Raw genomic sequence first — 63,119 nt, forward strand, 5'->3', positions numbered from 1 at the left:
GTTAAGGAAGCTTTCACTACTAAGTGAATCCCTGCCGAATATGAATGATCTTATATGTTAAAAAAGATTTCATTTTATGTTAAGGAAGTCTTCAAAATAAATGAATCCATACCCAATGATTAAATTGATTTAAGAGCATAAATTTAAAAAAAAAATACTAATTAGAAAGTCACAAAGTTCATAACAAAGGGTTAAGTGTATTACAAAGTCAATCAAAAGATAATACACTTAGAAAATAAAAAGAAAAAAATACATTAATCAATATCAACAAGCTCATTACCCTCACAGTTCTCGTTGTTTCCGACAGTAGCATCTTAATTTTCATCTTCATCTTCATCAAGAATGTCCAAATAGGCATTAATTGACGTTTGTGAAAATCTTTCATCACATCAAAATTCCTTCCATTGATAGGAATTTTATAGAAGTATTCGGCCTGTTGAAGAGCTTTAGTGAAGCCAAGTTTATGTTGTTCCAAAACATATTGTTGGGCTACCTCAACTTCTTTTTCAGCTTTCTCTCAGCGAGTTTGCTCAGAATGATAAGAGATTGTCATTCTTGATAGTTCTCGACTAACGTTTTCCATTTCATCTTGAAGTCGGTTTTATTCGGTAGTCAAATCTTCAATCTTCTTATTCAAGGATTCTTTATTTGACCACACTTCTAATGCACATCTGACATATCTTTCATCTTTTCGGTCAAAGAAGTATTAGCATTAAGAGTCGCTTCAAGAGTTTGAGTCGCATAAGCCAATTCTTTCTTCAAACGCTCAAATTCAGAAGTTGTACACCCTTTGCGGTCTCTTCAACAAGTCTTTTACAAACCAACAGAGTTTAAGTCGTAAGTTCAACAACAATATTAGATAGATCTTTCGAAGAAGAGTTTCAAAAAATTCTCTTTCTCAAAACTACTTAAGCTAAAGAATAAAGACTCTGAAAGCTTCAACGAGGAACTGAAAAGGCCAACAAGTAAAGGTAATGAGGACCCATCATGTTGACCTCTTGCAGGAGATCGATTAGAAGAATGAGATCGACGGTTTGAATCATCTCTCTACTTATGCTTCTGAGAGGTATTGCCTTTAATATTAGCTTTCAGTTGAACTTGAGTGATGGGAGTCACAACAACAACAACCTCAGGTTCTTCTCGAGTTTGGGCATCATGGGAAATGCAGTCGTCTTATTCCGTAAGGGTAAGTTACAAAAATAATTCTTGCCCTTTTTGCTAGCAGTAGCCATGATACCTGAAAAATATGAAAAAAAATAGCAAAGTTAAAAAGCCAGAATCGAAAAGAAAATATATTGAAGAAGTCATCCTCAAGACGAGGAGATAAATAAATGCGAAGAAGACTCTAAGTAGGAAGATTTTGGAGAAGATCATTAAGAACAGATAACGTCTCCTAGTCATCGACAATCACTAAAGATTGAGGCCAAAGTTTTGTTTCAAAGGAGTGTTAGTCCAATAGAAAGGAAACTTAGGTTTATCTCCATCATAGAAGTAGTTACGACCATCCTTTCAACAAACACTTTAAAAAATCCACACTTAAAATTCTTATACGAAGATGAGAAGGGAACCAAAAGAGTAGCTTATGCTTGGCTTATCAAAGATAGCCAACCTGCTCGTTTTCCAGATCGAGTACTATAAAAGTAGAGAAAGACTTGTGGGCTCACTTTTAAATGTAAAAATTTACATATAAGCTGAAAGGCTTGAACGACTGCCCAACTATTCAAATGAAGTTGAGTTGGGGCAAATTTAAAACACGAAGAACTTTGATTTGAAATTCGTCCAATGGAAATCTCGTATGTATATCGATAAGCAAACATGAATAAAAGTAGAGAAAATCCTCAGTCGAATCTTCTCGACCATGGCAAACATTATCAATAGCCCAACATCTTCAAAAGGCAACGACGTCTTAATTAGAATGAGGTTCGTTAAAATCTGCATGTGATACAAAATATCGACCATCGGTATTGAGATAAATAGTCACGAACATGAAAATCAACCCCTTCATAACCACGTCTCAAGCTCCAATTTTCTTCTGCTCTTTCGGCTCTTTCTTCCACTAAATTTGGAGACTCTTCTTTAGTACCAACACTCCCTTGGTCAGCAGGAAATGAATTATTAGTTGATTCCATATGCGAAGAGCTTAAGGGAACCGTTATCAGTTCTTTAATGACATTCCGGTCACTATCACTCGAAAAATACTCTAACATTGAAACAAAGCTGAAAGAAGACATGCCTAACAATACAAGAACAAATTAGCAGTTAAAACCGAAAGCAAAATCCAAAAGCTCTCAAATGACAGAAGAATATATGTGCACCACAGTTGAAAATGAAAACCTATTTGTAGAAACACTCAGTGTTTGGAAGGTCAAACGATGCTAGAATCCAACCGTTAAATTTCATAGAATTAAACGATTTAGAATCTAAGACCTTTCAAATCAATATGAAAAGTAATAATTAATGCGCACGAACCTCAAGAACAAAAGTGATTGCATGCAGAAAAATCGTTAAAACCAATAAAACAATTAATAATGACTACATTTATCTTTAGGATCTTTGTCAAAGATTTTTCCTCAATCCTCGGGTATAGTGAACTAACCATGCCGAAAGGCCGGAAGAACGAAAAGATTGATCAACGAAAACCTTGTGTGGAAGGACAAATACATATGTCAGTATAAATAGAAGACACGTAAATATAATTAATAAAGTTAATTAAATATTAAAGACAAAATTACAATGTAAAAAATTAATTAAGAAAAGATAAACAGAAGTTTTAATCTCAGGTGACAAACTCAATAGGCCCATTGGTAAGTAGTATAAATAGATATCATATTTAATTCAATAGTTAGATTTTAAATGAATGATTAAGACAAAAACATTGACTTAAGCTTCAAAAAATTCCTGTAAGTACCACACCTTATATCGGTAGTGTTGAGTGATAATCCAAGAAATACGAGTGATCGAGAGAAAGAGTTGACGGAGAAAAGGAGAACAAATAAAAATGAAAAAGAAGTTGAAGACCGACAAACACTCTCCTCTATCATTTATGTAAATACATACATATAATTATTGGTTTAATCTTCCTAATAAACCCATTAAATCACCAAAAGAAAAAATACAACATGCTGAAAAGGAGAAAGACAACAACTCACCTTTACTTGAAGATAAAAGAGAGTGTGTAATTTCTTTATTAAAAAAGGAAATAAAAAACTGAATACAGTTATTATAGGAATGTGACAGTTTTGTAATAGTTAAAGAATAAAATGTTTATATATTAAAAGGTAAAATAGGAAATAATATGGAATGAAGTCGTGTTACTGCAACGATTGTATTCCTTAATTTTAATGTACAATGTAGTGTATTATTTAAGAAAAAAATTGTATTATTTAAGAAAAAATATTTAATATATTGTATAAATTTTTATATAAAAATATTATTTATAAAATTAAAAATTAAAATTGTGTAATTGGGAAATAAATAAAAACAGTAGGTAATTTTTTAGAAATTATAAAAAAAAGATATATTAGAAATCTAAATATTAGTATTTAAATATGGAAAATTTGAAAAAAAAAAATCTATAAATTTAACTCAAAATGAAGAAAAAAATAATACAAATTGTAATTAAATTATAATATAAATATTTGTACATTAGATCAAATATTTTTTTCTATAAATATCACACGTTAATTTTCTCGTTTATCTTCGGTATAAATATCACACATTAATCTTCTCGTTTATCTTCAGAATAAGGTGAAAATAGATCATCATTATTATCACAATTATTATTAATTCTTGTGATTTATAATTTTATTATTTTTCAATATTCCACTAAATAATCAAACAAATATTAATATATAATTACATAAAACTAACAAACTAATGTTCATGCTATTACTTTCACAATTTTCATAACGATTTCTATATTTTTAAAATAAATTATTTTGAATTTTATAAAATTACCTATTGATCATATTTTGTAATAATTGCACAAGAATAATTTGTACATTTCACAATAATATTTTCGAATAAAAAAATATTAAAAAATACTAATATTTTTTTTATATAAAATCACATATATTAATATTAACATAAATAAAAATAATAATTCAATGTAAAAATTGTGTTAAAAATACACTACTTCACTCTATTATAAAAAATAATTAAAATCGTGACATGACTTAATTTAAAACAAAATAAAAAATCTGAATTAGGCCTAAAGTCGTGCTATATTCTCTTAACTTTATTTTAACAAATATAAAGTCGTATTATTTTTTTGCAAGACTTATTCGTAATAAAACTGTGTTACACGATTTATCCATATAAATATATATTTTTTAATTTGTCAATATTCTTTGGAAAACTGGACTTTTTTTTTTGTTAAAAAATGGTTTTTGATATGACATGTTATGACTGTAATTGTTTGAGTGGTGGTTGGCAAACAAAGTTCATCATAGCTTACAAGGAATCAAGTAGAAGGTAGTTGAACTTTAACTTTCTACCTTTAATTTTTCAAGTACTACTCTTATTATTCTATATTTTCCATACTCATAGACTCATAGCTGCTATATAGGATAGCTATTTAAAAAGATGTAGATTATTATTTTAAATGAGAGAATATTACTTTGAGAATATTTTTTTAACCTCTAGTTACATCAAATTTAAGAATATTCTATAAGTTTTTCATTTATTTTAAATAGGCCTTTTTATCACTTTATTTATAAAAATCGACATTTTAACTTAAGTAAACGAATTTTATTGCAAAAACATGATAAAAAAAAACAGTTATTTCGATAATTTTTTCAAGGTACTTAAATTTAAAAATCAACAAAAACATCCATTGTATTGGGTAATGGGTAAATGGATGTGGTTGTACGTGTGAAAAGTGACATTGTGGATAATCTGCGAAACTTCGTCTCTGTCGTAAGTTTATTTGGATTAACTTAAATATTAATTTATTATCCTAAGATACTATTGCTGATTAAAAAAAAATAATCCTAAGATACAATTTTAATTGCCAAGTTTTTCTTTTCCGAGGCAATGTTTAGAAGGTTTTAAATAATTTTATACATTTTTTTCAAAATGATTTTGTAATTAAGCTTTAAACTGGAACTCAAGAAAACATGTTGCTGTTATTTATTTATTTATTTTAAACAACTTAAATGATTTTAATATGTTATGTGATAAGAGATTGGTATCACTTTCTTAAAAAAGAGATTACTATCACTATGCAAAATTTTATCCAATTCAGATTGAGTCAGATGTTTCAGTTATTGATGTTTGGAGGACAATTTGAGTTGGAATTGTGAGTGAAATTTGGAAGCATAGAAACTCGGTCATCTTTAATGGAGGAGTGGCAGATGTATTAGAAATTTTTGCCTCAACACAAGTAAAGGTGTAGTCTTGGATATCTGCAAAGTCACGCGAAGTTTATTTTTCCTACCCCTGTTGAGTTCTGGATCTTTGGCATGTATACGGATGATTCAGTAAAGCTAGTTAGCGCGTTTGGTTTGATTGGTCCTTTGTCCGGCGGTTTTGCGTGCCGAGTTAGGAGTTGGATTCTATGTGTTATTGTAAAAGAGTTTGACCACCCCTGAAGTGGTTCCCATTTATTTATTTTTATTGTGATAAAAAAAACTATCACTTAATTGATTAGGAAGAACTTTTAGTACATATTTAACAATTAAATTCAAAGTTAACACCATTTGATTAAACTTACCGAGTTGTTTATTTAGTTTAATTAAATGTTTTGTTATTAAAAATAATAAATTTAGTAGCAAAATATATCTTTTTATAAATATTGTTCATCTTTAATACTAACAATTTTGTTATATTGAGGGAACAAACCTAAAAGCTACAAAAGAACATATTATGACATAGAGGCCATATAATATCTCTAATAAAAAACAATTTAATCTTGCTTTTATATTTAAACAAGAATCTGATTAATGCTAGAACAATATATATTTTTGAAACCCTAAGTCCAAGCTTGTTAAAGAGTTTTAAGCACCCCAGAATTCATTGGACATAAGATAACATTTGAGGATCTTATAGATTTCTCCTGAAACCATTGACCATTGCCATTTATTATTTCAAAATAACGATATGAAAAAGGTTTGAATCCCACCAACTTAAACTCATTGATGATCCTGCACTCAACTTTTTCATGGTAGATTATACAGTGGTGAAGTGTCCTATAACCAATGATCACGTGGAAGGATAGATTGTCCGGTAGTAATAATAATGTCTTTTTTTTTTTGTTGTTAGTTGGGATTTTATGGTAACTTTAACTGTTATGTTTTTTGGTCTTACTTCAACATTTAACACTGAATTTCTCATAGTATAAAAATATGGGGCATTCTTTTTTTATTTATTTATTGATCTATTTAGTTTCGCATCTATAATTTGCATGGATTAAATATGGAGCGCGATAACTCAATCTTCAAGTTTGTATAATAATAATAAAAATAATGTTTTTTTTTTGTACATTTCTTAAAAAAAAAAATCACTCACATTCAGAAATTGAATTTCAAAAGTGAAAATAATTATTCAATTATATGTGATAAAATAATTGTTCTGACAAGATTATTTTAGAATATTTTTTCTTCTTCAATTTTTGTTTTAGAAATTTACTTTTATGTTATAAAAATTAAATTATGAAATTGATGAGATGCATGAAGAAAATTATGAAATAGAGGAAGAAACATCTTAATAAAAATGTTTAATTACCTTTTTTGTTCCTACATTTAGAGTCAATAGGCAATTTAGTATAGTGGTTTTTAAAAAAATTCAATTTGGTCCTTAAGTTTTTTAAAATGTAGTCAAAATGGTCATTTTTGTTAAGTTGCACCAAATAACGTTAAGTAGTGCTTATGTGGCAGAGAGGTGCCAATTGACGTGGATGGTGGTTACATTAGTTTAATGAATACTAAATTAGGGGTTTAGGGTTATAGTGATTTGAATTGGGGATTACGAATTTTGAATTGAAAGCACGGTTTAGGGTTTTCTTGCGTAAACGTTTTTGGTTGTTGCCTTGTTCCCAGAAACGAGTGAGTTAACATATAGGAGGGTCACCGTTTGTGGTGGAGTCGGTGATTGTGGAGTTCGTGGGTGTAGCTCAGTTTGTGGTGGAAATGTGTGCCTATAGATCTGCATCTGTATCATCATGCATCTGTAACCGAATGGAAGTGTAGCAACAACGATCGAATTCTAGCCATGGTGGTGGAGCAGGACGACTTTTGTTGCTCCCATTTGCGATTGTGGGAAATTTACGGTTTTGAGAACCGCTACAACTGTCAAAAATTGTGGGAGACAATTTTGGGGGTGTCCAAAGTACAAGGTGAGATGTATTAAACTATGGTTTATGAAAAAAAATGCATTGGTATTGATTTTTTGGTTATCGTTTTGTCTAATATAGAGTAGGAGTGGCGTAAGCATGGGATGCAATTTTTTTAGATGGTGTAAGTGCATTGAAGACATTGGGGATGACAAAGATGAAACTATTGCTAGACAAAGAAACAAGATTTGTAGCTTGGAAAAACTTTTGAAGATGGCAAGAAAGTGGATAAAGATGTTGTTAGTACGGTTGTGTGTTGTTGTAATAAACATTGCTATGTTGATTATTTTCTTAAAATTCCCATGAGTGACGTATGAATGTATATTTTGGTTGTGATTATGATTGAAAGAGTTAATGTAATATGTATTAGTGTATTGAGTTCATTATGTTCAGTATGTAATATGTATCCCGAAATTTTGTATCAATGGAAAATGAATTTTAGTAAGTGGTTGGCATAAAAGTTATGTACTATTTTCTTGTTTTCTGGTGCTGCATAATTTTGGTGTTGCATAAGTCTGGTGTAGTTTTATTTTGATGCCTTGTATTAATAGAGCAACAATTTTATTGGCTTGGCAGAGAACCTCTTTACTACTAGAGGTTCCACTTTTAAGATTAGAATTATAGGAAGTAGCATGAAGTAGTGGATAGCATGGGGTGCAAAGGAATTGGAAAAGGCATAGTAATGTGTGAATCTATATGTGCTTTAGCAAGAACAGGATAATATATTGTGCTACAATTGTAAGATTATTGTTGGCATATAAGAATGTACATGTAACCTATGAATTCCTATCCACACCAATATTTAGCAAAGCCACATTAAACGATGACTTTTAAAGTCACTCCTCCTTTGAATGCTAGCCTGGTGACTGGAACTTCTAGCATTCAAACTTTTATATTCAAAGCTATATAAAAATGTGCACCATTTGATAACTTCTAGAATAAAAATCTGCACTTTTTGTATCTTAGGTGGAAAATTTGCACTTTGGCCTACAATTCAATATTTGAATAGCTTGAGTGCAGATTTTAGTTTACCATACTCTACAAAAAAACGTGTATAATGCGGCGGTTATTTTCGCAAAAACTGGCGTTCGCCGCATTATACGTCTGTGGCGGTACCGCGTATCGCCTGAATTCTTGCCGCCACAAAGTTTAATGTGACGGTCAATTGAGAACCGTTGTAGCAGACGCCATATTATGCATTGTATAAAGTGGCAATTTTAAGCGTGTAATTGGCGTAAGTTATAAATGTCATAATTTTAAAACTGGATAAACCAATTCTAACATAAATAGTGGCAGTTATAACCGCCACTTAATACTGTCATAACTGTCATAATTCGAATATTAAATATTTTATTTTATTTTTAATGTTTATAATAATTTATTTAATTCTATTTTATAATTTTATTTCATAATATTATTTAATTTCATATTATAATTAAACTTTAATTTTATTTTTAACATTTATACTAATTTATTTAATTTTATTTTATAATTTGATTTTATAATATTAATCAATTTGATATTATAATTAAATTTCATTACACAGTTATGTTTCATAATATAATTAAGTTATAACATAAACTAATTTCATAATATAATTAAAATTGATAAATATAATAATCAAAAGATGAGTTTATTCATTCATTGAAAGAACAAAGTTGATAATGTTAAACTAATCCAAACAAGTAAATTAAATTGTGAAAATATAAATTGTTTCACTTTCTAAACATATTACAAGTAAATTCTCAATCCTAATTTGTCTTACAATGCATTTGGCTCCTTACAACTACAAGTTCAGTTGTCATATGTTCTACCTTTTCTTCAATATTTGTTGAAGACCCACCACTAGAGGAACCATTATTCATATTGCTTACCCTTGTTGTGGATTTCCTGAAAGCAAGGGTAGAACAAGCTCCATATGAAAGTCCTATGACCCTCCCTAAATGCTTCTTTCCAAAAATGACACCAACGGGATCATTTGGAGATATATGTGATGCAATGTCTGGATTTTCCAGCATTAGCTCATCAATTTTATCCTACATAAAAATGGAAGCATTCAACATTAACGCTCGTCTTCCCAAAATAGTGTCCAATATAGTCCAAGATAGTATCCAAAATAGCTCAAAACAATTCAAAACAGTCCAAAATAGTATATACCCATGGCAGACACAATATGTTCCCAAAACAGTCCAAGACAGTATCCAAAATAGCCCAAAACAATCCAAAACACTCCAAAACAATATATACCCATGGTAGAGACAATATGCTCCCAAAACAGTCTAAGAAAGTATCCAAAATAGCCCAAAACTTCCAAAACAGTCCAAAACAATATATACCCATGGCAAAGACAATATGTTCCCAAAACAATCCAAAATAGTCCAAAACAATATCCAAAATAGTATGTCTCAAAAACAGTATAACATTCTTCTAAGCTTTCATTCTCTTCACCCCAATATAGCATGCAATCTTTTGGACATGCTGGTATTTTGACATAATTAAGACCAAGTTTGTTAATCACATTCTTGGCCTCATAAAATGAGTTAGGAAACTTAACATGTTTAAATGCGTCCTTTAGCAAGTCTAGAATCATGGTCATTGCGTTATCACTCATTCTACACATGCATTTTATATGATACAACTTCAACATGAATAATGACTTCGAATACTTGGTACAACCTTCATATAGTGGTTTGTTATTGTCCTTCAACAACGCATCAAAGTTTGTATTTCCTTCACCATGCAACATATCATCTTGTACACCATCATCTTGAGTACCCTCATCAATGTGATCATCGTGGTGCCCCACAAACACAAATGCATCGTTCAACATGTCTTCCATTGGATTACGAGATTCTGTGACATCTTCAATGACATGCGCACTTGGAACAACCACTGACTCATTTCCGCTTAGTCCTTCACCGTGCATATACCAAGTTTAGTAGTTTTGAGGAAACGTACTACATGTTAAGTGTTCTTGAACTACATCCCTTGTTTGCCACTTATTGAAACCACACTTTGAACACGAACACTTTATGACAACACCATTAGCATGTCCAAATGCAAATTCCAAAAATTCATTCAAACCATTTGCATATTCAATTGTGTTTCGTGGTTTAGAAATCCAACTTGTATCAAATGGCATGACTACTAAACAAAACACCATAACAAAAAATTACTTACATAAATGTGTTAACTACATAAAATAGTTAATCGGAACTTACACTTACCAAACTAGCTTTTGGTAAATTTTATGGGTTACACAAAAATTTTGCAAGTACTTGGATCATACAAGCACATTATACAAGCAATCTGTACGCTTGAAAACAGATTTGTATGGTTGAATATAAAGTTAGATCCAAACCAATTTGCAAGTTGGTTTTGATCGATTGTTATCTCTATAAATTTCTTAATCATTATATAAATAACCATTATCAAATAAAGAACATGTTGATGATGCAAACGGTTTTTCAAGGTGGGTTCATATTGGTTCAGCCGCAAGGCCAACAAGGAGTTTAATCATCAACTTAAACCAGTGACAGGTTTCGATGAATCAATGTTTATCAAATAACAAGTGATCTTTTCAATAATGTAGAATTATTCAAGATACCAACAATATTTTATATCTGCAAACATGAAATACTTCTTCAACATAGAAATTTGAGTTTCTTAAATATGGAAAATTAGTCTATAAGCTAACACAATGCAGTCAAAATTTAACTACCAGTTATTCAAGGTTTGACAAGATCTAAGGTTAGCCATATACAAATGTGGTTACACAAGCTCAAAAACAATAAAACTACAATAACAATATCTTGCAAATGGTTAAAACCGACTCATGCTTAAGGTAGAATAAAAATAAATGGCTAAACCTATAATAAATTCCTGGGGTTGGAGCTGAATTTGCAATATTATCCTGGAACAGTATGGTGTAAGAAATAAAATAGACCTGCAAGAAGAACAAAAAAATAACACGTTACACATTGGAAAGTACATAAAAGTAACCTTTAAGATCTAATTTTTAAACAATGCAGACATACAAGAACAAGTTGAGATAATTCATTTTATAGAGTTCAATGGTGTCTTCAATTTTAGTTGAGCCTAATTCAGTACAGTATTTCTCATACCTATATAAGCTTTACTATGGTCATATCCACCATTGATGTGAGATCTCAATAAATACTAACAACCTATAATCAATATCTTAACACTCATTCTCAAGTTTAAGCTAGTTATGAGTAGCAAACTAAAGTGGAAAGTGAATGCAACCAAGGACCAAAACAACTTAGTCAATCATGCCAAATTACTTAGAAAACTATCATACCCCTTGAATAACAAACCATCAATATACTGTAGTTATCTTGGATTTGAATAGAAGAGTGGGCATCAGCAGAATAAATATTAATAATAGACTAGGCTACAAAAAGTACGAACTTACCAAACACCAGCTAAAATAATGTACCTTGCAGAATTTTAGAAAATTTTCTTAAGCTCCCAAATTTCTCAATATAAAAATGGTATAATGGCATTAGTTAGAGGATACAACAATTATTAAATAAAAAACAATCCAAAACAAAATCTGCAACCCAACCGAATCTACAACAATAAATTATATATGACATGATACATATATAAACTACACTCAAACAACTTTAAAGCAGAAACCCCCTGGTCAACAACCTCAAAAGGATCCTAATGCCTCTAAACCCAACCATGAACTGCAAGATGCAAGATAGTAATAAATAGGAACCTAAAAGATAAGATAAAAGACAAAATTATGTGACTAAGAGCCCATAACCCAAGCTGACTTTATCAATTCCATCAACAAATATCTACCCTATCACAGAAACACCTCCCACATGTGATGCATGTGCTTAATTACCTCTGTTACTGTAGAAATCTTCTAGGGGAAGACTTGGGTCCACTAAACACCAAAGAACATTGAGTTTAAAAGAAAAAGAAAAGATGGACCAAAATTAAAGACTAAATTTGTCAAGCACTTGGAAGCATAAAAAAGTCCTGCGGAAATGAAAGAGAGCCACAATCGCAATTTTCAATAAAAAAGATGGACTTTTATATTTTTTCTTCCTGGATCTTGGATTAACTTGGCAACTTTTGCAAATGCCATGTACCATGATCTAAATGTTTTTTGTATACAACATATATAGTGAATAATTTCAGCTTCTATAATTTAAACATACTTATATTTAAAAGGCTTGTTATATCATCAACTCTGTTATACTTAAAAGGCCTATTCCATTATTCATGCATTTCAACTTCCATTGTCAAGCAAGAATTTAAGGATCTTAGAAACAGAATCAAAAACTTGTTTGTAAGACTTAAACTTTAGGTGAGTAGGTCCATCTTAGAAGAAACCATCAAATATTTGACTATATTAAACTGATTTTCCATATAAACTAACCATCAAGAGTAAATCAAATAATAAAATACTCTAGTACTAAAGCACAAAAATAGTGATGTTATCCCTAAGTATTAAATTTGTGATGAAGAGAAAAATTTTTAGCTACTCTAAGTTCACAAGAAAATTCAATTCAATTCAAGAGAGAATACAAGACAATTATCATACAAGACAAAACAATATACAAATAAATCATGGGAGTAGAATCTGGGAACATGTAGGCCTTTGAATTTGTGGTAAACTTCAGAACTTGGTTCACTCTACAAAGCAAAAACACATCAAACTTGTAATTTTGTAAGGAGTGTGCGTTGCACAATCAATGAACAAGAATCAGAAGTACGATTTCGAACAATTTCAACCTATAACGATTTCAAACAATAGATTCCCAAGACAGAGGTTTAGAGCGCGCGAGCACAAACCTGAAACAACCTTGCGCGGAGGCGGCAATGCTGGATAAAGGAGTGAGCGTTAAGGTTTCGTGAAGGTCAGAGGAACAACCTTGCGCGAAGGCGGCAATGGCGAATAGAGGAGTGAGCGTTAGGGTTTCGTGAAGGTCGGAGGAGGGTTAGTGAAAGTCGCATAAAGGTTTCGTGAAGGTCGCATGAGGGTTTTGTGAAGGTCGCGTAAGGGTCGTAAAGGTTGCGTTAGCAGACAAAGAGGGAAGAGAGTTAGCAGAGAGGGGGAAGACGCTGGTTTCCAAAAAGTGGGAGGCAACGCTGGTTTCCAAAGAGTGGGAGGCACCTGGTAAAACAAAATCAGTTTCCAACAAATTTTTTAAAAAAAATGAAAATAAAGAGGAATGGTGTAGGAAGGAAACCAAACGCGGGAATTTTATTCTGAAGGATAATTGTGGCAGTTAAAAATGCCATATTCTAAAGGATCATTGTGGCAGTTACTAAAATGTCGTATTATACGACAGATTGTGGCGGTTATTAATAACCGTCATATTAAAACCGCCACTTTATACACGTTTTTTTGTAGTGATATTCAATATTTGAACACTGATTTATCCAAATGACACCTAGACAGTTAGCAAAAGTGATTAATTATCATAGAACCTAATAACATTAATGTACATGATACATTAACAAATTACCAAATTATCAATCCAAAATACATTAGCAGGATCCTATAATAATTGTTTTTCAAAATACATAGGTTTAGAAATGAGTGACTTCCAAAAGCATTCATGGCTTCCAAAAACAGCCTCTCATAGACAGTAACTTAAGCCTCGTGTTGGGTCTTGAAAATTTTGCAGTTGATCTTGTTGTCCTTCAAGATGCCTGAGATGGTTGTGAAACTTTTGGTTGAGTAAGGGGAGATGGTGGAGGGGGTGCGGTTTAGGCTGCCTGGTTTGGAGCTTCCTGAGATGGTTGTGAAACTTTTGGTTGAGTAAGGGGAGATGGTGGAAGGGGTGCGGTTGGGGCTACTTGACTTGGAGCTTCCTGAGATGGCCTTGGTGCACTTGTAGTTGCTTGACTTGGACCTTGGTCAGATGGGCCTGGGTGAAATGGCCTTGGGTGAGATGATCGAGGTGCACTTGGACCTTGTTCAGATGATTTTTCAATGCAGGACTTTCTATTGTGGCCAAGCTTATGACAGATCCCACATTTTTTCTTTAACCCAGTTTGGCCTAACTGACTTTTGTTCTTCATTACCTCCCATGGCTCTAACCTTCTCTTCTTTTTTGGTCTTCCTAGCATCTTCTTTGTGGGAGGTGGGACAACATCTGGCATTTCAATTCTTTCCCATACTTGTTCACCGTTCACTGGATAGATAACTGAGTTGTACACCTCTGCATATGTTTCCTTCTTGTACCAAAATGAAATGAAGTTCACTGGATTGGCATTGAGAACTTTCATTGCAGCAAGTGCATGGCAACATATGGTATCTAAAATTTCTCATGTGATTAGAAAATTTCTCAAGTTTAATTATGATTTTATTTGAGATTATGGATAGTAATTTAGATTTTTTTTATAAACATAGGATATAGGTGCTAACATTAAATTTTTATTTTTTTCGCTATTTTTATTTGTGATCGTTTTCTGTGTTCTATCCCTTGAAAGTAATTATTATGTATATAACAAATTTGTATAAATGTGAAATTCACTCCATGCCAAATGATGAAAAGTCAGATAACAATACCACTCACTGTATATAACAAGTATTTTTTTAAAATGTTATATAATATTTTAATACTTATCTTATATATTTCTTAGTTTCCTTTAAAAAAAACTACTCTCGTTTTAAAACATGCAATATTGTAAATTTTAAATATTAAATATTAACAATTTTTTTCCGATTTGATTAACATGCTAAAACTTAAAATCTGTCAGATCAAGACGAGTCCGAGCCCAGCCCGCTGTTCACAAACCAATCTTTGGGTTTCTTCGTGCAACTCCACAATTTCTTTGTACACCTCCATACTTTTGGTGAAAAGTTAGATTTATTTTTATTAAAACTAAAAATTAAGTTTAACTCGATGCATTGTCTATCATTTTTTTCCAGTGCAAATATTTCGAGTTCTACAATTCAAAAGTTATTATTGAGATTCATAAATGACTTTTTAACTGTATAATTCAGAATATAAACTTTCCTATTATAAGCAACTTTGTATTTTGAATTTTACAATTCAGAAATCATTTCTAAATCTAGAAAATAATTTCCTATTTGTAAAATTCGGAATACAAATTCAGAAGAGTGTTTTTGAAATTTCAATAATTATGAAGGTGCAGAAAGAAACTATGAAGGTGTAGGAAAAGATTGTCCAATCTTTTGGGCACCGTCACAATTTTTTAAGCCCAAATGTTTCCTCCGCGAAGCTTTTCCCATGTACGAGTTAAAAGTAACATTTTAAAATGACTTATTATAATTGGTCTATTCACCTTTATATTACGAGGATTTAAAGGAGTTGAAGTGTGAGGATCTTAAAAGAAAGTATGAACAAAATTTGTGTTAGGATTGAGCTATATTAGAATGAATATATGAGGAAATTATTTTGAATATATAAGTGATATAATAGTTGGGAGGATATTTAAATTGTTTTTAATGTTGTAAAATGTAAGATTATAAATTTATTGTTATTTTTTAGTACATTTTAGTTAATTAAAATAATGTAGAATTAAAATCATAAATAAATAAAATAAAATAATGTGAAATGAAAATAAATAAATAAAATAAATATTTTTGTCACATATTAAAATTTTATTTTATTATTCATTTTATTAATTAATATCATTTATTTATATTAATAATATAATTAAATATTTTAGTTAGTTAAAGTAATATTTTTGGTATTGTATAAGAAGTAATTTAAAAAAAATATAAATTATGTTAAATTGTCTAAACATATTTGTTGTCAGAAAAATTATTTAAATTTCTAAAATATTTCTATTTATATAAAATTTATAAAATATTCAAAATCTTAAATAAATTTATAATTCAAAATTATTTATTTTCCTATTAAAATAAAAATTTGAACTATATAAAATTTCTAAATATTCAAAATCCTAAATATTTAATTTCCTATTTAAATAAAAATTGAAATATATAAAATTTATAAATTATTCAAAATCCTAAATAAATTCAAATTCTAAATATTTAATGTCCTATTAAATAAAAATTGAAAATATATAAAAATTTTAAGTATTCGAAATCCTAAATAAATTCAAATTCTAAAAATATAATGTCCTATTAAACTAAAAATCTAAAATATATAAAATTACTAAAATATTCAAGATCCTAAATAAATACAAATTCTAAATTATCTAATGTCCTATTTAAATAAAAATATGAAATATATAAAATTTCTAAAATATTTAAAATTCTAAATAAATTCAAATCCTAAATTATTTAATGTCTTATTTAAATAAACATCAAGTATATAAAATTGCTAAAATATTTAAAATAATAAATAAATATAATCACTAATTATTTAATGTCTTATTTAAATAAATATATATATATATATATATATATATATATATATAAAATCTCTAAAATATTCAAAATCTTAATTAAATACAAATTGTAAACCCTATACCCTAAATTAAACTAAGATATTGGAAACATGACACATAATACAAAAGCAGTAAAACAAAACACAAAATCGATTATGTGTACCATGGATAATCGATTATCCAAACATTTTTCAAGCATAATTGGTTAAGGACGAAGAGTTAATCAATTACCTATATATTTCTGGTACCATAATGGATTAGGGCATAAACAACATTGACCACATAATCGATTATCCTAAAAAAAAGACACTTATAACTGATTATGTTCTCAACTTAATCGATTATCCTCTATTTTAAGTTTTGAAATCAATTATCCTTGTCTTTGTTTTTTTATATAAAATCGATTACGTGTGTTAATCAGAGGCACCAAAACGCTATCATGCACAAATTATTTTCAGAACAAAATTGGAAAATGACATTACTTACATGGTTTTCACCTTATTTCTCTACATGTACCTTGTCTAGGATTGTGTAGCCGCAATTAATAATTATTTTTAAGGAGCGCCATACATAACGAGACCCTACGTGAACAACACCAATCAGGATAAAAAAATCCTACTTTGTATTTATCATGTTTGACAAGATCCATTACTCATAAATAAAATTGTGGATATTAAATATAACTCTACATCTATAAGAGAAATACATTAAATACTCATGGCTTAAAGTTTCTCCATTTCTTTAGCTCTAGAACAATGATTTTAGAATCTAAACTAGTTAGTAACTAAAATCTTCGTAGTTAATATTAAATAAAAATTTATAAACTAGTTTATAAATTTTTATTAATAATAGAAACTATTTTAAATACCAATAATTTTTTAGTTTATAAAATAATATATAACTTACTCAATATAATAATTAATTATTTTTTATCTCTCAAATTAATTGTTATTTAATAATTTTATAGTAGTGTAAATAAAATGTTGAATATTAAATATTTCTAGATATATAAAATACTACATTATAAACCACATATGTTAAATGCTTACGGATAAAACTCGCTAATATATTTGGTGAGAACATATACAAAATAATTTTAACTTATACAAAAATTTATATATATCCTTATTGAGAAACTCGATTAAAAATATAAACTTGTTTAAATGAGTTTCTTTGTTAGGCTTTTTAAGTGAAAACAATAAATTATTTTTTATAAGTTAAACGAATAAACTAATATATATAAAAATTATTATGTTCGTTTAAATTTTTATTTTAAACTTATGTATAAATTGATTTTAATTTATAAAAAACTCATTTCATAATTGTCTTTTGGTACTCATGGGAATAAAGACACGGTAATAAAACAAAATTACATAATACATTTATTTAAAAACTTATTTACACTAAAAGTTTTTTGTAATGGGTTGAAATTTATTAGAAAACACTAATTTTAATGACTCTCACTTCTAAATAAGGAGAAAGAGTAAAATGACAATAGTTGATTTTCATTATATTTCACTCTAACATAAAATAAGTTTTGAAAAAAACTATAAAAGAGAGTATTTTCTTCTACCAAGTTAAAAAACTATTAGGGGTAAACCTATTTATTAACCATGAATACTTTAAAATTGGCAGGTATTAATATCTTACTTATATTGGATCCAATATATGTAATATAAAGTTTCCTTTGATCCATACATTCCAAATAGAAGATATACCATTTTTCAACAAAAGGTTTTGCAAAAGATGAAGAAATTGTAATTTTTAAACTTTGAGTCAGTGGGTCCCATTTGCTTTTTCCATGTAATTAATGGATAATTAGACTAAAACACTAAATCATTGTCACACTTTTTAATTTAATTGGAGTTAGATGATGATCACATTTTGTCATTTCTATGTAATTAATGGAGTTAGTTAGAAGCATGTATCATGCTTCTCTTTTTAAACATTTAAATCATAGTGTCTCTTGCTTTAAGTAATAGATTTTTTCAAAGGATGTTTTGTTGCAGATATTTTAGTTTATGCTTATCTCAAATCCAAAATATATTTCATGACTTTATTTTGTTTACCTACTATTTTGATTATATTATTAGAAACCATCATTAGGATGAATTGAACATTATTAAAAATTTGAATTAGTATCTAATTTATCCAAAAAAAAGTAATCATAAATCTATGAGGTGACACATTTCTCCCTCAATTATGTATTTTTATTTCGGTTATAACTATCAAATTGAATTAATAATTGTTATTAACTTGATTTAGTCAAGACTTGCAATTTTCCTTTATGACACTACTTAAGACACACCAAAGTTTTTTTTAATTATTTGTCCAACTTTGATTCAAGATAGTTCCCTCTAACTAATAAGCTTCTTCAGTTTCTTTCATTATCAGCAAATTCTTGTATAAACTAAAACAATGTAACACCTATTATGTCCACACACAAAAATCCTACAATCAATAAAATAACTATGTAATTAAAATGCCATTTTGGAAAATAACATATCACAATATATTGAAATGTTAAACATTTTTTTATTGTTTTCATGCTTCTGTAAAGAACACATCATCATAGTTAATTCTAATTTATTTATAAATTACCATATGAAATAGATATGGAAATATAGAAACAAATGTCATGAAGTTGAGATGGCCGAGTTGGTCTAAGGCGCCAGATTAAGGTTCTGGTCCGAAAGGGCGTGGGTTCAAATCCCACTCTCAACAAAATTGAAATTATTTTTATTTGTTTTTTTTCAATCCTAACTTAATTAATTGGGTTGACCCAATAACATAAGTTCGTTTAATTGTGGACCAAGTATTGCCCAACCAACTACATTGATTTGATGTCTGTTGGATCCAATCCAACTGAGAATCTGATGATAGATAGCCCTGTTTGTGTCAGAATCATCATACCTAAATCCATCTTCTGAAGCCTTACATTTTTAGGGGAATGTCATATTTTTCTTTTAAATAGAAAGCACAACTATATTTTAATCAATACATAATCAGAACGATTTAGGTGAAAAACGAAATTAAACAAAAAAAAAGTCTCATTTTTTTTCTTCTAAAAATCCACACTCCAGTAAAGTCACAGCCTGAGCACCCCTTTTAGGACATGTTTTGATGATGCATTTAAAATTTTAAAAAATCATTATTTCATTTAAATTCCCTATATTTATGAGATTCTTTTTTTGAAGAGTATTCAAATCATTTTCATTTATAGCACAATTGTGTGTGTATAATTGAATGCAGGCAATACTTTTTTCATTAAGCTGTTTATTATTATTAATTAAAATTTATTGAAAATAGTGAAGTTTGGTGAACCTCAACATTAGAAATGTAGAATAACCCGGTGAAAAAGAGTATATGGAAACAATAAATACTTTAAATATATAAAAATGAATCTCTTTATGAATATTATCATAAAAATATAGTTTCTTTTGCTAAATTCAATTATTTATGTAATTCACATGACTAACTCCAACTTCCATGATAAGGTCGTTAATGGTTTATTTTTTCAGGACTTGTAAAATTGTAAAATCATGTATATTGTGGTAGAATAAATTTGTAATTTTCTATGGGCATTTGTTTCATGACAAGAACCTTTTTACATATATTAAAATAAATCACTAATTTAATTTTTAAATTTAGTCTTTAAAATAATAAAAGAATCTAATTTAGTTTATAAATGTTCGATCGTGATTAAATAATGACCCTCCACAAGCTTGAAGTCCCTATTTGATCAAATGCCATAATTTGATTACTACAAAATAATTTATCAGTTACAAATAATGCACAGATATTACAAAGAATTCTTATTTAAAAAATAGTTGAATTTACATCAGACTAAATTAGGATGCAAGGAAGATGAATCGTGGATTAAAAGAGCTCCATCATTATCTTGCCCAACATCATCCCTGCAAAGGGAATTACACAATACTTGATTCCAAGTTACAATGGAGTACTGGCAATGGCAAAGGAAAGTGACAGTAACAACTACTGTATTAAAGAATCCACCTATATTCTAAAGGATGGTGCCACTAGATCATCTGCAGAACTCTAATGAAAAGCAATGAGTGAATTCTGGGTATACTTGAAGGAGCTGTAACGGGTGTGATCTTGTGTTATAGACCATTGAATTGTAAGAGCAGAAAGAATCCAATTTCCTTCAGCAAATGATCCAGTATTCCCCTAGAGGCAGAACAAGACCCATATATGCCCCATCTTTTTCAACATGTTAGTGATCAAACCCAAAAATTTCAATGTTCTCGCATCTTCAGGCCTGAAATGTGATCAAATTGTAGACAGTAGCTCAGCATTCACTCACAGTTGTCTAATTGTAGTCAAAATTAAAATTTGGGTAAATAGCAACATATTGGTTAAGATGAATAATGGTGAATTTTGGCCTTCAATATTTTGGTTTATATTGTAGAGCACCTAAAATTCAGTTAAAGCAAAAGGTATATAATCTTCTAAACAAGTAGCTTAGAGCCAGATAGCCTTCCAAATGCACATTCATCCTGGCAATTTACCTCTTTTTCATTCAATTTATTAATATCCTTTGAAAAAGAATGTCAAAATTCAGATTAGAGTCATTTGCATATGCAGCTTTTTCTTAAACAATAACAACATTTATTCTTGCTTTCTTAAAAGTTAAAACATGACTATCATGATTCATGAAAGTTGAAGGAAAATCACGGACAGCAAATCTCACAACAAATGGTTCACCTACTACCTCCACCCGCTAAAATTTTAATTTAAACCAGTAACTCAGACACATGAGAACTAAATTACCAGCCACCTAAACTCCCAACCATTTTTGCCCGTTTTGCAAGTTCCCTAACCACTGACAATGGTCTAGGCTTTCACATATTGATTTTGTTAAAAAGTATCCAAGTAATCTCCTAAATGCCTATTAACAGAGTCCATACCCTTGTATTATATTATATATACAGATCCTGAGATAACATTGGAGAAAAGTGCTCATAAAATAAAACCTTTTCTGCAACATGTCACATTGAAGCTTGAAATATGCTAAGGTTAGAATCAATGAAACTCAAATTGAACATATAGTGCAGAAACACATTGAGATCGACACTTGAAATCATTATTCGTTCAAAAACACAAGGAAATCAAAATGGAACACTGAAACGAACCTGGAAGCATGATTTTCAGCAATGGTTCATCACCCACAAGTGAGTTCCCCAGCCCAGATGATAGAAACTTCGTCCAAATTACAGGATGCGGAACATGCTCTCCAATTGAATGCACCATGCACTTTCAACTGTTAAAAACCATGTGGATTATGTTCCTTCAAATACCTACATCAGTACAACAGATGAGACAAATGAGCACAGAGCAATATGACCTCAAAAACAAAAAAACAATTGAAAACTCATCCAAAAGTTTACAAGAACGCCAGAAAAGGAAACAACTCACCAAATCCAACAATTAAACATCTCACAATTTCAAACGCCGAACAACACGGCCACACCTGCCCTGCTTTCTCAGAATCTCCTTGGCAAAATCCTGATTCCCAGTAATAGCAAGTCCATTCAACACCCTATTGAAAGTAAACTTCCGCGGTAAGAACCCTCTATCAACCATCTCCATCAACAATTTCCCAGCCACCACCAAATCCTCCGATTTCTTCCTCAAAAACATGGCACTAATAAGAACATTGTAAGTATCCAAATTGGGCAAGCAAGGCTCATCCTTCATCTTCCCAAACATCTCCAAACCCTTCTCAATCTCCCCAGCATCACAAAAGTACCTAATCACAACATTATAAGTCTGAACAGAAGCTCTCAAACCATGCTCCCCCATTCTCCCCATAAACCCTAACGCCCTCTCCATGTCACCAACATGACAAAAACCTCTGATTACAACGTTGTAAGTAACTAAATTCGGCACACACAACCCCTTCCTCACCATCTCCTCAAAAACCACCACCGCACTCTCCACGCTATCCTTCTTACACAAAACCTGAATCAACGCATTACACGTGGCGACACTAGGAGCCACACCCTCCTTCACCATCTCATCAAAAACCCTACGAGATTTCTTAACCTCACCCGCTACCCCAAACCCGTGAATCACAGTCGTGTAAGTCACAACATCAATCTCGCACTTCCTCTTCTTCATCTCCAAGTAAAACTCCCAAGCCTCCTTAATCTGACTACTCCGAAAATACCCTTTCAGCAATGTGTTGTACGTGATCATCGTAGGGTTTATCCCTCGCTGCACCATTTCCTTCAGAACCTGCAATGCCATCGGCGTGCGTTTGATTAAGCAATAACCGTTTGCGATAATGTTGTAGCTCACGCTATCGAGTCTGAATCTTGATCTGAACGTCTTGAGCAAGGTGTGCGCCATTTCCACGCGCTTCGATTTGCAGAGCACGTCTAGGACGGTGTTGAATGAGTTCAGGTCCTGACGGCAACCGTGCTCGTGCATGGAGAGGAAGGTTCTGACGGTGCGGTGTGGTTTTCCGTTCGCGGCGTAGCGCTCGCCGAGGATGGCGAACGTTCGGTGAGTTGGCCCGCGGCGGAGGGATCGCATGCGACCCACTAAGGCCCATGCCGCGTTGTAGTCGTGCATACGGGCCGCGATGTCGACGGCATGGTCGAACGACGAGGAGCAGTGGATGTAGGAAGGGTGGCGGTCCAGGTGCTTGAAGAATTGAAGGGCCTTGGGCCCGTGGTTCCAGAGGCGCTTCAAGACCCTGTTCACGAGGTCGGGGGCCCATTGGATCGTGGGCCTGCATAGGGCCTCGGAGAGAGTGAGTGGGTCTGATTCGAGGACTAGTTTGGCTATGGTGGCGTCTGAGGGTTGTTGAACTCCGTCGGACAGCGTAACCGCGTTACGTAGAAGCGGAAACTGATAGTACTTCTCCGACAGAGGGAGAAGGTGGAGACGAAAACGCTTCTGGAACATTTTAGGGCTTTTTCGGATTTTCACGGAACGCCCGTTTCGTTGAAGCTTTATAAACACATTAAGATCGACACTTTAAATCATTATTCGTTCAAAAACACAAACAGAAAAAAAAGGAAATGGAACACTGAAACGAACCTAGAAGCATGATTTTCAGCAATGGTTCATCACCCACAAGTGAGTTCCCCAGCCCAGATGATAGAAACTTCTTTCAAATTACAGGATGCGGAAAGGAAAGGAGGGACTGGGTTTGAGATGATAGAAACTTCTTCAGTTTTCACTGCAAACAGTCTTTCTCCGCCTTTCTCCCTGGAAAACAAACGCACCCTTAGACGGAATGCCTTGTTTTTCTAAATTATATTTCAATCCTTCTGATTCTTTTATTTGCAAGTGTCGATGTTTTGAAATTTTGAATCTGGTCCTTCTTGCAGTGTGAAGATCAAATTTAGGCAATTTCTTTTTACACCATATAAATTCTAATTTGCACCATATTATTTTTTCAAATTTTCAAAATTACTTTTATTTCGGAGAATAGTAAATATAATTTAAAAATAAAAAAATACATTCCGAACAAAATCTGGAACACAAAATTAAAACTGAATTTTGAATAAAAAAATTTGGAATTCAAAAATGTGTTCTGGAAATTAAAATCCAAAATATTTTTAGATAAAAGGTTCGAGAAGTAATTTTTATTTACACCCTCTTTTTATGTAATAAGATTATTTTTATCATTTAAGAGGGGCATTTTAGTCATTTTAAATAGCAGATAGGGTGCTTATTGAAATTGATATGCTGTCAGGAGAAATTGCCTCAAATTTAAATCATGACATTGTGAGATTTGAAGTTTTATTATTTTAATTTAAAATAATATAAATGCTTAAAAAATAATATTTTTTCTTAAAAAACTCGAAACTCAATGTGTCCTCCTATGTAAGACAAACACTGATACGATACGGACACAGATATACGTATAATCTCTAAAATGTATGATACGAGGATATAAATCTATATATTATATAATTGTAAATTATGTATATTGACAATAAAAATTTATGTACACAAGTATGTTTTTTTTTTGTCGGAGCATAAAAATATTTTTCATGGCTGGTTCAAAAGGATTTGTTCCTTATTTTTATAATCATACTAAAATTTATACAATAAGTTTGAGTTTTTAGAAAATTAATGTATTTATTCTTATTAAAATGGTGTTAAAATTGTCAAAAATCCAAAAAATATTTTTTTTAATTGGATAATTCACTAATACATTTCTTACGAGTGTCGTACAAGTGTAGTACAAGTGTCAGTATCCGATATATGTATCGAACACGGACATGTAATTTAAAAAGAGTGTTCGAATGTTATAAGTGTCTTTCCAACCTTGTTTGACCTCATGTCGAGGTTTCTGATTGTAAGAGTAACTCAGATATTTCTCGTAAGTCAAAAAATCCAATGTATGTGCTGTTTTAACTATACTCGGCCTAATGATAATGATACAGGTGACTCAAATATTATTAATATGAATTTTTCGATAAATTTAATTTCTGCTTGAATGTCGTGATATCATTAAGTCAATTGCATAACGATCTTTCCAATCATTATGAAACAATTAATAGGAACTAACCTATATTTCTTTGACAAAATTTCTTTAACGCGAGTTGAAATCCATGAAAATTATTTATAGATACTCTACTTAAAGTGATTTTAGGTATAAATATGAAGGGAGGAGAATAATAGGAGAATTTTTTGCAAATCTAAACTCCTTGAATCATAACACAATGATTATATCTCTTAAAACTAAATTATTTTTAAAAAATGACAACAAATGAAAATATAGTATAAAATATTAGTAATTAAGGAGGAGGTGCAGTGGAGATTTGCTTAAGCTACAGCGATTATCAACCACAAATAATATAAAATTATTTAATTAATTAATGATGATCAAAAGAATAAGAAAGCACATCCCTCACCTACCACTACACACAACCCTTTCACCAAACACTCATTCTCAACCCAACCTGCCGCCTACAAATTACATTTTACTTTCTTCTCTCTTATCTTCATTTCACCCTTCAACTACTTAATTAATTAATTTAGTGTAACACTTTATATGCTTTAAAAAAAAATAGCATCTCTAAATAATTTTTTCTAATATATTTTGAGACTAATAAAAAAATAACATAAAAAAAGATTCATTTTTTTTGTTAAAATGTAAATATAAATATTTTAATTAAAAAAAAATACAACGATTGACTTTGAAAACGTCTTTTTAACATCCCCTAAATACATTATTGTTATATCATCATCTATCATTCAATTCATACACAATTTTATTTTATAAATGTAGATGAAGTAAGTTTATGACCATCAAAATTATGACAATTAAAAACATAGCCTGCAAAATTATGACAGTTAATTTTTTTTTAATGGTTTTAACTACGTTTTTAATGGTGTAAAATTAACTAATTGAATTTTATATTTTTTAAAAAAAAAAATTATTCTTATAAAATCTAAATCATTTTTAGTCTTTATATAATATATGAATTTTGATTTTAGTTCTTATCATTTTTTTCTATTCAAAATTTTAAATTATTATCTTTAGTTTTTACTTTTTAATAATAGTTATTATATTGACTTAATTTTCTAATTTACATTATATTATGTCACTTTTTTTAACATATAAATAGTTAATTAATATCATATATAATACTTAGATAAAAAAAAATAACAATTCTTAATTTTCTAGTAATCAAAATAGAAAAAAACATTATAAAAGATCAAATCAAAACTTATTTCTCTTCTTTACTCTAAATGTAAAATTTGTAACTTCATATACAATGTCGTTTTTTAGTGGATACAAACATATTAAATGTTATATATTTTTTAGGATCGCGATTGCTTAATAGTTTAGTGTGCATAAGTTTTCTACATGATTAATTATTTATTACGTTATACTTCAAGTAATTATTATATAAGTATATAATTTTCAATAAATGTTTACACTATTAATATACTTTAATTAAAATGTTAAATATCAATATAAAAAAAGTAGCAGAGGGTTGAAGTGCTCTTCAAAACCGTTAGCGTTAATTTTATTTTTATTAGTTCCACAGTTGACCTTAACTTTCATTGATTTATTAAAAGACAAAATTAGTTTTATTTTGTTATGTTGTTCGATATTTGAAAAAAAACCGAATAGTATAAGTGTATCGTTTTTATTTCTAAATTAATACACACCCTTAACCATACATTCCTTAAATAAATTGTAGATTTTTTTTAAAAAATAAGTTAATCTCATTTTCAATGAATAATTTTGTGATTAAAGTATTAAATTAACCCCATTTTCCTTAGGATATGTTCTGTTTAGTATTTATTATTGTTACATTTTTTTTATGCATGATATTATTCTATATAACTGAAAAAATCCCAAGAGAGAAATTATGAGAAATAATGTGATAACATAACTAGTTTTCATGGTAAGGTTCATGAGTTCAAAGATGACGGGTATTTAAAATAGTATGTGAAGTTTGAATAAAATAAATAAATTGATTGACTCAAATGCAAGAAACAAACAAAGACCAACCCATTAAAAGACAAGTCTTTTCACCTATATGCTAAACAATCTTAAGTACACTATCTTTAATATCCTTAAATACGACCAGATCAATTTCATCATATTTGTACTTATTTAAATTCAATCAAACTCCTATCTTTCTCTTTCTAATAACATTTGTATATCAGAGTATTGATTAAATAAGAGATGTGAAATTAATGTTACACTTAATGATTTGAAAATGCTCAACATCCAAAGTGAAATGCTTTGACTATGATAAAATTTAAAAATAAAGATATATTTAAAATATTTAGTTTTTTTACAATAGTTGTTTCAATCTTTCACACAAGATGTTTAGAAGGGAAACATACGGTTAAATCTAAAAATGAGTTAAAATGTTTTTAAAAAGGTTTTATAAAACTTATAATTGAATGTATTCTTGGTGAATCGATTAAATTATGTGTTGTTATAATTGTTTTCAAACAAATAATTAATTAATACTTTAGATATTAGATTAAAAGTGTAAGTCTCCGCTTTTTAAATTAGTGTCTTTTAATCATTATAAATAGAATCTTTCGCTCATTCTTTCTAAAAACAAATCACAAATAAAAAATAGTATTTAAAGTGATAAATTGTTTTCATATGCTCAGTTTGATCATCAAGATTTAAAGGAAAAAAACAAAGACTTGATAAAGATTGTGATGTTGCTCCTTTGCGTAATTCTGTTGTGATTTGGTAATCTCTTTTCAATTTGTTCTTGTTGGAGTGATTCCAGTATTATATTTTAGATTGTCTTTGCTGGGGTGTTTCTGGTATTTGTTGTTCATTGTTGTTGCAAAAATTGGTAAGGCAAATATCTTCTTAGGTGATTAAGGAGTGGATAAGGCTAAGATCCTCTTGATGTGATTCAAGGGTGGATAGGGCATATATCCTCTTTGATATCTAGAGTTGATTGAGGTTGATATCCTCTTGGTGTTTGTTATGTTGCTTTGTACAAACACTTGATTGATAGTGGAGTCAATTTTTCAAAGGTAAAAAACTTAAGACTAGATATATGATTGGATGGATCTGAACCAGTATAAACTTGTTGTGTGATCTTTATCATGATTTATCTCTCTCTTTGTATTTCTTTCTAATTATTGTATCAATTGGATTCTCACACTAATTGCATTATGGTTTTCTAATTGAAACTTTTTTAAAAGAAACTTAAAGAATAAAAATATTTTATGATACAACCATTTTTTGTATCAATTTTGCTTACAATAATAATTACATTCAGTTGTATATCTTAAAGAAGTCTTAAGAAAGGAGATTTAAAATAAAAAAATTAAAATCAATTCACCCTCCTCTTGATGGTTTAATCAAGTCATTCCTTATTTACTAACAATTGACCTCACAACTAGTTTTTAAAATATACTCAAGAGAAAGATCATATTTTCTGGTATGACTTTGCAAAATCAAACATTTATGGAAGGTGTTGCTACAAGCACACCTCCAATATTTTGTGGCAAAAATTATCCATTTTGAAAAATAAGAAAGAGAATATTATTGGAATCAGTTCATTGAGGAATATGGTATATTTTGATAAATGGAATATATATTCTCATGCATACCATTACCAATATGCAGGTTGAGAAAGATTTCAACTTTTGGAGTGAAGAAGAAAACAAGAAAATGCAGTACAATGCTAGAGCAAAACACATAATTGATTATGCACTCAACATGGAGAAGTTATTCAAAGTTTCAAAGTGCAAGAATGCACAAGAATTGTGAGAAACCCTGGAGAAAGCTCAAGAAAGTATTAAAGAAAGCAACAACAACAATAAAGATATCAAAACATTTTCCATGGCTGATGTTGACTCTAAAAAAACAAGTCAAGTACTTCTAACTCTATTCAAGTTAAATACAATGAATGTCTTGATGTTTTTGAAGAATTTCATGAAAAACAAATAGACTTGTTTGTTTAAACAAAAAGCTTAAAATGGATTATAAGGAATTAGAAGACAAATTGAAACAATTAAAATAGGAGAATGAGATTCTAAATTCTTATTTTTAAAATCTAGAAATAATTTACTTTTATTATTTCAATTCAATCTTGCAAGTTGAAATTCATAATTTTAAACATTGCAAAAACTTTAAAAAGAAAGTTGAATATCTTGAGAAAACTCTTGCTAAGTTTGCAATGGAAAAGTCTAACTTGGATACCTTTCTTAATTCCCAAAAGTGTGTAATCGATAGAGTTGAAATTGGATATTCTTTTTCAAGGAAACAAAAATATTTTAAAAACTACTTTCATTTTAAAAAGTCATCAAATACACCTTTTGTGTCTTGTTTTATTGTTTAAAGAAGAGTTGTATATCAAACTATTGTTATTTAAAAAATAATAGTGTTCCAAATGGAGAGTACTCTTAGCTGATGTTGACTCTAAAAAAACAAGTCAAGTACTTCTAACTCTATTCAAGTTAAATACAATGAATGTCTTGATGTTTTTGAAGAATTTCATGAAAAACAAATAGACTTGTTTGTTTAAACAAAAAGCTTAAAATGGATTATAAGGAATTAGAAGACAAATTGAAACAATTAAAATAGGAGAATGAGATTCTAAATTCTTATTTTTAAAATCTAGAAATAATTTACTTTTATTATTTCAATTCAATCTTGCAAGTTGAAATTCATAATTTTAAACATTGCAAAAACTTTAAAAAGAAAGTTGAATATCTTGAGAAAACTCTTGCTAAGTTTGCAATGGAAAAGTCTAACTTGGATACCTTTCTTAATTCCCAAAAGTGTGTAATCGATAGAGTTGAAATTGGATATTCTTTTTCAAGGAAACAAAAATATTTTAAAAACTACTTTCATTTTAAAAAGTCATCAAATACACCTTTTGTGTCTTGTTTTATTGTTTAAAGAAGAGTTGTATATCAAACTATTGTTATTTAAAAAATAATAGTGTTCCAAATGGAGAGTACTCTTAGCTGTTGAAAAGCAATATAAGTGTTATTAACATAAAATGACCCCAAAAAATTATCTATCTATTTTGCAGTAAAATGAGCAAGATGAAAAATTGAAATCAAAAGTAAAGATTGCAAAAAGAATTGTTAAGCAAATTGATTGTGTTAAATAAAATGTTTAAAGATGATTCCAATATATATTAATATGTTATTTTAGAGTTTAATCTATTATTTTCTGAATGAACTTTATCTGTTGCTAAAGCTTAATCAATTATAGTATGCTCTAATCAATTATATCATATTATTTTGTTCAAGTGGTTATTGTTTTAATCGATTATTTTTAAGTTTAATTAATTATTTGTGTGAATGTATGTTCTTTGTTTTCTTTGTTTTAATCAATTACAGTATTAAAATAATAATTGATTATTTTTGTCTATTTCTATTTGTTTGAAAAAATTATGAATATGTTTAATCAATTACCATGAGTTGTTAATCAATTCATGTTACCATTTGGAGTCATTATAACCGACTAAAAATATCTATATTCCCTGCCTTCAATATGATTTGAAGTCTTAAATGCCTAAAACATTCTTATTTTTTTCCTATAAATATTGTTTAACCTTGAACTCAGTTTCCAAGTCATTCTTGTTTGAATTAATTTTCTTGTGTAAGCATATTATCTCATTGCATTCACCACACTCTCTTTTCCAAATATTTGTTTATATGACCTCTCTATCACAATCCAAAAAGAGTTAGAAGATTTGTTATAATAAAGAGAAAGGATTTAGCCACGTCAATGCCACCCATATCTCTTAAAGGTTGGATTACTGATGAAGAATCAAGAGAAGAATTCAAGAGGTTTTGAAGTGGCCGAAAATTGTTCATAAGTTTTTTCTCTTGGACCTTTTCAGAGGATAATGTTTTACTTTCCAAAAACTACTTAGGGACTAAGGGCTTAAAACATTTATGAAAATGCAAGGCATGTTTTTTCCAGACTTTGTAAGAATATTATATTCTAAGTTGACTTGTGTTGAGGGAGTTCTCATTTCAAATGTTAAAGGGGTTGAAATTTTAATTAATGCTTTTGTGTGGTTAAATATTGCTGAGTTGAAGCTAGAAGGCGAGTTTGACTTGGATATTGAAATTTTTTAATAAATTCATTGTTTATCTTGATTGTTTGATGAATCCTGCTACATTACAAGGTACCAATTTTATATATTGTATGGCTTCTGTAATTGCATTGATTTTGACTCCTAGGGGGAGTAATCATGCAGAACTATCTAAGGATGATAGTTATTTCATGCTTTTAAGAATGGAATTCAGTTGCATTAGCCCATTGTTTTCTCAAAGATTATGCTTAAGGAAAAAAAGAATGTAAGTTTGTCATCTTCCTTTTCCAGTATTTTTGTTAAAGATTTTTTTTGCATTATGGTGTTGTTGTTGAGGGGAAAGCTCTCACAACCAAGGTTGTCAAACTCGCGAGTCTACGTAGACTCGTGGAGCTCCGTAGACTCGACTCGCAGACTCGACTCGTAAACTCGTAAGAGTCTACTTTCCTATTAAAAAAAATTAATAAAAAAAATTAATAGTTTTTTAGAGCATTTTTACTTCTATTAGAATATGTAGTTCTATTGGCCTCACTTGAATTTGATCCACACCCTCCCAGACCTTCCTTAAAAAATATACTGCACCTCCAAATTCAACTTCTGCCCAAAAAAAACTAATGTGCAACAAGCCCACTTCATTCTGCAGCAGCCCAATAAAAAAAAAATAGAACCCTAATCCCTTCTCTACCCTAATTTCACACCACCCATCTCAAGCAGCAACCTGCAACCACTGCGACACCACCACCTGCAACCCGCGACCACCGCGACGCCACCACCTGCAACCCGCGACCACCGTGACGCCACCACCTGCAACCCGCGACCATCGCACGCTCCGCTCGATCTACCGCCGCACTCCACAGAAGAACATGAAGACGCAGTCCACACGCAAACACAAACGACACCGTTTTGGATTTTAAAAAAAACCCAGTTGGACTCGCCAACTCGGACTAGAGTCGCGAGTCCACCGCGATTTCACCGAGTCCGCGCCGAGTCCACTGAGTTTACCCCAAAAACGAGTTTACTACCGAGTTAACTCGGTAAGGCAAAGTGGGCACGTAAACTCGGACGAGTCAACGAGTTGACTCGCGAGTTTGATAACCATGCTCACAACTATACAACCCTCAAATAAAGTTGGGAAAAATTATCTTCATAAAATGGGGATGACCAAGAGGAATTGTCAATGAATGTTTAAGAATGAAGAATAAACTTTTGTACATGATAAGGAAATTGATCATATACAGTCTAGAGAAGCTCATGCCCAACAAGAAGAAAATGTGCATTTTCCCCTTTTGAATTATCTTTACTCAAGAAATTGGATGATATCTATTACTATAAAAAAAGAGAAGGAAAAAGAGCACAAGGATATCTTAAAAAAAATATTTACTCATCTATGGAAAGTATAAAGAGAAAATTCAAGAGATTGAGTGTCAAGAGGAGTGGAAGTGAACACAATGAAGAGTTTTGATTGTTCACTAATTGTTTTGCTTTGATATGATTATTTACAAATTAAATGAAATTTCAATAGTTGTATCCTTAAACGGTTACAATGTATGGTGAATGAAATTATACTTTTCTATTTTAAGAGTATTGTATGATTTATTCTTTAAAACGATTAAAAGTTGTTGTTGTATCAAATTGGTGGATTAAAAGGAGATAATAGATTTTAAACATAAGTTTGTATACTTAATGTGTTGGATTATATTAGGCCAATTAGGTTAAAATTTTGAAAAATATTTTTTTTGTTTAAATTTATAATTTTCAAACATTTGTTGTTGTTAAATTTTTTTTAAAAAATATACTATACCATTGTAAGTAAAACTAAATAAAAACAATTATTGGTACATTTCAAGTATCAACTTAATTTAAATAGTAACAATCATAAAATATTTATAAAAACTAATTCAAGACTTCAAGTTAGTGAAGTTGTCATAATGATTTTGTTAAAACGAATTGAGGATATATAAAAAAAACAAAACGCACTTACTTCATATTAAAGAGTTATAATAATAAAATGAACATATCAAACATAATAGTATATATATACATCATATGACATGTTTCACTTGTGCATTACATTATAAACTACTAACATGATAACTAAAGCATGGTGCAAATAACAAATATTATTATTTGAAATGTAAACGTTATTATTACTTTGGGATTTTTAAACCCAATGATTTATTCACCCATGTCTTCCTACGAACTCGTGATTATGTATCAAACAAGTTACACCAATTGAAGAACAACTTTTTATCTTTTGAAAAATAATATTTGAAATCCCCTAAACCCTAGTATAGAGCATTTGACACATACAAGTTTCATGTTTAAGATCTAATCGAACACTAACAAATCTTAAATGTATAACAACTAACTAAAGCATAAAACATAAAAATGTATAAATAGTTCTTAAAATAACTAAATATGAGACGAACATGTCATTCCCACTTTTCATCTTAAATTACTAGTTGAGTTGTTATTTCATAACATCATTTCTACCATATTCAAGTCAAACATCCTAATAGATGATCAAAACTAAAAGTTATAGAAATCAAGAAATCTTATATACACTTTTTAATAATTTAAATATAGTATTAGGAAGTGAACTTCAACTCTAACTCAACTTTACAAAATTACCAACTCATAAATTGAAGTTTGCACCTACTTATGTACTATGAAATGTCTTTTATCTCTAGTCGATGTAGAATCTCTAGTTGATGTGGAATTTTTAACACATCCCCTCACATCCTCACATCGAAACTTATCAACTCATGCATGAGACTATATAATGGGTGGTCCAGTGGCGACCCGATAGCGGGTGACCTGATCAGCCCAACAAACTCGTACTAAGATATACTCTAAATGATTATGATACTGTATTAAAAAGTGAACTTTCAATCTAACTCAACCTTTCAACTCGTAAGATGAATCTTGCACCCATCTATGTACTATAAAATATCTTTATTTCTAATTAACGTAAAATCTACATAATGTAACAATTTGAAAAAAATAAGATAATTTAAAATAGTTGCGCTTAAAAACTATAAATTGATATAGCAACTTAAAATTCATAAAAAATGTCACTTTTTTCTATAAAAAAAATATTTATTTTAAAACTTTTTTACTACATTTCATTTGAACCAAAGAATCCTTTTTTTTTTTTTTTCATTTACTTTCTGATATTTCTCTTTTAATTCTTTTTTTCTTTCTTTTCTACAAACTGCAAAATGCTAACCGTCTTTTCGGTATTTTAATCAGTCATGGACAAAAAGGTTGCAATATGAATTGTAGTTGTTTTTTCCGTGTTAAACTTGTCAAACAAAAGTTATATGTCAAATATGATACCTACTTTAGTAATTATTAAGCTAATCACTGTTGTCTGTAATTTAACTATTGTACAATATATAAATATAAATGTTGTACTCAGTAGTAGCCCGTTGAAAATATGTATAAAAGGGAAAGTATTTCAAAATGTATTTCCTTTTTTACATATCTAGTTTTTAATTTGAATATTGTACAAGATCACCGTTAATTTAATATGATGGATTTTTTAAAATATATAAATTATAAATTAGATTTATAATAAAAATAAATCACTTTTTATATTAGAATATGTTGACAGATCCCTCGTCAACCATTATTGAAATTCAATTTAGAAAAAAAAAAGGTTGATTACAGAAATACCTAGTAAGATGCCAAACCGAATATTCTATGCCCTTTCCTGCGCACGTGCTAAAACTTCTATCATAGAATATTCGCCATCCCTTCGGAAACAAACACCAATCTTAAAATACTCGTCACTACTCCAGGGAAAAAAATTATGCAAAACAAATTTAATTTAAATAAATCATAAACCTTAAGGAAATAAAAATAGAGAAATATGAAATAGTTTAATTTTCAGACATGATTAACTAATTAAAAATAATTAAGTGACAGTATGTACACTGTCGATTGGATACTTCATACAGTATATACTGGGATTCAAACAATTTGATGTTTTGCGTGACAAATGGAAGATTGAGAGTAACAGATATGATAATATGATGAGAAGCGTGGAAATTTGCAATGTTAATCTTCTCGGGGACAAGAGGGGTTCCAGGGTGTCATATCGATAGGGTAACTGCCCAACACACGCAAGAAACTGGTGAATTCTTGAACCTCAGCGAGGGCGTTCTGTGCCCTAACTTCCGCCATAGAAGCCTCAAAATCAATGTAAAACAAATACTCGAAGTGTTTGGCGGTTCCTTCGCTCTCATCATCAACCACGCGAATTGGACGGCTACGGTGAGGCCTGGATTCGATCTTCGTCAAGCTAATGTTCCTAAACGCGAAAGCGGAAAGAACTTTAAAAAGAACTGAAGTTCCCTTATCGTGAGCGAAGACGATGCTTGTCTTGAAAGGCCGATCCGTGCGCGGAATTATCGGTTCGCGCGCCAGCATCACGAACCGCGTCACGTTGTTCGGATCGTCCTGGATTCCGTCCGCGAGGACCTGCAAACCGTAGAGCTCTGCGGCGCGGGCGCTCGCGATCGCCGCGGTGTCGCGGAGGCTGTTCGTGGCGACGAACTCTGCGGCGCCGGCAGTGTCGTCGACTGCCTCACGCGCCACGTTGAGGCCGAGTTTCGTGAGTGAGTGCTCGCACTGCGCTAAGGCCTGCGGATGCGAGATCACGCGCGTGAGGAACTCCTTGCGGACGCCGGGGAGTGCAAGGAGGCAGTGGTGCACCGGGAGCTGGACCTCGCCGACGATGTGGAGGCGGTGGCGGAGGAGGAGGTCGTAGTTGCGGTGTATCGAGCCGCCAAGGGAGTTTTCCACCGGCAGTACCGCGCGATCCGCGATCCAGAGCTCCACCGCCTGAAACGCCACCTCGAACTGGTCGCACGGTATGGCTTCTCCGTTCGGATACGCTTTTCCGGCTGCGGCCTCCGAGTACGCGCCGGGAACACCTTGGTACGCCACGCGCAGCTGCGAGCCGTGCATCGGTGCGGGGGAGAGGTCCGTGATCGAGAGCGGCTTCGGCGGAAGGGGCTTGCTGTTGCTGCCGTCGTGTTTGACAGGTACGAGATTTAGATTCGTTGCGGCAGCGTTATTGCCGTTTACGCCGGCGGCGTTGCTGTCGCCGGCGGGAGAATCCTCCTTCTGCGACAAAACTTTACTGGTTAATATGACGTTCAAGCTTTGCCAATCGGTTCGGGTGGCGCCGAACCCTTGCGAGAAACCCGCGGTGTCTAAGCCGTAACCGCATTTGACCCTTAATCGGGTCGGAGCGATTCGAATAACCGAGTGAGAGGGGCGGTTGAGATAGTTGATAGGGTTGGCACACGGCGGAGTGAGGGTCTGCATATTAAATGGCTTAAGTGAAATTATTATTAAGAAAAAAACTTAGGGTTGAAATTGCTTATTGGAAGGGTGTAGTGTGTAGCTTGGTGTTCTCTTAAGAAAGGAACGAAGAAGCTGAGAGAGGAAAGGGAGGGGTTGAGGATTTTATATACTGGTTGGTGGTTTTAGATTTTAGGAGAAAATGGAACATGACATGTCTTGAGGGGATGGTGTATGCGTGAAGGAGGTTCGGTCAATCCCACACCTAACCCCTTCCTTTCTCTTTCCATCTTTCATATTGCACACTCACACGCTCCCTCTCTCTATAATTTTTATTCTTTCTTTAAATCTCTAAATTGTATTTTTTCTTGCTGTTGCGTCATCTTGTCATTACAGAATTTCTGCTTTGGCCATCATTGTTTTCTGTTTTTTATAATTATTTTTAGTTTTCTCTAATCAACAGAAATGCAAAAAGAAAATAGGTTTGGTGAACTGATTCTTTTCTTTCTTTAACTAAAACTTACTATAAAGTTGGATTTATTTTTTAATATTCATTTTTACACATCTTTTTAATTTCTTCTATCTCCGATAAAAACTAAAAAGACATTCAAAATTACAAAAAGATATTTTTTAACTATACAAGTTAAGTAGCTTAAATTTTTTTGAAGAGTTTATTTTAAAACGAAGGTAATTTTTATAATAAATATTTTGTATACATGAATCTGCAGATTAAATCCTTAATTGGATATCCTTAAAAAGTAAGATTATCTCAATGATTCCGAAGGATGGCGAAAACAGAATTTTCTGAAAGTTATGAAGACAGATCTGAAAAGGGTAAAAAGGTAACAACAAACTCATTTGGTAAGCAAATGAGACATTCGGTAGAAAAACCACTTGTTTTTTTTATAAATATATATATTTTTCTCATTCAAGCAGGTTTTTTTTATTCATTATATGGCAGATAAAAACCATTGTTTTCGAAAAATAATGATAGATAATAACATTTATTTCTTTATTTTTTTATTCAATTCTGTTTTACTTTAAAAAATAAATTTAATATTTAATAAAAGCTAAAATATGATTTGTGTCCTATAAAGTTTTTAAAATATTAAATATATCCTTTACAAAACTTCACGTTACTCCTGATGTACTATACTAATAATATTAAATGTGATTAAAGTACATTAGTACTGTAAAAAAAATTCCTAGCCAACAATTTATTATTATGTAATTGACATATATATATATATATATATATATATATATATATAATCAACATTATTATATTTAAATATTTAAGCTCTAAACTAATAAATTAGTCTCTAATTTTACTATTAAAAAATTATTAAATATAAACTAATTTTAGAGATAATTTTTTTTAAAACTACTTTATTCTAATATATATATATATATATAATTTTTGTTTTATATGAAATAATGTAAAAACAATTAATCAAAACGATAATTATATTTTTCTCTCCTTTGTGTCAGCATATCAACCCATTTGATTTGAAGTTACCAATTTATTTTATGAAATAGAGAATCACGGCATCCATGTCTTATAATGTGTTCATTTTTTAAAACACTACGTCTAAATTGACTTAAATAAGTGAATTCGTGGGTTTGTTGTAACTTTAAGATATTGAAATTGAATGTATAAGCAGAAGTATTCACTTAAAGTAAAAATTATAACAACGTTTGCTTAATAATAATATATATTATATTATGTTTTCACGTGGAAAAAACAATTTTACAAAAAAGTACATCCAGATTCAAACTATGAAATAAATAATTTAATACATGGGAGCATAATGTCAAATTACAACCCCACATATTTAACTTTATATACATTATCAATTGCAAGAATTTGGAAGAAACTTTTCTCTATATATATATATAAGTTTAATTACATATTTTACTACTTAACTTTCATTATTGCATGAATTTTACTATTTAATTTTGTGTGCGTATTTTATTGTTATTTTTAAATTTAACATATTTTACTGTCTAAATTGTTTTCGTATACTTTACCATTATATATTTTTTAATTTGTATGCATTGCACCATTATTTATTTCACTAAAAATGGTGACAAATGCTTTTTAGGAATACATTTGTCATACGTTTAACCAGTGCTATGAAAACCACCCTCATCATCAAATCGGCTAAGGTACTTTCTTAATTGATTAATGGTTAAATTGTTGAATAGTTAATTAAACAGGTTAAATCAATTGATCGGTATATAATAACAGATAAAATTTATATAACTAAAATAGCTCGATTAATCTATGCATTAAAAAGAACTTGATCTCTAGGTACAACTCTTTTCTGATCACCACACAAAAATTCCCTAATATAGAAATGAAAAATCCAATATATAAGTAAGAAATAGAGCAAGGTGAATGGTGTCATCAAATTTTGCTTTTTTATTAAAGTAAAGAGAATGTTACTCGAGTGAGAAGAATTCAATAAAAAAATTTCTCTTGCATTTTATTATTTGTTTGATTTATTGTATATCTCGCCTTTTAATTAAGATGTTATGTATTATTAAAGTTTTAAAGGTAGTATTTCTTGTTTTATATTTCATCAAAGTTTTTAATTAATGTATGATTATGAAGTTTGAATGCCGAATTTAGTAAAGTAGTTGACAATTCTAAAGTTAATTTAATTGGTATAAAATATTAATTCCAGTAAAATGAAGGTAATACTAATTTGTACGATTGAAGTGTAAATATTGAATCGTAAAATGTGCTCATAGTGAAAACATGATTATTTTATGTTAATGAGTAACCTAGACAAGTATGTCAGAATTTACCCTCATAATTGTGGATTTATGGAATTGATAATTGTAAAGTGAAAATATATGTCAAATATTAATTTCACATGTTCGAATTTAATACTCTTTTGAAATTCATCTAGTCTTGGATGGTAGGGTTAGAATAGGTCTTAAAATAGGCTTTATTAAAATATTGTTTATGTTGGACATATACCTCATATCCTAGATATGCCTTTATTTTTTTTTACTCTTCCATTTATGAGAAAAACTATTGTTGATATAAATATGAGAATCTAAAAAGAAAAAATCATTAGTGCAAATAACGCATATCACATCGGTTTTAAGAAACATATTACACTGATTCTATTACTGATGTAGATCTTAACGATGTAAAATGTCAATAATATATTACATCGATTATAAAAATCGATGTAAAATACCAAAATACCTTTATCAAATAATAATACACATTTCCAGTTATTTCTAGAAAGGGTCTGAATTTAGTAAAGGAGTTGAGAATTCCAAAGTTAATTGGTATAAAATAGTAATTCTAGTAAAATGAAGGTAATACTAATTTGTATGATTGAAGTGTAAATATTGAATCGTAAAATGTGCTCATAATGAAAACATGATTATTTTAGGTTAATGAGTAACCTAGACAAGTATGTCAGAATTTACCCTTATAATTGTGGATTTATGGAATTGATAATTGTAAAATGAAAATATATGTCAAATATTAATTTCACATGTTCGAATTTAATACTCTTTTGAAATTCATCTAATCTTGGATGGTAGGATTAGAATAGGTCTTAAAATACGCTTTATTAAAATATTGTTTATGTTGGACATATACCTCATATCCTAGATATGTCTTTATTTGTTTTTTTACTCTTCCATTTATGAGAAAAACTATTGTTGATATAAATATGAGAATCTAAAAAGGAAAAATCATTAGTGCAAATAACGCATATCACATCGGTTTTAGGAGACATATTACACTGATTCTATCACTGATGTAGATCTCAACGATGTAAAATGTTAATAATATATTACATCGGTTATAAAAGTCGATGTAAAATACCAAAATACCTTTATCAAATCATAATACACATTTCCTGTTATTTCTAGAAAGGGTTTCAGCCTCTAGAATTTCAGCAAGGCTCTCGGTTCTTCAAGATTTTGCTCCTTCATTCATGAGAACTCCAACACTTTTGGAATGTTGATTTGTTTTCTACTAATCTCATGCATAAAGGTGATCATTGCTTCTTCCTCTCCAACACTCCGGTTTCAGTGGCAGATGTCTCTCAGGACCTTCTCTTCTCTTGTGAGGATGAAGCCATTGAAAGAAACTGCAAGAGAGAAATATGCAGAATAGAGAAAGACTAGAAAAATAGTGCAGTGTTTAGAGAAAATTTGTGAAAAGAAATGTATAACAAAGAAGGTATAAGGTGCAGTGCAGAGATGCAGTGCAAAGCTATGTTTATGTAGAGTTCCACAACAGTGTAGGCAACCTGTTTAGTGGTGTTGTTTAACCAATTAAATTTGAACATAGGATTGAAAACAATCAATGCTTTTTCAGTTTTAGTTTGACTAGACAAAGTTGTGAAGAATTTGTTTGTCAATAATCAATTCCAAAGACAGTCACATGAATGCATAGTCCAAGCAGTCAAGGATTTTTTCAGTTTCTCTTTCCTAATCACATGCAATACAGAAACAGAAAAATAACATGTTATTCCAGCAAACAATCAATTAAAATAATATAGTAGAGAAGAAATAATCAACTGATATGCTTTTCAACAAATTAAAATTTACTGCAGATAACTATTTAGACAGGTTACGCCTAATTCATTCCTTAGAAAATTAAATCTATCTTTAGCAAGTGGCTTAGTGAAAAGATTGACTAGCTGTAATTCAGTTCCAATAAATTTGATTTCACAATTACCATTTGTAATGTGTTCTTGAAGGAAATGATGTTTTACTTGTAGTCAAATTAATTGCACTTGTATTATCACACAATACAGGAATATTATTCAAAATAATGCCAAAATCACTTAGTTGTTAACCATAGAATTCGGGAACTTACTGTAGCTATGTACTTAGCCTCAAATGTGGATAGTGCTACACATGCTTGCTTTTTGTAATGCCAAGAAATCAAGCTTGATCCTAGCATGTGACATGTTCCACTAGTACTCTTCCTATCAATTTTACACCTTGCAAAGTCTGGTTCAAAATAACTAATTAAATTCAAAGAGACATTATAAGAATACCACAAACCAACTTCCTTAGTCCCTTGTAAGTACTTCAAAATCCTCTTGGCAGCATTGTAGTGTGACTCCTTAGGTGCATATTGAAACTTTGCATACATGCAGACAACAAACATAATGTCAGGCCTACTAGCTGTTAGATATAAGAGAGAACCACTTGCTGGAAAGAATTTTGCTGACAATGGTCAAGAATTTTGCTAGAAAGATTTCTATGATAAGCACGGTATCATTCACCAAACCACTTGTGTTGAGACACCACCAAAAAAATTCTGTGGTGGAACGTAAACATCAACACATCTTAAATGTAACCCGGTGTCTCATGTTTCAATCTAAGCTTCCTAAGGTTTTTTGGTCTTACGCCATAATGCACGTTGTTCATCTCATAAATATAGTGCCTTCAACTGTTATTTCAAATAAATGTCCATATGAAAAACTATACTCTACTGCTCCTGATATAAGTAATCTTCGTATATTTGGATGTTTGTGTTTTGCCTCTACTCTTGAAAACAACAGGAATAAACTTGATCCTAGAGCCAAAAGGTGTCTTTTTTTTGGGTTTTAAGGCAGGAACAAAATGTTATAGTCATTGATGCCCAAACCAGAGAAATATTCGTCTCCAAAAATGTTCTCTTTTATGAACAAAGCTTTTATCAAGTTACTGATAAAAGTGAACAAAACGAGCTAAGCTATGACCAAAATTTTGTGGAGCATATATATGACAGTCCGTGTGATAGCTATCACAGAGGCAACATGAATAGAGTAGGAAACACTGAGACAAGGGATACTGAAGATCTCAGAAGATTAACAAGAATCGAAGAAGCTTTGCATACCTCAAGGATTATTATCATCAATTGCTAACCTTTTCACATAAGGTAATAAATACTGGCACAACAAGGTATTCACTTAATTTAGTATTATCATATAAAATATTATCTGATGAACATTTTAACTACTCTGTTTCTCTTTTTTTATAAACTGAACCACACACCTATGAGGAAGCCATTCACTCCGATAAATGGAAAGCAACCATGAACGATGAGATTAAAGCTTTTGAGATCAACAACACTTGGAAATTAGTGGATCTTCCAGAAGGTAAGACCCTCATAAGATTTAAGTGGGTTTACAAAATTAAAGAAAAAGTATATGAAAATATTAAGAGGTACAAAGCTCGATTAGTAGCAAAGGGCTACACCCAGCGAGAAGGGATTGACTTCATCAAAACATATTCTCCAATAGCAAAATTGACAACTATTCGCATGATTCTTGCTATTGCTGCCATCAAAGATTAACATCTTGAACAACTAGATGTGGATAATGCATTTCTAGACGGTGATCTGACTGAAGAAGTATATATGGAAGTTCTTTCTGGAATCATCAAAGCAAAACCAAATCAAGTTTTTCATCTGACTAAATCTTTATATGGCTTGAAACAAGCCAGTAGACTGTGGTATGAAAAACTTTCTTCATATCTTTTAACCATAGGTTTCATCCAATCTCAAGCTAATAATTCTCTCTTTACCAAAAAAATTAGAAAATTCTTTTGTTCCTTTATTAGTCTATGCAAATGACATTATTTTAACTGATGATGACATGCATGAGATAAATATTGTTAAGAACTTGCTAACTGTTGCTTTTAAAATCAAAGACCTAGGTAAATTGAAATATTTTCTTGGCCTAGAGATAGCATGGACACATGAAGGCATTCATCTTTGGCAAAAGAAATATGCTCTAGAAATTCTTGATGATGTAGGGATGCTAGGTGCCAAACCAACAACCACACCCATGCAGAAAAAGCAGATAACATGTTTGAAGAAGCTGACATTCATGAGCCTTCAAGTTATAGAAGATTCATTGGACGTCTTTTATATCTTGTAAACACTAGACCGAATATATGCTTTGTTGTTCAGCATCTAAGCCAATTTTTTCAGAAACCGATTTATGCATTTTCCTGGGAGAATCATTGATTTCATGGAAAACCAAGAAGCAAAGCATAGTTTCTAGATCACCCTCAGAAGCAGAATATCGTGCATTGGCTTCAACATCATGTGAGCAACAATGCTTGACCTTTCTTTTGAGAGATCTCCATGTCACCATCTCCAACACTGCATGTCTTTACTGTGATTCACAAGCTGCCAGACACATTGCTTTTAATAGTAGCTTTCAAGAACGTACAAAACACATAGACATTTATTGTCATGTTGTTCGTGAAAGGCTTCAGCAGAAATTATTTCATCTTCTGCCCATTCGATCTGCAGAACAACCTGCAGATGTTCTAACAAAGGTCCTCAAGCGAAACAGTTTCCTGATACTTATGAGCAAGCTTGGAGTTTTGTGCATACATGCTCTAGCTTGAGGGAGGGTTTTAAGTTTTATGTTATTAGGTTTATAGTTTCTTATGGACCTTACTACGAAGCCCAAGTCTTTTCTTTCCTTTTCTTTTGTATAAAACATTATCTATGTAGAAAACAAAGGATAAAAAAAAATATAGATAAGTAAAAACAAATTTGTTTTTCTTCTAGAAGAGTCCTTCTTCTTCTTTGCCTATACTCTATTGTTCTGTATTTTTCTTATGGAAATCATGACATCTAAAATGCATGGTAATGAATACCTAATAACAATGAATTGCGATTGTGATGTTAAAAATATTTGTAAAAAAATGGTGATATTGAAAACATTGATAATAACCCAATGGTAACAATAATACATAATGATTATAATTTTATAATAACAACGATAATAATGAAGTAGTGTTACTAATAATGATAATAAAAATAATATGGTGATAATGATAAAAAATAAAAATAATAATGATTATAGTGAAAGTCACTACAATAGTTTCTTCACAATAATAGTAAAAATAACATTAACTGTTGTAACAACCGCATTGATTATGGTGGTCACATTAATCATGGTAATAACAATTTGGTTCTTTTGATGAAAGTAACAAAAAAGTCACAATTTATATGAAGATGATGATGAAAATAATAATGATGATGAGACTAGTGATAACAATTATAATATTGATGAGGGTGATAATAGTGTTGTTGACAAATAAAAATGATAATGTCATAATTTTGGGTTCATTAGTCTGATCATGATTTCCTACTCAAAATGACAAAAATCTTCTCATATTTGGTCTATTGAAGGCGTGGAAAGATTTGAATTCCTAATAATGTAGTTTGTAGTTATGTGCTCTAATTCTCTGAACTATAATCACCTCGTCATCTCCATTTTTTCTCACCTAGTCTAAGAAATTGCTTTAGTCCTAATTTGGTTATTGTGTCTTATTTAAATATAGTTTGTTGTGAAATATAATGTTGTTATTATTGTATATATTTTTTGTTTTTTTAATTATATATTGCAAATTTGTTTCTAAAAGAAAACTCTTACTTTTCCTTTTAGTTCTCATTATGGTTCCTCTTGTTTTGAAATTATTCATAATGATGTTTGGGATAAGTCTCTTGTGACTTTACATGCTCAATATAAGTACTTTTGTCACATTTGACCATTCAATTATGATGGGAGCATCCTCTAAGGCAGCAAAAGACTTAGAATATTCAACATTTTCCAAGTTTCTTTAAGAAATTTGAACTAGGATTCCTCTTCAAAGAAAGATTCCTCGAAGAAGATTCCTTATTAGAATAATATCATTTTTGCAAGTTCAATTTTTATTCAATTCAGAGGACAAGTATTTTGTTATATTTATTGATGATTATAATAATTTTATTTGGATATATTTTCTTTGATATAAATATGCCAAGTTTTTCGTATTTAAAACAATATATGGCATATGTTGAAACTCAATGCTAAACTAGTACTAAAATATTTTGCTCTGACCTTGGTAGTAAATACATGTTTCAGGAGTACCTTTAGTAAAAAGGCATTGTGTTTCAATGCTCTTACCTCAATTTTCCTCCAGAAAATGACATTGCTTGTCCAAGCCTATGTTTCTTATAGATTTTAAGTTAAGGCTTTTTCCACCATTGTTCTCTTGATCAATTGTCTTACTTAAGTACTTTACATACTTTTGGTTGTATATGTTTTTGTCCATTTACTCTGCTTAAACAACATAAGCTTGGGGGCACAATATTTTTGATGTGCATTTTTGAGGTATAATCACTTTCATAAGAATCTCATGTGTTATGATACTTCTAACCATCCTTTCTGCCTCTTCAAAAATTTGACTTCTTTTGATAATTAGTTCTTTTTTCCTTGTTTTTCTCCTACTTTGAACCATGTTGTTATTCTTCCTAAGTTTTCCAACTTGTCTCCATCTATTAAATATTTCAAACTAGGCATCCATATGTTAAAAAAACAAGTGGGCATGATCACATCCTCCTTCTGAAGCCAATTCGTCTTTTGTTCTTGTACTGGTTGTACCTCAACGATATAGTAGAATGCCTTAAGAATTCATTGATTACCATACATGTTTAATTCCTCTATACTTCTTTGATTATTTTTTTCTCTATCACATGTATTCCTACTTGTTACTTACATAAATATGTATGTTGGCTAAAAGCTATGAATGATGAACTTCAGACCTTTCAGGAGAATTTGACATGAGATATTGTCCTTTTTCCTTCTAATATCAAACCCATAGGTTGCAAATGGGTGTATTGTGTGAAACTAAATTTGAATGGTTCTCTTAACCATTACAAAGCTAGATCAATTGTCTTAGGTAACAAGTAGAAATATAGGATTGATCATGATGAGACATCTAGACTTGTATCCTAAATGAAAACTATCAGAACTTCCTTTTTATAGCTACCTCAAATGGATGGTTTCTTCATGAAATGGATGGGAAGAATGTCTTTCTTCATATTGAGTTCACTAAAGTTATTTACATGGATCTTCTTCAGGGTCTCTTCACTTGATTCATTGGTATGTGCAAGCTCAAACACTCCTTATATGGTCTTAACCAAGCTCCCAAAGTATAGATTGTTACATTATCCATAAGTTCTCCTTTACTCAGAGTAAATATGACTATTCTTTATTCATCCATCACACACTAATGAGAATTATTCTTTTACTTCCTTATATTAACAATATGGTTATTATTGACTTTGATTAGGCATCCATCAAAGAACTTAAACAAAAAGTACAAATCACATTTCATATAAAGGTATTACTTGCATTATTTTCTTGGTCTTGAGTTTGATAAATATACCTTAAACTTGATAAAAAGAGTTTGATAAATATTCCCTACAAAGGTACATTTCTACATCAAGATAAATATACCTTAAACTTGATCTTTATGGTTGGCCTCCAATAAGCTAATTTGGTGGATACTCTTTTTGAAGTTAATGTTAAATATTAGCATGATGAGGGTGATCTTTTTCTAGATCTTTTATTTTACCAATAATATATTGTGTGTAGTCTTAATTATTTGACCATTACAGGATCTCACATATCATTTATCATGCAACAAGTGAGATAATTTATCATTATGGTCGTCATATACACTTGACAACGGTCCATTGTATAATTCACTACTTGAAAAAAAACCTCCCAACAAGGTCTATTCTTTTTCCATAGGGATAACTCTTAAAGTAATTGCTTATAGTGATGTTGATTGGGTTAAGTGTCTTAATATTCAACAATCGTGTTTTTGACCACCATGGGGTTCTTTTCTTGTTTTTTACCAAAATGAGGCTGCTTTTAAAAAAATTACGAATTTGGGTAAATTATGTCAATCTGGCACGACTTCATATAAAGAAGTCGTGCCAACTTGGCACTATTTTGGCCATATCAACCTAAACTCGTGTCAAGTTGGCACGATTTCTGCCACGTCAAGCTGAAGTCATGCCAACTTGGCATAACTTTGTCCACGTCATAAAAATTTTCTTTTTAAAAAAAAAAACTTTCTTGTTTTTAAATATATATATATATATATTAGTAACTATTTAATTACAATTGAAATTAATTAAAATTGAGTAGTAAGTTATGTAGTATTTAAAATTAATTTGATAAATAATTTTTTAAGGGTGTTAGTTTTAAGCGACAAAAAACTGGGTAATCGTGCATGAATCATGTTTGACGGTAATGTAATATATTAATTTGCTTATGTGATTAATAAAAAAATATGAAGAAAGTTGTTATTGCATTTGGAAATAAATAGAGAAATGAGAATATTTATTGTATTTGGAAAATAAATAGAGAATTATTGTTGTGGATTTGGAAAATAAATACATTGGGAAGTAATGGTTTTATAGAATACATAATGATGAGAAGAGATTAATTATAACTACACAAATTAGTAAGATTCATTACAAGATATAAAATAAAAATAAAAAGTTGAACTATTGGAAGTAAATTATTTATGGGAAGACGTGTCACAATGTCATCATCGTCGATATTGGCTTCATTATGAGATCTCAGTGTACAGTCTCCATAATATTTTCAAGACTTATGAGGTCCAATTTAATCCATTTTGAAATCAGGATTATTGGTCTACTTGGTCTACTTACACAGGACTGAATTTGTTACCTAACCCCATGATGCATCGACATCAATCAGGAAGACTTAACACTCAACGTATCCGTAACAAAATGGATGATTCAATTCCAAATAAGTCAAAACAAATGTTCATATTGTAGAATCGAATGTCTCAATAGAAGCAATTGTTTGCACAGACAAGCTTATAATAAATTTCAATATCAACTTTGATCATTAATTTCTTCATTTTCTTTACCTATGTATTTATGCCTTCATTTATTTTATTCAACTAACAACTTAAATTAACCAACAACAAATATTCCTCCATTAAAAAAAATTATTTAACAAATTAATTTCAAATATTACATAATTCACTACTCAATTTTTATTATAATTAAATAATTAATAATATATATTTATTTAAGAAAATAAAACTTAAGTCAGAAAAAAAAATTATGACGTGGACAAAATCATACCAAGTTGGCATGACTTCAGGTTGACGTGACAGAAATCTTGTCAACCTAGCACGATTTCTTCATATTAAGTCGTGCCAAGTGGGCATAACTTACCAAAATTTATAATTTTTTTAAAAGCAGCCTCACCTTGATAAAAAAAAAAAAAAAAAAAAACCATGATGGTCAAAAAAACCTCAACCATCTATCACTAGTAGGTGCATAATTCTTGGCTCCTCGTTGATCTCATGGAAAAGTGAGAAGTAAACACAAATCTCTAGATTATTTACTAAATCAAAGTATTGCACCATGTCTACTATTTATTTTGAAATAATTTGACTTTGTGGTCTTTTGGATGAACTTGGATTTTCTCAAGTAGATTCAATGCCTCTTTATGCTCCAATACAAGTGTTATTCATATTGTTGCAGTTTTGGTGTTGTAAAAACGAACCAAACATTTGTTCGTGAGACTTAAGATGACCATATCACATCAATCACTCATATCAATACTTAGTTTTAAGTTATGAATATTCTCACCAAAGTTATTTCTTGTATCGATCATCAGTTTCTTGTTAGCAAATTTTTGTTATTTGAGAATAGCATCAATTTAAAAGGTAATGTGAATCAAGAATTATTTCTTTTCTATATTAATATATTTTCCTAAAAAGATAGACAATTAATAAATTATTTTTCTCTCTTAATTGTATATAATTATCTTCATAAGAAATAGGTTAAACAAATCAAATAATAAAATATATGTATTTAGTAATAGTAATGATATGTAAAGACTCTTATTATTATTTATAGAACAAATAATAACGTACATTAAATATTAAGTCATTTTCATTAACAACCCAACGAAAGATGAGTTGGTGATGCTTTAATTGAGGCCAACGAAAAGATATCCCGACCAAAATTAACCTAAAAATTCTAATGTTAGCCAAAGATGTCTTGATCAAAAAACAAACAACAAAAGAATAATAAATGGGTGGAAGAGTCCCATTCATGACCTACATAAATGGGCGGAGGAGTCTCATTCATGACCTACATAAATATTTTGTATACGAGAGGATTAAACAATGATTCCTCAACAAAGCTCAAACTAAACAGAACCATATACAAAAACTAAAGATGTTTCTCAACAAGACCAACCAAACTATGTCTTAGAATTGACAATCAATTTGGATTTTTTTTAAGTCCAAACAATGTTTCAATCAATATCCAATTAATTGGATTGAATTTAAAACATAAAAAATGATTTAAATATGAAATCAAACTACTAAGATGGGATTAAAATTATTCGAATTGATTTGGTTATGAATTAGTTTTAATTATTTATGAATTAGATTACATAGGCTTGCATCACTTTACAACTTTTTGGCAATTGATTTGAATAACAGTGTAAAATGAGATGCGTTTATATTCTTACAGATTGTTCACGCAATGAAAACATTAAACTAGAGAGATATTGACGAGAACAGCACAAACCTTCCGTTGTCCTGAAGATGCATTATTTTTCATGAGTACTTACTAACTATGCTTACATTCTAATTATAATTATATATAGCTAGTCTCAACTAGGAATTGCAAATGAAGCTTGATAAAACTACAAAAAGGAAATTATATATACATTCAAAATGGCTTTATGCAAGGAAAAAAACTACACCTGGAGATGTCGAATGAATAAAGAAACTAGCTATAAGGTTAATCTAATAAATTACAACACAAATAGGCCCCAACAAATCCCAATGTGTACAAACTAGCACTGTAAAATGCATCACCTATTACTCTCCATCACTGCTAAGGTTCCTTAAGCAGTTGGGAGAGTATTTAATAAAGTGAATATGTCAACCAAAGAAAAACAAGTGTTCTTCTACATTACAGGCCAACCCACTTCACCCATCTGAAAATCCGACCAATTCTCAAGGGCAACTCATAGTCATTAGCAACAGCAGGCTCTCTTCTAGCAACCTCCGCTTCGGACCAAACATATACCCCACGTTCCAGCTTACTGCCAGGTACGGTATTATCCAGAATAACAGCCACAAGAAATGCTATCACCATGTGTAGCGAAAAAAGCGTGTTCAAGACATAGTTCAACTGCAAAAGGATTAACAAGTGCTCTTTTAGACAAACCTACATTGCAACACAAGTAAAGTTTCTACAAAGGAGTAACAGTGATTTTTAACCAGCATTCAAGTGTTAAAATAACAAAAATAATCAATACTAATTCCAGAGACATAATTACTTTTTAGCTTAACACTTTCACCACATCATGAATATTTAGTCAAAACTATGGAGTAATAGGCATTTTTGGCCTTACAATAAGAAACCAAATACCTACTCCCTATTAAGAAATTGGTAGTTTCAACGTCCATTCACAGTATCATGGAGATACATATGTAATGACAGTTTCATGAGGAGCCACACCCATCTAAAGAAATGAAAGTGGCCTTTGGATTACTCTATCTTTTCTGAAAATTTGACACAAATTCAAGCACCATATAGTAAAACATAAAGACACAGGCATACCCCTCCATATTTGCTGTGGAAAGGCCCATGAGAAGCCACAATGTAGGGCTGGAAGTAATTTGGCACAGACAGGTTGGAATTCGGGGAGATGCCATATTGTTGAAAGTAAGCAGGTATGGAAAGAGAGAAAAACAGTGATAACCCGACTATGATGATATTGCGTGAGCTTCCAGCCTCACTATAGCGTAGATTTGACAAGCCCAATGCAGTGAGCATTGCCCACATAAAGCAGAGGAGACCAGCAACCATAACTTCAGGTATTGAAGCAATGAATCCTCCAACCTTACCTGTTGTGCGGCATAAGCAAAATTAAACACGGATAACTTGTAAGAGTTGTTTTACAGATGATGAGAGCATAAAACTACAAAACTATATTAAGTGGGCACAAGAAAAGACAGCAAAAGCAGACTGAATAAATCACACGTCCTAACTGTATTAAGACTTATTTGGTCACAAAAATGATTGCAGACATCCAAGAAATCAACAGCTTATTTACTGTTTCTATGAAGATTGATGCACTTGGTGAGCAACACTGTGGTTAAATGGCAGAGCCATGGCAGATTTTTTGCCAACTGCCACAGACAACTCGTGAAGTCAAGCCTACTATGGTGGCATAATAGAACACAATGTGGCATGTTTATATGGCGGAACTTTGGCCTTTCACCATATTCAACCATCTGCCATTGATAACACCGGTTATGAATAACCACTCATGCCAAAAATATGGATAGGAGAACTGAGAAAGTATCTCAGGGAAGCTTCAAACCACTTTTTCCCTTAGAATTGAGATTTTATGCAATGTCAATAGCTATCACTTGAAAGCAAGAAAGGTTCTATCTCTCGGAAGAAAGATAGAAATCGCTCTAGATCATCAGTTCAAAAGGGCTAACTAGCCACCAGTTAGATAAAGCCCCACTGAAGCATTTGGCTGCAACGAAATATGAAGTACAGATACCTCAAAAGCAGCTGGGTCAGTCAAACATGTATCAAACCCAACACAATTTCAAATATAATTGAGTCTTTTAGAGTTATTTGCATGTCTCATGATGATGCTAAAATAACATTGCAATCATAATTTGGAACTATGCAACTTAGGAAAATCATTTCTAAATGCAGGGTAAACTGAATATTAAAGGTTGCAAAATCATCTAACCATATTAATGCGTACAACCTAAGCAATGTTGAGATTCTCTAGCATCACAACCGCTTCTTTCACTATTAACATTCTGTATAGTTCGCCTTAACTTAAAAACCAGCATCTCTTAGTGCATTATTGAGCACAGTTAAAAACATAAAGCTGCTAGTGCTTTAGTCATACCTTAAATGGTAACACAAATATATATTACAAGTCTGGGTAACGGTTGTTATGTGTGAGGGAGAGTAAAAAATCAGGGAATCTAGTTGTTAAACAATGTGCTTGAGATTCTACATTGACTAGAAATAAGGTCAAATCACAGTATATAAATAAGTACAAACTTCATCTTATAAACCAGTTTTATGAGGTTAAGTTAGGCTTAAAATTCACTTCCTAATATGGTATTAAAATCTATTCTAATGAGTTTTGTTGGATCTATCATGCTACCCGCTATCGGGCGCAGACCACTCACAAATATATAGTCTCAATGTGTTTCACATTGAATATATTCTCTAACACAGTTTATCTACTTCCACACTCAACTCTGATGTCATCAATTGCCTTCATAAGCCCTATGCTTGCTCATTACTCCATGCACACTTAACAGATAACCTAATTATTCAGAACTTGTAATTTTTACATCAGTATCAAATCTGACAAGGGAGGGATCAGTTTGTACCAGGAAAAGTAAAAGCTTTTCAAAGATTGTAAGGGATGAGATCATGAAATCAATAAACAGTTTCAGCTATTAAAGTATCAAGCTCTAAATTCAAATTTTTAGAAAACATACCGTATGCATCGAAGTATGAATTCAAGAGAGATAAAAGGAAAGAATATACAAAGACTTTTGTACTGGTTCGTTTAACTCTAGAACATCCAATTTTCTAATCAGATAAGTATGATTCCATTAAATTTTCAAACTTTTACAAACATACCTCACATGCAAACTTAGAAAAGCCAACCAAGAAAGTTTCTAGAACAGGACAAGAACACTTTCAAACTCACTTATTAAACTCTACCATAAGCTATACACCTCAACACAACCCTTGTGTCAAGGATTAACAAACCCACAATGCAAAAGAAAAAGTTCAGAACAACATCATTTGGGTAAACGTTTTACCAAAAAACAAATGACTAATCTTGCATAGGATGTTGAACTTCTTTGATCTTTATGCACAGAAAATATGACGATCTTTTGAAAAGAAGTAAGTTAGACCGTTGTAGAAGAACTTTATTTTTCTCAGAAAAACCTATTTGATCTTTTGTCGAAATAATATCATATAAAGAGGAGATAGTCTCCAAGCCTTTATATTTGCTGCCAGCTTTAATCTGTTATAAAGATTTTAATGTTAAAATGCCTAGTTTTGAAGAAAAGATTTGTGCAATTTAATGGATTAAAATAACTTTAAGAGAGTGCTTTGAAAGGCCAATAAGTTAGCAACTAGCTTATTTAGTGGAATCCTAATCGATTGAGAGACCAAGTGAACCAAGTTAAAAATCTTATTATATTACTTTCTCTTTATCCCTTGAACCCATAAGCTTGGGGCATATGGCATGTTTTCTTTAAAATCTTTAACAAGATTTTTAAACCTGTTACTGCAATAGCTGAAAGTGTGCATTGATTTCAATACCTCATACATCACAATCTTTGAAAAGAAAAGATCTTTGTTGATCATCGAAACCATTTGATTCAAAGGAAATAATTCTCTGAAATTTTTTAAATCCCAATTGAGTTCAACCCCCCTCCCAACTGCTGGCCGATTTTTCTAACATTCCTCGAATTGATATATTTGGAAATTTTGCACTAAACAATTTTGGCCCCAAAAGCCATACTTCTTTATTCACTTGTTGGGAAATCATTGATCAAAGTGCAAATGGCGTAGCCATTTGTTTGGACAATAACTTACATAAGACTAGATTTAGACTTTAGTTTGGACATCATAATGAACTACACTAATGCAATTTTTTTATTCTACAGCCCGTAATTCTACTGGAAGCTTGATTTCCAGAAATGATTTGACAAACATTATATGTTTCACACAAAATAATTGTACTAAATGCAGCAGACCAGAAAAATGAAATTTCAGAATCACTGGGAAACCAAATAAATTGCATGATAAGTAATACCACAAACTACAGAACCCAAATTAGCTTTTCAACCAAGTAACTCAATGCTCATAATAAGTGTACTTCTGAAGAAATTTAGACTAGATCCAACCACAGAAAAAATACAGAAACTTACCCACAAGAGACAACACTATCAGAAAGCATGCACCCAGTTGAACTGCCCGGCGACTCCCCATTTTAGTCACAGCAATTGTATGAACATTTTCGGTTAAAGTTATAGATCCAGTTCCAGTTCCCCAGAGACCAGCCAAGATACTAGAAAGACCTTCCAAACCAATGCCTCGACTAAGAACTCCTGTAGTCGGCGGTCTGGATGCTACCAATAACGAAGATGCATGGTAGGTGCCAACCTGCAAAGATTAAAAGTAAATGAATATCAACGACACAGTACAATGATTTCTTATAATCCTGCATACAGAGAAAAATACAAGGAACATATCATTTACAGTTGTTCTCAACTAGATCAAGACATATTTTTATTTGATAACCACCTTGCAGCATCAAAATTCTTAAGACTTTAGCAATTAAATAGTTATTCTCATTGATCTAGTAATTTCCTAAGTCTTGAGATAGAACCAATACAACATTACTCACCTTACACTTGGTAATAACTTGATGTTAAAAGACAACGGCCACAAGAAAAGACGTTGATCATATAAAAAAATGACAAGATGAAAATCATGAATTTTAAGCTTGGATCCGATAATGTGTAATTTCAATAGCAAAAGTTTTTCACCTTCGTTGACAAAGTATTCAATTAAAAATTAACTTACAATAGCTTATGCAAGGCTCATATTTTACCCTCCAAAGGAATATTTTTATTAAACGTATATCATAGAAGTGGGTGCAAATCATAATTTCCGATCAAGCCTGTATGTCATCCAAGAAAAAGAACAGTCTTGTGAATACAGTATAATAGAAAATAGTTATGAAGTTGGTGGTAGATCCAAATCACAATTTCCCATCAAAGCCTGTACCACATCCCAGAATAAGAGCAGCCTTATAAATACAATATTACTAGAAATGACTATAAAGATTCTACAAGGGCACTGTAGATAACTAGTTTTTTTTTTTCGAAAATAACATTTCAGGTGATCAACATATTCAGAGTAAGATAAATTACAGCCTAGGAACCAAAACAGAGAAAGACAAGAAACTCACCGAATCTACTGATGAGATTAAGGAAACCACGCACATTACAAGAGCCATTTTCCAATGGAAGACAGGAGTACCCCATTGTAGTGGATAAGGAAACCTAAACCATGGAGAGGATACCAATGCTTGAGATGTATCAACCCGACAATGCCTCATCCTTGAAAAATGCTTTCTGCAGTGCTCTGAAACCATATTTGAGGCAGGTATATTTATATCACACCCTTTGTAGCTGTAAGCTCCGGCTTCAGTCAGCAAGAAAGCAAATGCCCATGTAATTGCCAGTCCCAGAGGAACCTGGCAATTAGGCAAAGAAAACAGAAATCATTTGCTACAGCACAAAATTTAATTTCAAGTACCAAAGAGTTACGTAAGATTACTTACTGCATAAATTAGAAATATGCGATGCCCAAGAACAGATATCTTACGAAGATACTGTGGAAATAAAGAAATAACAGATTACAAATTCTAGTCCAGGCACCAAGCAATACTATACACACTCAAGGATTTTTTTTAATAAAGAATAAATAAGTGAATCCATATTAAAAGAAATAAACACTCAAGGCCAATTAAACAAACTTACAAGAGAAAAAACAATAACCACTAATATTTGAACTGCACCAATCTCAATACATGTACCAACTAATGGGAAACCATAACTGTAGAATGAAAGGCCAACTGCAGCAATAGTAGGGGCTACAACTACAGGATTGATTAACCTGTAAGGAAACACATAAAATGAGGCTCATTGTCAACTGTACTGAACAGAAAGTAAGACTGCAATTTGATGTTTTTATTTTAGTCAACTCAGGTAATGAAGTGACTTAATTTTAATTTGTGACAAAAGGATTTAAATTTTAAGTTGTGACAAAAGGCAAAGGACATAGTTTCATATTGCATAAAACATCAAGGGGGATGTGTATAACTGGGATTGGTTGGAGGAATCATATTCAAACAAGGTATACCCAAAGCTTTGAACAAAAAGCACTTTTTCATGGAAGAACTATCTCAGCATCTTAATTATGGGAATTGACAGTATCCATACTATAAAACAGCTAATTATAAAATTAGATAATAACCTTAGTTAACAATAAAGAAAAATATATCATTTCCATACTTTTAAAAGTACTCATAAACTATTCAAAAGAACATTGTTTATCTAGCTATTTTTGGTTAATATATTCACCAACTCTATTATGGAAGATGTTGAGTCTTTCAAGGGGAAATTCATCAAAGAGATTTAACAACAATAAGATCTTAGTCAAACTCACATAGGGATTGATACCATCTTCAATCCAACCCAAAACCTTAAGATATTTTATTCAATGTGAGACTTACACTTACACTTTCATTCTTAACAGAAGAGGAGAATTTTTTTAGAACTACATAAATCATCATCTAGTGATTGTTAGCATGAGAACGCCAATATTAATATTATTATAGATCTTTTTAAATTTTATATAACCTTATTTAGTGTTGGAGTTAGCTCAACTAGTATGATCATTATTACATCAGGGATACAGAATTTTTTCAAAAAATACAAGGTACAACAGGGTCAGGATAATGCAAACTTTGCATATACATATATATACGCGCACATATATATATATATATATATATATATATATATATATATATATATATATATATTACTGGAATGTCAATCTAGTGTATTCTCTAAATTAAATCATGTACCTAATAATCAGTCAAAGAAAAGAAAAACTGGTCAAAACACCGAAAGATTGATTTATTGTGGGTTAATGAAAAATGCTTAATATGATGCCATTTTCATTGTTCCATTAAAAGGTGAGGAAAAAACAAAAGAAAAAAATGGTATTTGCCTTTTTATTTTACATGTAAACCTGCTATTTGTTAATGAACATTCTGTGCACTTGTGTTTCTTAAAACTTAAATCTAAGGATTTTATACTTTTGAATGATATTTTGTTTGTATTTTTGGTGTTATAAGTTCAGATATCATATTTCTTTAATACTATTTTACATATTACTTTGTTAATACTGTTTTGATTATGAGTGAACCATTGAACCTTGAACTAGCGTCATGAGCAATTTAATGAATGGTCCAGTTTTAAAAACATTAACACATTCATAAATATTCATGTATGAAGTCCCACACTGTCAATAATCTTGGTATTCCTTCGATATGTTTGTAACTCATTAAATATAATTAGGAGTGACAAACTAGATGAATCAGATAACATTAATTTGTTAAATTATTTTGATTTATTTAAAAAAATCCGATTCATCCATGTTCTATTTGACAAAAATTGTTCTTCTAAGTCAGTCATTAACAATTTTCTCATGAATGGATATCCAATTCATCCACAAAAATAATACTACATTTAGTTCTATATATAAAAAACAAATACTTTGTTTAAAAGTAGCTGAATTGGTTAGTTTAAATTAATAATAATGTCACAATTTTAGTTTTATTTCAGAAATATTCACATAATTAAAACTTATAAGGCGTGATTAATTTAACTACTCATAGTCATAATTCAATGAATTGTTTTTCAAAATTACTTATGTTATTCAATAACCAATAATGCATTTGCTTTCATTAAAAAAAATGAGTGAATGTCTCATTGATATAGTTCACAATAAATTGAGTATTAAAAACAAGTTAACAATCAATGTAATTGAAATTAGTCATATGTTTTTTATAATATATTTTTTGAAAAAAAAAATATATATTTTTTGAATATTTTAAAAATTAAATCTAAGAAAGATTTAAATGTGAAAAAAAATAGGTAAGTTAATTTTGATTCATTAAGAATTTATTAAAGGATCCATTAGATTTTGAATAATAATAGATGAATCATTAGTCATTCATAAAATTAAATGGATGGGTTGGATCCCATCCATTTTTTATTTTCATTTTGTAAACTGTATGAATGAATTTACCTGTGAATGAATTGGATGGATAAATGGTTCGATTTGTCACGCCTAAATATAATAAAAAAACTAAGAAATGAAATCTTATGCGTTAGTATGTTTGCCCCTCCAAAAATTTTGTCTAGGTTCCATTGCTACGTCTACGATTCTGTAACGTGAATTTCTCAGCCTTTAGCACACCACTTGCATCAATGCACAATTATTCAGTTTAGTGAAAAATTGAAGTGTGTATATGTAAAAACTAATAAAAACAATCAAATTGAGAAAATCCCAAAACCATACCTTACTAACAGTGACATAAGTCCAGTATATCCAAGTAAAGCTTGAAAAGCTGAACCAATAATTATAGCCCCCTGGAGCTCCTTCATTATATGCTTGAATTTCTGCAAATTGATAAATAAATTTCATCATCTATTTTTTCCAATCATTCACAAACTCCCAACTAATGAGTAACTAAACAAAATTAGAAACTGCTGCAACACCCGACAACTTTGTTATAGACAAAACCAATATACAGACAGAATCAATATCTTCTGGGAGTCAGATTCCCTTTGTTGAACGAAAATCAGACAGCTCATATTTTATCTTGAAAGTAAAAATATAAATCATCCGAACTTCATCTAGCATCAACAGTCGCAATTCATGACTGCAGGGAATCAAATTCCAAGATTCTTAAACATAAAGGAAAGGAAAGAGATACAAACATTTCCATTCAATCCTTGAAACTCCGGGGAATTGATTATCGCGAGCGCCGGCGCCAGATAAACAAAAGAAGGGCCCTGAATCAAGGGTAACCTGGAGCCAAAAGCAATATGCAAGAGAGTAGTCACCCCCGAGACAAAGAGCACGGTCGATACCACCATAGAAGTTTCCTCCTACACTCACTGACACATCAAGAACTTCGCCACCAAAACCAAAACCAAACACCACACAACACGAAAACACAAACTAAGCCAGATGAAAACAACTCACATGAGTGCCTCCCATGGCAGGAACAAGCACAAGCGGAATAAGAACCAACGAACCTAATATCGAAACGTAGTGCTGAACACCGTACACGCCAATAGGAACTACAGAGTAACACACATATGAAAATTGAAATCATACTTTAATTCCCTTCAATAACCGAATCAAATCAACGAGCCCTTCAATAATTCAAATCGAAATTAAAAAATATTTCAATACCTAAACCAGGTGAATCTCTGAGCTCGTACTTCATATGCGCGTGCCGCGACACGAACTCGTCGTCATCCACCGGCAAGCCGTCCACCACTTCCTCGTGCCTCGCCATTCTCCTCGGCTGCGGCTGTTCCGCGGCCGGCACCGCCTGTCCGTTGGTGCTGGGAACCGAATTCTTCGGCACGCCGTCAGATTCTCTCCGCTTCTTCGCGATGGCAGGCGGCGGCGGAATCGGAACGGGAGGCTTGTCGCCTTGTGCGACGCCGTTAACGGTTCCCGGAGTTCGAACGCGACCGGCCTCGAGATCAACGTTAGGCGGAGGGATGGTTATCAGGCCCGAATCGGTGGCATTGGTCTCGCCAGAGAATTTTGGCCTGAATCCTGTTTTCTTGGCCCAGGAAGAAGGCGGCATTGGCTTGGGCTCCGGCGGGGACGGAGCCATGCGGTTACGGTTGTTAGGATCGGAATTGGACATGTCTGGGATAAGCTATAAGCTATGCGCTATGCGTAGTGGTGTGCATAGCTTAATGGTTGCAGATCTGGCGCGTGGAGTTGCAGAATGAAGAAGCGAAGGAGCTAGGGTTTTAGAGACGAATGAAGTAACGGAAAATGGAAAATCGAAAATCGAAAATGGAAAATACGCAGTGAGGTGTGAGAAGCGGAAAAGGAAGAGAAAGGAAAGAGTGTGAGAGTTGAGTGTGGAGTGAAGGCGAAGTAGAACGTGTAGAAGGCCGTTGGAATTTAAGAATAGATATTTTATCTATCTATCTATTTCTCTTATTTTTCTACTCTGTTTATTTTGTTCTTTCTTTACAAGACAAACGGTGGACTTCAAAATTCTATTACATGGGTTGGGAAGAAAAGACAGAAACAAACAAAACGGGAGGAATTTTATGCCCTGGTTAAACGGAGCATCGTCAGGTATTATTATTCCCTTTTTTTTATTATTATTATTATTTTAAAAATTATATTAAACTGAATACATATAATTTCTTATAAGAAAATAATCCCATTAAGTGGGATAACATCACACTCTATTATAACTATATGATTATAAAAAATTATGAGCAAAATTAAATATAAAAAGTTATATATTATTGTAAGGCGTATTTTAACGTGTGGCATTAAGTGCATTTCTTTTGAAGTGTGGTGTGTTGTTATTTAATGTGTCATCTTCTTCACTTAATATAAGTGTCATTAAGGTCTTTCCCCCACCCCCATTCAAGACTTTTGTGAGGGGCTTCATCTTTTGTTTTGTTCTTTTCACTTCTTCTTTTATCTTGTTTTATAGCTTTTATTCTGGTAGTTTGTCCATTGTCAATCAGACTCTGACTATATTATTTTATCAGATTACTTTTTATCTCTCATAGATGTTTTTAAAATGCTTATTATATAGTAAAATGATAAATTTAACGTTTCATGCTCACTCACATAAATTATTTGATTCAATTTATCTAAGACCAAAAGCCATATTACTTTCTAACATTATTCTATAATAAAAGGAGGGTGCGTATCAAACGTTAAATAATTCAAAAATAAACTTTAGTTAATATAGATATATGTGATGACGTTAAATAATTCAAAAATAAACTTTAGTTAATATAGATATATGTAATGATTGGTTCTAAATCATGTACAATGTATACTGAATAACTTAGTCAAACATTTTGGTTGTTTGATGTGAAGGAGGAGAAGACCGTCTAATAGTGTTAATACGAATTAGACCGTCTAGCATATGTTTGTTATAAATGTCTTAACAAGATTTTTTTTAATGATCTTTTGTTACTCTTTTGATATATAAGACGTAAATATATATAGAGAGAGACAAAGAAAGAGTCTTTATAAATTTTGTTAACACACTGAAAATAGTGATAATTTTATGCATATAGACCTTATATTATAGATAAAGTGTTTTCTTGAACTTTGTTCTTGTTTTTCCTTGTTTTGTTAGTATTGAGAACCCAATAATATACGTTATATTTCTATATATGTTTCTTAAAACATAATCATGAAATATATGTTCAGATGCAGTTTCAGGATTTGTTTGTATATACAATACAGTCATACTAGGTCATCACACGAGCAACAAACATAAGGAAAAGCTTGTTGGAGATTTTACATCGACATTTCATAGTTTATAAATGGGTGCAAACCTCACCTTATAAGCCAATTTTAGGAGGTTGAGTTAGGCTTAAAGTCCACTTCTTAATAAAGTTATCCAAAGAAAAACAATGAAAACAAGGTTTTAAATAGAAACAACTCAATTTATCATCTTTTTATCAAATGCATTCATTCATACATACAGATCAAACATTGACCCACATATCAATTATATTCAACAAAGATGTGTTCTTATTCATTCTTTTAGAGTCCATCATGTGGTCTAATAATGCAATAAACCCTTATTCAGTTTCTCACCAAAGATACTTCCACTTGACCAAAAATAGTTTTGTTGAGCGAGTATCAAATGATACAATCGATGGAATGACCCATATGATACTTTCGCTTAGCGCATCTACTTTCGTTTGAGCAAGGATATAAGATTAAGCACTCAATATAGTGATCTAGACGATACATATGCTTAAGCACATCTATTTACACTCAAGTTAGGGTATCAGATGAAGGACTCAATAAAGTGACTCGAATGCTACCTTCGCTTAAGCACATTTGTTTTCACCCGAACGAGAGTATTTGATGAAACACTCAATAGAGTGGCTCAAATAATACCTTTGCTTAAGTGCATTTGTTTTCGCTCAAGCGAGGGTATCAGACGATACTCTCACGTGAACAACTCAAACAAAACCTTCGCTTGAACTTTTGTTGAGTTGGGGCATCAGATGAAGGACTCATTGGAGTGACTCAGATGATACTCTCACTTAGTGACTCACAAGAACCTTCTGCACTAGCATATAGACCCTTTTTAGAAATGAAATTATCCTTATCTTGAACTTCGAACCACATTTCCCTCTCGTTTCATAAGATTATCCCTCTTAATATACAATGGAAGAAATTAACTTACATGAAGACTTAAAATAAAATGAAAACTTTGATCAAAATGATTAGGAGAAATTTAATTCAATATATAAGGCAAAAAATTTAGACTCATTATGTAATTTAAGAACGTTAAGCTCAACATGCAATTGAAAAGCGTCAAACTCAACATGTAATTAAAAATCATCAAACCCAATCACATAGTTGGAGAGCGTCCAACTCAACATACAGGTGAAACTATAGACTCAACATATAACAGATGAATTTCAAACTCATGCCCGAAAGAACTTAGATTCACATACAACCTAAGAACTTCAAGCTCATTCATGTAACAAAACATTATTCTCCTTAAACCTTCACAAACAAAACAAACTTTATATCAAAATTATCAACTAGATTATCTAAGGTACCTAACCTTACTTGAAAAAATGCAACTACTCCAAGTTGAAACCCAACAAGTACCTTTTGAACAAAAGAAGCTTAATTGCTCATAAGGTACCATGATCATCAAACTAAAGATGTCATTTTGGCCCAAGAGTAACATAGATTAATCTCTACCCAACAAGAAATCATCTCAAGAAAAAAGATAAAAAATAATCTG

General features: G+C 31.0%; 3 protein-coding genes and 1 non-coding gene across 7 annotated transcripts; 1 reads left to right on the forward strand and 3 right to left on the reverse strand.

The window, feature by feature from the left end:
• Nucleotides 1-19,348: 19,348 nt before the first annotated feature.
• TRNAL-AAG (transfer RNA leucine (anticodon AAG)) lies at nt 19,349-19,429 on the forward strand. The gene has a single exon. It is a non-coding gene; the product is annotated as a tRNA-Leu (tRNA).
• A 1,013-nt stretch (nt 19,430-20,442) lies between these two features.
• Nucleotides 20,443-23,990, reverse strand: OTP43 (Pentatricopeptide repeat (PPR) superfamily protein). The gene is made up of 4 exons (XM_068634755.2): nt 23,777-23,990; nt 22,145-23,686; nt 21,862-22,026; nt 20,443-20,987 (listed from the first exon to the last, which is right to left on the reverse strand). The coding sequence occupies exon 2, from the start codon at nt 23,639-23,641 to the stop codon at nt 22,166-22,168; it is 1,476 nt and encodes a 491-aa protein (XP_068490856.2). The 5' UTR covers nt 23,642-23,686; nt 23,777-23,990; the 3' UTR covers nt 20,443-20,987; nt 21,862-22,026; nt 22,145-22,165.
• Nucleotides 23,991-35,113: 11,123 nt separating this feature from the next.
• Nucleotides 35,114-37,172, reverse strand: LOC137825173 (arogenate dehydratase/prephenate dehydratase 6, chloroplastic). Its single transcript, XM_068630849.2, has one exon. It carries the CDS (start codon nt 36,583-36,585, stop codon nt 35,311-35,313), a length of 1,275 nt encoding a protein of 424 aa, XP_068486950.2. The 5' UTR covers nt 36,586-37,172; the 3' UTR covers nt 35,114-35,310.
• A 12,918-nt stretch (nt 37,173-50,090) lies between these two features.
• LOC137820413 (nucleobase-ascorbate transporter 12) lies at nt 50,091-60,426 on the reverse strand. 4 transcript variants are annotated; one of them, XM_068624498.2, is made up of 10 exons: nt 59,534-60,426; nt 59,321-59,418; nt 59,053-59,223; nt 58,631-58,731; nt 56,017-56,152; nt 55,818-55,868; nt 55,443-55,730; nt 54,397-54,631; nt 51,020-51,306; nt 50,091-50,587 (listed from the first exon to the last, which is right to left on the reverse strand). In XM_068624498.2, exons 1-10 carry the CDS (start codon nt 60,000-60,002, stop codon nt 50,366-50,368), a joined length of 2,058 nt encoding a protein of 685 aa, XP_068480599.2. In that variant the 5' UTR covers nt 60,003-60,426; the 3' UTR covers nt 50,091-50,365. The 4 variants fall into 4 exon arrangements, with proteins under 4 accessions (XP_068480599.2, XP_090153501.1, XP_068480607.2 ...); XM_090297375.1 differs by having other exon boundaries at nt 59,053-59,143; nt 59,534-60,238; XM_068624506.2 differs by lacking the exon at nt 51,020-51,306 and having other exon boundaries at nt 59,534-60,306.
• Nucleotides 60,427-63,119: the final 2,693 nt, after the last annotated feature.

This window comes from Phaseolus vulgaris, chromosome 11, assembly GCF_051622355.1.
Source record: "Phaseolus vulgaris cultivar YP4 chromosome 11, ASM5162235v1, whole genome shotgun sequence".
In the NCBI taxonomy this organism is placed as follows: domain Eukaryota; kingdom Viridiplantae; phylum Streptophyta; class Magnoliopsida; order Fabales; family Fabaceae; genus Phaseolus; species Phaseolus vulgaris.

Coding starts and splice junctions, on each gene's coding strand:
- LOC137825173 (XM_068630849.2), bottom strand. CDS start 36,585: ATGCAGACCCTCACTCCGCCGTGTGCCAACCCTATCAACTATCTCAAC.
- OTP43 (XM_068634755.2), bottom strand. CDS start 23,641: ATGTTCCAGAAGCGTTTTCGTCTCCACCTTCTCCCTCTGTCGGAGAAG.
- LOC137820413 (XM_068624498.2), bottom strand. CDS start 60,002: ATGTCCAATTCCGATCCTAACAACCGTAACCGCATGGCTCCGTCCCCG. Junction 56,153..58,630: donor CTTATGTCACTGTTAGTAAG/GTATGGTTTTGG, acceptor GTTTCCTTACAG/GTTAATCAATCCTGTAGTTG. Junction 50,588..51,019: donor TCCACAGCAAATATGGAGGG/GTATGCCTGTGT, acceptor ATCCTTTTGCAG/TTGAACTATGTCTTGAACAC.